General features: G+C 45.3%; 2 protein-coding genes across 2 annotated transcripts; both read left to right on the top strand.

Annotated features, from left to right (window-relative positions):
• Positions 1–35,542: 35,542 nt before the first annotated feature.
• KCNJ10 (potassium inwardly rectifying channel subfamily J member 10) lies at positions 35,543–36,682 on the top strand (the record flags this gene model as incomplete). Its single annotated transcript, XM_080930275.1, has 1 exon — positions 35,543–36,682. The coding sequence occupies one exon, from the start codon at positions 35,543–35,545 to the stop codon at positions 36,680–36,682; it is 1,140 nt and encodes a 379-aa protein (XP_080786401.1).
• Positions 36,683–44,325: 7,643 nt separating this feature from the next.
• On the top strand, positions 44,326–46,690 carry PIGM (phosphatidylinositol glycan anchor biosynthesis class M). The gene has a single exon (XM_080917901.1). It carries the CDS (start codon positions 44,399–44,401, stop codon positions 45,668–45,670), a length of 1,272 nt encoding a protein of 423 aa, XP_080774027.1. The 5' UTR covers positions 44,326–44,398; the 3' UTR covers positions 45,671–46,690.
• Positions 46,691–72,089: the final 25,399 nt, after the last annotated feature.

Below are 72,089 nucleotides of genomic sequence, written 5' to 3'. Positions count from 1 at the left end.
TGTAGGGGAATGCCAGGGCAGTGAGTGGGAGTGAGTGGGTGGGAGGGGGAACACCCTCATAAAAGCAGGGGCAGGGGGGATGAGATAGGGTTATTCCAGAGGGGAAACCGGGAAAGGAGAGAACATTTGAAATGTAAATACATAAAATATCTAAGAAAGAAAGAACAGGAAGAAGCAATGGCACATTAGAAGGCTAGAAGTTTCTGAAATGTGCTCATGAGACATGACAGGTGTATGGGGTGATATAAGCTTCAGAGGCAATGGTTTGAGTTCAAATCCTTCTCTGATAACAGATGCATGACTTGAACCAATAACTTCATATATTTGTATTCTTTCCTCCCTCCCCCCCATGCTCTCTCCCTCCTTCTCTCCCTCCCTCTCTCCCTCTCTCCCTCCCTCTCTCCCTCTCTCTCTCTCCACAGAGTTTTGTTAAACTGATTGGCCAGGAATTTGCTACATAGTTCAGGCCAGTCTTGGACCTGCAGTGGGTCCTCCTGCCTCTGCCTCCCTGGTTCTGAGGTTACAGACATGAGCCACTATATTTGGAAAATGTTAGTCTTTTTAAATCTAAGAGACGAGACTAGCCAAGTTGTATTGGTTGCTTGTCATTGCTGTGACGGAACACCCAAGCCACACTTAAAAGAGGAGAAATTCAGTCCAGGGTTCATTGTCTCCATTTTTCTTGGGTTGTGTGAGATATAGCATCATGGTTGATAGCAGGGGAAAGCAGACCTCCTGGAGAGTGGAGAGGCAGGGAGTAGGGAGAGAGAAGAGGGGAAGGGGGAGTTTAGAGGGAAAGGAAAAAAGATGAAAGGCAAGGAGAGAGGAAGAGAGAGAAGGGAGGCGTCTTTCTTTTCTAGAACAGCGGTTCTCAACCAGTGGATCATGACGCCTTGGGAAAACCTCTATCTCCAAAAATATTTACATTATGATTCATAACAGCAGTAAAATTACAGTTATGAAATAGCAACAAACATTTTTATGGTGGGAGGTCACCGCAACATGAGGAACTGTAATAAAGAGTCACAGCACTTGGGAAGATTGAGACCCACTGTTGAGAGCACACCACTGGCGACCTACATCCTCAGACAGCTTTCACCTCCTTACACACCACTGCTTATCCCCTCATGGCTTAAGCCATCAACAAAGTCACCTCTCAATAGCACCACATGCTGGAGCCCAGATCTCCAATACCTGAGCCTTTGGGGAAGGGTGTTTCATATCAAAAACACGATAAATAGTATCTACTTCTTGAGTGTTGTTTATTTAAAACTTATTGCTTTTCCCTGCTTTATTTCTTTTCCTTCCTCTTGCCACTACCACTGTCACTGTCACCGTCACTGTCACCATCACCAGCATCATCATTTCAGGAGAACTCTGTCCAGCAGGGGCTGCCCTCCTCTGTTCTGGCCATCACCCGGCAAGACCTGCAGAGGGCTCTCCTTGTCCACTGACCTCTCTCCAATCCTCTTGGCTGTTTCTTGTTATCCAAGTGGAAATATCAGGTTTTTGCCTGAGATTGGCATCAACAGTGCTGTTAAAGCCCCAGTCAACATCCTAGTCTCCTGGGCCTGGCCCTGTCACCTGAGCCTGGGGACTGCTAGCTTGCTTTTCTCTGCCCTGCCAAGTGACTGCTTACGTTGGTTCCACTGTGCCAGGCACTCAGAGAGAAGAAACCAAACTCCTGGGCAAGAACATGTTTGCACAGACCTGGCTCCTCTGTCTGGAGGGAGAGTCACAGAGCTGGGTGTTGTCAGTCAGCTCCCCGACTCCATCCTGGCTGCCCTGAACCTAACCTAGCTAAGAGAGGACAACACTCACCTAGTTTCCAGATCCTCCAGGTTCTGTGCTATACTTGTTAAGATTAGTCTCAATCCCTTGTTTGTCTGGCTTGAACCGAGGCAGGAGAAAAGAAAATTTCACAAGCCATCAGTGCACAGACAAACAGGTAAGATCCCGGATTTAATTTACCAAGAGAGAGAAAACAGAGCTCCAAGAGATCAACCCCAATATGTCAGTGGGGTTGTAATAAAACAAAGATTGGAAATGGAGGACACCGGGGCCACGCTGCTGCTCTATAAAGAGCCTAGGTGTGGAGCTGAGGAGATATCTTAGTAGGCAAAAGACTTGCTGAGCTGAGTTTGCATTCCCATCTACAGAAAAGCTTGGTGTGATGGTGTATGTCTATAACTTCCTCACTGGTCTCTGGTCTCCACATATGCATACATAGTGAAGGTTTGAACACACACACACACACACACACACACACACACACACACACACACACACTTTGATGCAAACTAGAAAAAAAAATAAACAGTTCCCTTTGAATATCTCATTTCTTATAGGTAGCCTACAGAAGAGGTAGGGTTTCCATTTTGTTGTTGCTGGTTTGAGGTGAGGGTAGGGACATTCCCTTTCTTCCCCCAACAGCTCTGAGTTTGGGTGCAAGATGAATGCACTGGAACCTTGTGCTCACCCCAGCAGCAGCTGCCTTTGTTGCCAGCTATGGGGTCAGCCAACCTGGGAAAGGTTCCCTGAACAAGATCATGAGACTTCTTGGGCAAAAGCGTGGAAATGGGAGAGGAAGTATGGAAGGGAAGGCAGGGGACAGTTGAGGATGTGAGCTTAGAGGAGTAGGAAGGTCAAATTAGGCCAAATAACAGCTGGTATAAATTCATGGGATCTGTGGGTGGTGGCTCAGACTTTTAACCCCAACACTTCAGAAACATTGGCAAGTAAATCTCCATGAGTTTGAGGCCATTTTGGTATGTGTGGTGAGTTCTAGTTCATCCAGAGTGACATAGTGAGACCTCATCTCTAAATAAAAGTAGGTAAATTCACAGTAGACGCAGCACTAGAAGAATTCCACATCAGTCTATTTTTCTGCCAGTCTACTGGGCTGGGTAGAGTTAAATCAGGACTTACGCACTAGCGTTTAGAGGTGGTCCAGAAGTAGCCCTTAGTTTACTGATGAGAAGATTATCCCAAGAGAAGTCAGGGTTAAGACAGGCCTCTGGAGGTTTCCTGTTCTTCCCTTTTCCATGGTGTATTTGGATGTTAATGGAATTGCCATCAAAGGGACCAATTAGAAAGATAAACCTACCAGGTAAAGAGCATTCTTCCCACCCCTTTCGTCCTCCCTTTACCTTTGCCCTCTGTAGTACTCTTGTAATGTAACCTAAGTCTTGTGAACACAGGCTTGTATATGTTATGTGTACTTAAAGGAGGTGACTCACCTGACCATTGGCACGCTCTCCTCTGTGGCCTGTCATCCTGCTGAGCGTTTCTACTTTCAGTGGAACGTGTTAACACTGCAGGACCTAAGCAGAAATGCATTGCTCGGAGTCCCAGGGACTCACGTTCATGTCTTGTTCTTTCTAGCCAGCTCTGATGATTCCCCAAGTGCCCCCTGTTCTGAGGAGCTGCCCCTCCTCTCAGTTGCTTCCCTTCACCCTCACTCACCTGCTTCTCCCAGCAAAAGCCCCCCCCCCCCCGTCCCATGCCCAGCCGTGGATTTTCCCTCTGCAAAGGGTCTTCACCTCATGTTCCTCTTTTGCTCCGAGGGGGAACTGATCCCGTTTTGAATGAGGTAGTAGAAGAAAAGAGGCCAGTGGTGAGAGGACTGAGCCTGAAAGGAGCAGTGAATCAAAAAAGGAAGACACAGTTACTGCCTGAAAGGAAAGGAGGTTTCAAGGAAACGGATTGTTCTGTCCTCTTGTGAGGTCAACACCACACATCGTACCTCAGCATTTATTCATATCGACATTTGGCCAAGAGCCAGAACCTCTTGGTTCTCTTTGGGAAAACGAGGTTCTCTTTAAATCATGCAAGGGCTCTTCTCTACAATTACCCTTTGACAAACTTTGGGGTCAAACAGGTGGATTCAAATGCCAGATTTAACACTTCTTGGGCATGTTACTGTGTATAGGTCAGCCACCTAAAGTCCCAGACTCTGTGATTTCCCATCTCATGATCTATCGTACAGAGTTAGCCGTGGCAGTGCACACCCGTAGTCCCAGCACTTAGGAGACCGTGGCAGGAGCATCTGTCTCAGACAGTGTGAACTGAAACAAAACAAGCAAAGTCATCGTGCCCAGTAAACACTCAGAAACATGAACATGCTAAGTACCCATCGCCAACATTGCCACTCCACTTGTAGTGTGTTTCAGGATCTTTTTTTGGTTAAAAAGATAAAAACAGGTTAAATATTAAAAACTAACACAATGTATAAGGAGAATATAGTTTCTAATAAAGCATGATTTTTTTAAAAGATAGATTTATTTATTTTATGTATGTGAGTACAGTGTCGCTGTCTTCAGACACACCAGAAGAGGGCATCGGATCCCATTACAGATGGTTGTGAGCCACCATGTGGTTGCTGGGAATTGAACTCAGGAGTCTGGAAGAGCAGTCAGTGCTCTTAACCATCTCTCCAGCCCAAAGCATGATTGTTTAAGAATGGAACCCTGGTTTAAGTCACTCTTAAATGAGAACATCGCAGTGCCTCAGAAGCTGTCACAGCCCCTCACCCTGTGATTCTACAATACCTAATTCTTCCCAATTGCCCAGTTCCTTCTGGCGCTACCTCAACCTCACAGTGAGCTTCACCAGGTGGCTTCTCTTCTCTATTTGGAAGGAGCCTGCCTACCCAGAGACCTTTTCTTCTTCATGGTGTCGGTTTTCTGTTTGTCTTTCGGTTCTTGCTTTCCACCACCCCTTTAAAGGAGAACTCTAATTGTGTAGCAAAGGAGCCTGGACCAGTAAGGGAGGCTTTTGCTGATTTTTTTTTTTTTTTTTTTTTTTTTTTTTTTTTTTTTTGAGACAGGATCTTGCTGTGTAGCCTTGAAACTGGTTATGTAGACCAGGCTTGAACTCCCAAAGAGTCTCCTGTCTCCGCCCCCTGAGTGCCGGGATTAGAGGTGTATACCACCATAGCCCACTCTGTTCATGGTTTTGATTCTAGGTTTTATACAGGACATCTTTAATGAAAACAGTTTGTCTCCCTGTGAGACTGAAGATAAGGGTCAAGCATGGGTCAGGTCCTGGGCTAGTGGTAATGTTTATGATTCTGGCAGTAGAAATGAAAATTTGTGTCCTAGAGATATATAACCAAGGGAGAGCTAATGGGACTTGGTGGCTGAATTGTCATGACACATAATGGGACATAGGCAAGCATGAAGACCAAGACATAATGTCAGTTTTTCAATCTGCTTGATAGGAGTTACACAGAAATCAGAAAGCTGTGAGCATTCTCAACCTTGGTGAGGGTAGAAAGAGGATGAGTCCAGTCTGGAGCCTGTCACGTGAGGGCATTAATCCCTTGCAGGGACTGGAATGTGAGAGCCCAGAGAGAATACAGGGGTAAAGAAGAGGTTTGCACAACACTCAGTGACTTTGGTCACTGTGTGGCCAAAAGGCAAGGAGCAAGATACAGCAAGAGAACACAACCTAGCTGCATATGCAGCAGAGGGTGGCTTTATCTGGCATTAATGGGAGGAGAGGCCCTTGGTCCTATGGAGGCTTGATATCCCAGTGTAGGGGAATGCCAGCCCAGGGTGGGGAGGGAGTGAATGAGTGGGTGGGGGAACATGCTCAAAGAAGCATCGTGGGGGTGGGGGGTGGGATGGGAGTTTGTTGAGGGGGAAACCTGGAAAAGGGATAACATTTGAAATGTAAATAAATAAAATATCCAATAAAAAAAAAAAAAAAAAGAGAAGAAGAAAGAGAACACAGACTTAACAACCAGGGTGTTAGAGGAGGAAGCAGCTGTAGATTTGGATGTGAAAGGTCAGAGGAAGACAGGGAAGAATGGTGTCTGTCCAGGTTATAATGAGCCTTCTGTTCTATGCCAAAGAAAGTGGATTAATTCTTTCTTAAAAGTTACATTTCTCTGTGTGTGTCTCTGTCTCTCTGTCTCTGTCTGTCTCTGTCTCTGTCTCTCTGTCTCTGTCTCTCTCTCTCTCTCTCTCTCTCTCTGTGTGTGTGTGTGTGTGTGTGTGTGTGTGTGTGTTTGTGGGTGTACCACACACACACGTAGAGGTTAGAGGACAACTTTTGGTAAAGTCTTGCCTTCTACCACATGAGTACTGGAGATGACCCAGGTCATCAGGTTTGGCAGCAGGTGCTTTTGCCCTCTGAGCCTTGCTGGCCTTAATTGTTTCTACATAAAGAAGTGTGTGAGCTGACACACACGTGTAGAACGACTGGAGGGAATAAGGTTCTAGATGTCGGCTACAGGAGCCCTGCTGACAGCTGCACCTGCTCATTATGCCCACATTAGGGATACTGAGAGAGAGAGGCAGGAGGGCATGCTCAGTGGGTTTAGGAAGGAGATGCTTTGGTTAGAGAGTGGAGTTGTGGTTAGGAAGAAATGGAGGCTGAGATGACTGCTGTGCTTCTAGTTGGACCATGGTGACATAGTCATGCGGTTTGGAAAAAAGAGGAGCACTCCTGTGGGTAAGATGTTCTACATCGGGCTAAGTTTGAAATTTACATCCAGGTGGATTAGAGTCACAGACATGTAGATGGTGATTGATGTCAAGTGCTTGGGTAACTGTTTTGGAAAAAATAATAAATTCATGATAAATGTAACGATTTCATAAATCACATAAATCACGACAGTTCTTTGGCTTCTCTTCTCTGTGTTTCTTCTTCATTTTATACTGTAGTCTGAACTCAGATGCATAATCTTTCCCATCTCTGAGTGTCAAGACTATGGGCCCTGATAAATTGTTCACGCTGGTCTTGAACTCATTCTGTAGGTCAGGAAGGCTTTGAGCTCGCAACGCTCCTGCTTCTCCTCCCCAAGCAGCTGGATTGCAGGCCTAAGCCTCCAGGTTTTCAGACCATCTTACTGGAGCCATTCCAGGAAGATCGTTCCTGTTCCATTGCTTTGGTTACAATTGTACTGTTCTTCTTTCTAAGCAAAGTCCTTAGAGGGGGTAATCGTTAACATTTTCTCACTCTCTAAAGTAGCACCTTGGAATCCGATCCTCCTTTGGGTCACTATTCTACAATTGAGCAAGAGTGGTGCACATCTTTAGTCCCAGAACTTGAGAGGCAGAGGCAGGTAGAGCTCTCTGAGCTTGAGGTCAGCATAGTTTACAGAGTGAGTTCCAGGACAGCCAGGGCTGCACAGAAAAGGGAAAAGAAAAGAAATTGCTCTCAGATGCCAAAACTGTTTTTTTCATTATCAAACCCAATACTTCCCTTTCTGCATCAACTGAAATTGTCCTAAGTTCCTCTCTTTGTCTGTCCTTCCTTCCTTGGTTCATTGACATTCTGCTTTCTTATTTATTTATTTTTTTTGCCCATCCATTCTGACTTTTTAGGGGTTCTTCTCCTCATAGTCCTTGAAGCACAGGTCTTCCTCGCTCTGGGTCAGTCTGTCTTTCCACCATGCATGGTCCTTGTGGAGAACTGTCCAGCATTAATGGCTTTAAAGCTGCTTTGGCAGCAACAGTTGATTGACTGTCTTCTCTTCCCTCTGACCCCCACCCACCCCTGGGCTCCTGACTCACCATCTTTGCCTCCTTAAACAGGTTGGCTGCTCTCTGAGGTTCAGTGATCTCATAATTCCAGTTTGCTGCAGGGCTCAGAACTAGTGTGATCTCTGAAGACTGCCTTCACTCACCATGCCAAGTTGGTCCTTTGGAGTTTTTTTTTTTTTTGGTACCCTGGTTCAGAGCATCTTCGTGCCCATGTTATTGTTATTGCTCTTTATCTGGTCTTCCTGTTTCCCCCCAGAGTCAAACCATCTTGCTCACTTCCAGATTAATCTCCTCCAGCGTCTGTATGGTGGTTTGTTTTTTTTTTTTTTTTTTTTCTTTGCTGTCCAAGAACTCTCAGTTCCTTTCCATTACCCTACAGAAACTCCAGGCAAAATCATGTACCAGCCAACCAGCCAACCAGGCAACCAACCAACCAACCAAATATTTAATCTGGGTCTTCCCTACTTCTTGAACAAGCCGTGCTTCTAAGAACTAGTCTTTAGCCAGCTCTCTCCTTGGCCAATGAGGGTTTCCTTGCCTTCTTCTCTGTTTTTCCCTCTCTCCCACCCTCTCTCCCTCCCTCTCTCTCTCCTTCCTTCCCTCCCATTCTTCTTTTCTGTAGTGGTGATGGATGGAACCCAGGACAAGCCTTCTACCACTCAGCTACAATACCCTCAGCCCCAAAGAGGGCTTTTCAAAAGGCACACGTATCCATCTTATGAATTTTAAGAGTTTCAAGCTAAACTAAAATATATCATCTTCCTGCTTTCAACCCAAATTTATATTAACACAGTAAGTAGGTAATACTGGCTACTGATTAGTCGTTCGATGTCTGTTATGAATAGCAATGGGGCCTCATTATTTTCTTCTTTAGTGCATGCCACACATTAGATAGTGGGTACAAATCACTCAAAACGTAGATTCAGGTAATGAGAGAAATCCTCGGTGAGGGTCCATAGTGGATGGGAAGATTTTGATGCTATTTCCTAAGCGGACACATACTTCTGTATCTCCTCAGGGCTTCACAATGGCCATTCCTCTGACGTCAGTGTTCTCACCATCTCCTTAGACCTGGATTCCTGCACCCCCAGGACCTATGTAGACATTATCTCTTTCCTGGAACATTTGTTGGGAACCCCCTACATAGAGCGACTCACCGCCCCCTCCTGTCTTCAACAGGTTTGGATGTCTCCCACACTTTGCACCATACTGTGGCTTATTTTTCCTTCTAAGTGAAGTTGCTACAGGTGGAGCTTAGTCCGCGTCTGTACCCCGCGCCGCACTAGCTACACAAGGAGCAACGAATAACTAGGAAATTGTACGGGATGCCAGAGCCCTTGTAGCCCCAGGAACCCAGGCCAAGTCTGCCACAGTCTCGGTCCTAGTCGCAGCCCGTCCTGAATTCATTTCCACCTCATTAACTGGGGCCCAGTCCCGCCCCCGCGGCCCTCGTCTTGGTTCCTCCATTCTGACACGGCCGCCTCGCTTTTCTTCTTTCTCTTTCCCTCTGTCATCTTGCCAGCTCGGCTTCTATCGCTACGCGTATCGTCTCTTCATCTTTCTTTCTCCGGGACTCTGTCTGGTCCCTTGTCTTTGGGTGTTTCTGCACCCTAGTCGGTCTGGGTTTGCGCTTCCTAGCCCCCTACGCCCCGCCCCTTACCCAAATCTCTCCAATCCCCAGGCTCCGGTCTGGCGCTCGGCTTTGCCATTGGTCGGCTCCAAGCTTCCCCCCCCCACGCCTCCGCCCTCCGGGCCCCCGCCGGGCCCCTCCATTCACACAAAGTTTGGCTCCGGCACTGCAGAGGGAGGGGGCGGCCCGGCCCGGCCCAACTCTGCCCCCGGCCGGCCCGACCCCGGCCCCGGCCCCCGGACAAACCCTTATCTGATTCCAGCTCGGGGTTTAAGAGTCTTGGCCCTGCCAGTGGCACAGCTCCGCTGGCCACTCCTGCCCGCCCCGTCGGTTCATCTGTCCCGCTGTCCGGCGATTCATCAGAGCAGCCACTCCACCTCTGTGCCAAGGTAAGACTCTGGCCCAGATGAAGGAGTGCTGGGTACTATCCACTTAGCGACATCGGGTCCCCCTCACCCTTTGCTCCCTAGGAAAGCTGGTTGGACCTCAGCAGTACAATCCGGGTCTCCCTTCTTCAGTCTTTGCAGTTCCAAGTGGACTTTCCTGGGAAGGGCCCCTCATCAAGAGTACTTTACTCAGGCTAGTCACCTCAGGCCCTCCATCTAAGAAAGGGGCTTCCATGATATTCCCTCCCCTTGACGCTTGGCAGTTGCATGGGGCTCATCCAATGACTAGAATAATCACCACATATAAGTCCGCACCCACCCACACAGGCATAGAGACAGTGCCCCTTGCTCCCAGTAGAGACAGGTTACTCCTGCTCCCAGCCCTTCCCCCTTACAGTGACATTCACACAGTGACACTCATTGACAATCTTCTGATCACCAGTTTACACATAGGACAATCTCAGACAATCTCTGAAGGAGAAGCGGTTTCTTTCGGAGTCAGGGTAGGTTACGGCCTTTGAATTCATCTTCCCACTCTCTCTCTCTTCCTCCAACAGGGACTAACCAAGGGCAGTCTTGTTAGGACAGACCTGATTCTTGGGAGGAGACCTGAGGCCCAGAATGGCTAGAAGGACAAAACTGGGAAAGAAAAAAAAAAAAAGTGGGGGTAGGACTTCTGGTATTTCAGTAACTGACATGCCCTGGACAGAGACTGACCAAGAGGCGAGGGTGTAAAGAAATAAAGACAGATTTGGATCCAAGGAAAGCAAAACTTATAGCCTGCTTAGGTTGCTTATCAACACAAATTCTGATGAGAGGTTTCTGGCCAGACTGTCTTTTCTGCGGTGTTTGAAATGTTTTTCTCCCTACAGGACAGACTGCTTTAGGTAGTCAGAGAGGGCGGGAGATGGTAAAAGATGATTTGGAAGCCTCTGTTTGGGGTTATGTGGAAGGCACAGAGTAGCCATTCAGAGACTGGCGCCATGAGCAGGCAGTTACCACGAGCTCCATTGAGTTTCCCTGTGAACACTTTTCCCTCATCTCCAAGGAGTTTTGATTATGTTCCTGGAGTGATGGGGACTCTATCCTCTGCCAAAGCGCAGGGTTTGTCAGGTCCCCGGGGGGTAGACTGAGTATGGGGACCAAGTCTAGAAGGAACCAGGTGTCCTGGCTCATAGCTGGTTCTTCAGGAAGGAGGAAAAGGGGAAGAGGGGGTAGGGAAGGCATTGTGCCAGGGAGAGGGTCCAGGGCAGGACTGCTGAGGCAGAGGCTTGACCCAGGCGGTGCCAATCCCTCCACCCACCCGCCCAGTCTTTGGTGGTGGTGGCAAGGGAGAGAAGAAAGAAGGGGGGTTAGGGGGTGATCTGGGCCAGTCCAGCCTCCCAAAGCCCTTGCCAACCTGGGTCCTGAAAGGACCTGCTGTTTTCTGAACCATCCCCCCAGCCCCCATCCAGAGCCCAGAGCAGCCAAGTTGTCTCAGTGGATATCAGATGGCAATGACTCCACTGACTGGGGGGGGGTGGTTTATGGGGGGGGCATAGTCCCATTCCTTGTGTAGCTGTAGAATCCTACTGCTTTCTCTTGTCCTGGGGTGGGGGGATAACATCTCTCCAACATGTGCTTATATGTCTTTGGAAGGGGATGCACGTGTCTATGTGGGAAATAATATGACATTTCCCAGATTCTCTCTATGGCCCCCTGTACTCTGCATGAACTCGTTTATATAGCAGCTTTGCTGGCTTGGGCTGGAAGGGAAGTGACTGGCAGAAGAACCCGGGTACCTTCCTCTCCCTCTTTCCCCTAGGGACCAGGGAGGCTGGGACCTTCAGATCCCGGTGGGTTCCTATGTAGTTCTTTTCCTTTGCGCTGGGACTAGAAGGACAAACGTTTCAAAGGCTTTGGTAGGTAGGTTGTATAGCAAGGTTCTTTTCCACGAAGGCTGTCTCTGGGCATCCTAGGCTGGGCTTGTGCCTACAAGATGTAAAGATTGGCTGAGGCCCAAAAGCACTGGTGAAGAGGGAAAGAGATGAGAGTCCTTAAATTTTCCTGCAAAAACTTATTTAGGGATGAGAGGAAAAAAAACAAACCAAACCAAACCAAAACCAAGGCAAAACAGAACAAAACAATAACAACAAACAAACAAACAAACCCCAACCAACCAACCAACCGACCGACCAAACCAAACAACAACAACAAACCTCATTTTCCCTCCCTTCCCTGGCCTACATTCTTCTCTTGCCTGACTGGTGCTACTGTCCAGGCTGGGGCCAAGTTGTCCAGGACAGTAGTGAGGCCCTGGGAAGGGCAGAGAGAAGGACTAACATGAGGCACCCTATTGAGATGAAGCTGCAGGAAAACTGGCCAGAAAGGGGACTTTTGGACTCCAAATATCTTAGCACAGAATGAAGGTCAGTTGTGGAAATCCACTCCGGGGAATGGGGAACTTTTGCATTCATCTCCCCACCTCCGTCTGAGGCCAAGGGATATTTTCTCTCCTGTCAGAGACGAGTGCCCATGGTGCACCATTCTTCATAGAGAGAGTACGTCCTGGGTGGCCCCTCTCTCTGCCTCCCCCCCCCCCCATCAGAACCTTGAAAGGGCAAAGAGAAAAGGATTGTGGGAGCAACCCTCCTGTGGGTGTCTGCCAGCCTGGGGCCTGGATTTGAGGTGGTGGGGAAGGGAGGGGCTGTCTCTGGAATGTGGGAGAGAGGTCAGAGCTGAGCTGTGTGGTCTGCAGAAGAATCTTGGAGAAGTGGGGGTTCCAGGGTTAGTACATGGCACTTTTTTTGCAGCTTATCCAGTAATAGCAACAACCCTCCCCCCCCAAAAAAAACCCAACAAAGCAAAAACAAACAAAAACCCAAACAACAATAACAACCAAACAACCAAAAAAAAACCAAACAAACAAAAACAAAAACAAAACCAAACCAAAAAAAAAAAAAAAAAACAAAAAAAAAAACCCAGGGAAATAGATTAAGCTCCAGTAGAAAAGTTACCCCATAAAAAGAAAGGCATTTGAAATGACGACTGGGAAATAAAAGGAGACACATTTCTGGTGGAAAAAAAAATAAAAAAAATATTATATATACATACACACACACATATATATATACACACACACACACATAATTATATATATAAAGCTCCAGGGGTCGGAGAGACAGCTCAGTGGTTAAGAGCACTTGCTAGTCTTATGGAAGACCTGGATTCAGTTCCCCACCCCATGACAGCTCACAACCATCTGTAACTTCAATTCTAAGGGATCTGAACCCTCTTCTGGCCACCTGCATACAGCATTGTCTGTATTCAGGTACACATGGGACGCTGCCCTCCATGATAAATAAAAGAATAAATAGCCTCACTGAGGCTTCTGCAAAGCTTTTTAATGCACAGTGTATGTGATAACTGTCAAGAGGCTTCTCACGGATGGTACTGGAGCCCTAACATCGTCACACTCAGAGATAATCCACACAGCGGTTCAGAGCACAGCCCTGGAGTCCTCCTTGCTGGGTTTAAGTCCTGGTTTTATGAGTGAATAACCACACCGTTTCCCTCACCCACTAACAATGGCTGTGAGGATTAAGAGTCAGTGTTTGTGGAGGTCTTAGGAGGATGTGGCGTGAACGAGGTGTAGACCCTACAGGTCTTCCCACTCTCATCTTTACTGGCTCCTGGGACCAGTCCCAGCCCTCTGTGGCGGTTTTCTGAGACTTAGCCCTCAATCTGGGCCGGCAGAAGAATTTCTGAGAAGTTAAACACGGGGGTCCCATCTCATGCCAACAGACCAGCTGCTGGCAGAAGCAGGGCCTGCCTTCACACATCCCGCTCTTCCTATAAAATTTGTGCCAGGTTTCCTGTCCCTCAGATCAAATAACCGATCTGTTGAACATCACTTCCTTCCCTATGTAATCTCCCATTCCTAATAACTTCTACTTCTTAGCCAAATATATCAAGTTCTATCCCTCCATCTGGGGTATCTATCGCCCTGTGTTTCATCTGTAGGGTGTATGTATGTGTTCGTGTGTGCACATGTGTGCATGTACATATGAATATAGAGGGCAGAGGTGGATGTTGGGCATCTTCCCCAGTCTTTGTCTACCTTGTATTTTAAGACAGGATCTCTCATTGAACCTGGAGTTCACTAATTTTGTCAGACTGACCGGCCAGCAAGCCCCAGAGATCTTTCTGTTCTCTCCAGTACTGGGATTATAGGCATGCTCACTGTGCCTGACATTTTATGTGGGTGCTAGGTATTCATTCATTTTGTGTAGTAAGTACTTAATGAGGCCTCTCAGCAGCAGCACTGTGTGTGTGTGTGTGTGTGTGTGTGTGTGTGTGTACGGTGGAAGAGGTCTTACGAAGCTTGCTGCACATCCAAGGATGATCTTGAATTTCCAAACCTCCTTCTACCTCTCAGGTGCTGTGATTGTAGTCATGGAAACGACACCATATCTCCCTCCAGGCCTGGTTTTACGTGGTGCTGAGGGTAGAACCCTGGGCTAGTATGTGCTAGACAAATACACTCTACAACTGAGCTTCATCCCCAGCCTGCCTGCCTGCCTCTCGGTCTCTTTATTTAGCACCTCTTCCTTCAGCTGGTTTCTATGCTCTTCTCTGTTTCTCTGATCAGGCTGTCGGTCTCATCAGTAGTTGCTAATGATGGCTGCCTTGGAGGTTTTCCTGACTCTGGCCTCTCCTTTTGATTCCTCCCCTTCGCTGCTCCATGTTTAGCTCTGTCACCATGGAGCAGTGGTTTTTATCTCACCTCTTCCGTGCCTGTTAGCATCAGTCACAGTATTCAAGCAAATTGCCGCCTTTTCCTCCTCCACTCCTGAACCCCATCTCTTCCCCAGTCTGATCCTGGGGACACAGGCAAGGGTACCTTGTCCCCGAATTCGCTCTCTTACCCACTTGTGGCCATCACAAGCCTTTCCAAGGTCCTCTTGCCTGAAAACTACCATGCTCTTGTTTCTCCTTTTGCTCAACCATCTTGTTTTATCTTTCCAACTTTGACTTTTCCCAGGATGCCTCATACATGGCAAATGCTAGAGAGGACATCCTGTCTTTCTTACTTGCTTATGAGTTCCTGTAGGACATGCTTATGTCCCTGCCATATTGAGAACCTTCTGAAGCAAAGACAAGACTTCCCTCCATTGGTCTTGGGGAACCCAAAGTGGAATGAATAAAGATGCTGTTGACTTTGCATTTAGGCGGGTCTCTGTGCTTGCTCATTTGGGAAGAGTACCTTGATTTTAGAGACTTAAGTGGGCATTCTCCACACACCACAGACCCCATTACCTCACTCTGAGGAGCTTCAAAATGACTCCTCACCAACCCACCATTTTGTCTGGGGGGACAGCGCCACCCTAAGATCAAAAGCAGCAGATGTTTGGACTCCATCCAGCTCCTTGTCCTCCAAGCATTGTCGGTCCCTCAGAGGGAGGTCTGACTCCAGCTTGGAGCTCAGCTTGTCAGCTGGTCAAAGTCCAGTCTGGGACTTTCCTGTTGTCTTGTTCACACTTCTGAGCAGGGATGTGCAAAGTGAGATGTGTGGACACCACTCTAAAGGGCCATCGAACTGGCCTCTTAGTGTCACATAGAGTATCCCCTCTCAGCTCTTCTTGGTCCTAACTCTGAGATCCAGGTACACACCCTCATGCCTAAACCCTGGCTGGTCTTATGATCAAAATAGATACATGGTCAGCATATACCAGGTGAAGGTGAGTGTCTGAGGATGTCATTTCTTCTTTTTTTTAAATCTCAGCATGCCTTTACATTTAAATTTTCCTGAGGGCTCCAAAAGGTATTATTTTCATAGATTGTATCTGTTGATCTGCAGCATGTTAGAAATGAATTCTAAGGGGGGACCTAAGATTATTCATAACTAATTTTAAAAATAATAATCCCATTGCCTGTTGATATGAGGTTTTCAAATGAAACCAGCTATGCTTTATAAAGCTAAGGGTTGGTAGGAGTGACACTGCCCCTGATTCACACATTTTTTTTTTAATATCTAGCTCAGTAAAAAAGAAATCACTTGGTTCCTTCTATTTGCTTCTGCATTTACTATGTAGCAATATCGCGTGCTACATACTCCCTACCCCTGGGAATCTCTGCTGATCACCCTTGAAATAATCAAAGTGGGAAGAATAAACAATGCAACGTCAGCATTCTGGCAGGGATGGGTAGGACCTCAGAAGGCCTCTGAAATCATCTCAGGAAGCTTTGTGGGTCCCTGGCCATTCGTCGAGAACTGACAGTTTGATCGATTGCATGGGACATTTATAAAGATCTGGACATCTTGGTGAAAGCCCCTTAGCAGGGTCTTCCCTGGGCTGATGGGATGGGGCAGTGGTTAGCTCATGGGTGCTCTGGCATGTGCTACCTTTTTTGAGGGTGAACCTTAGCTCCTTTATCTACTAGCTATGTGACCTTGCATAAATCCTTAACATCCCATGCATCTATTTTTTTTCCTCTATAAAACAGCCTTTAAAATACATCAGGCATGGTGGTGTGTGTAATTCAGGAAGCTGAGGCAGGAGGACTGCAAGTTCAGGACTTGTCTAGGCTACACAGTGAATTCAGGGTCAGTCTGACCAACTTGGTGAGACTCTTGTCTCAAAATAAAAAGGGGAACTAAAGTTTAGCGACAGAGGCCCGAGGCTCAATTCCTTTGACCAAGAATAAAAAAGTAAGCATCTATTGTCTAGTGTGCCCCCGACCCAACACTAGAAAGGTGCTTATGATAGTACTTAGTACTGTGAGCAGTTGTATTCCAGTGTCTTGTCTCTGAGTTCACTGCCTAGTGGACCAAGAAGTAGTAAGGCCCAGACGAGGTCTTCCCATGATGCATAGGACATCTTTTCGCTCAGAAAGCAAGTGACCCATGTTAGGTTCCAGGGAAAGTTGGGTTGTTTGGTCTTGAACCAGGAGTCTGATTTAGGTCTAGCCTTGTGTTCTTTCTATCACACCACGAGCTAGGGGTTAGTTTTTCAAAGTGAGACAGAAGGAAGTAGGTTTTACCTCCCCTTAGAAGTACCTGAGATATAATATAGGAGGGAGAACTTTCTGGTGTCACCTACAAAGAAAGAGAGCTGGGAAAAATTTTGGTTTGTCTTGTTTTTGTTTTATGAACCAGGGTAACCTTGGTTGTCCTAGAACTCAATCTGTAGCCAAGCTGGACTCTAACTCAGATCTGCCTGCCCTCTGACTCTGGGGTGCTGGGATTAAAGGTGGACTCCATCATTAGCCAGTGGGAAGATATTAAGTTCAATTTGTTTTTACATCTCTATAAAGTACCCTCCATTGTCTCTCTTGGAGTTTGTTGGTCCAGACCAGAGGAAATCTGATTAAATTATCCAGCAGCTTGGGTGGTGTCCTTCTCTTCTGCCTGCAGACTCTTGATAGGTTATCCTCTTCCTAAAAGCTCCTATCAACACAGGCCTTGAAGCCCTTGCCTTACACCCTGCCTAGGACCTAGCTGTTGTGTGTTGGGTGGATTTGAATTGGAAATAGGTGTGCACAGCTTTGGGACAAGTACCCTCATTTGCTGATCCTGTGGCTAATTCCCCTTAGCTGGGCTGGTGATGTTACTTTGTGGGTTCAGCCTGACCTCCCCGAAAAAGTACAACAGGCACTGGCTGTTGTTTGTTCTTAGTTACTGCACCTGCTTTCACTGTCCCCAAAGCAATAAATAGCAAAAGCAGCAATAGACGTTTTATACAAGGACACTAGACGGGGCAAATGGCTCAGCTGAAAGTGCTTGCTTTGCGTGAGGACCCAAATTCAGATCTCTCTCACCCATGTAAAACATGGCATGACGTGGTGACAGGTATATCCTACGATTTGTTGGCCAACCAGCCTAGTAGAAATAGTAAGCTCCGGGTTCAGTGAGACATCTTGTTCATCACAACATAAAGCTATGGCAAAAAACACCTGACATCAACCAAAGGCCTCCACATAGCAGCCATCTCTCCATGCAGGCCGAATAAAAGGGCAGCATGCAGGAAGCAGCAGGTCAGAGGCCCCGAAATCTGAGCATACTGAATTTCAGACGTTCGGATCCCTCCACTCCTGAGGCCTGACCATTCTGGCACACAGCCTCCACCAGCTGTGGCTCTGGCCTCTGGCTTGGGTCCTTACTCTCTCATGCTGGTGTTCACAATCCTACCCACACAATTCCCTTGACTAAGGGCAAGACAGAGGTAGGGTGGGTGGATTCAGACTGCCCACCCACACCCCTTCTCCCAACACCTGTCCCCAAGGCCTCCTCTGTACAGAATGGCCTCTTGGGTCAGCAGCAAGCAGGTTTGGAGGAAGCTCTAGTTAAAACTCTTTCCCCTGTCTCTTGGTCAGTGACCCCCGGGGAGCTGCTAAGGCTAAAAATCTCCCCAGTCTGAGCCCCACCCTGTATCCCACTGCCAGCAGCCCTCCAGCTCCCGCCCCTGGGCTGAGGGATAGTGAGAGGGCTGAGGGGCTGGCTCTGCATACTAATGTCCTGCCCATTGTCAAAGCCCCTTTGTGTCAGAGAGCTCCATTGAGGCGGCTCCGGGGAGGGCACAATGGGGCTCTGTCCCCAAGTTCCCCCAAACAGTCACCTGCTTTCAGAGCCTCCCCCCACCACCCCTCACCCGCCCCAGTGTCCAGAGAGCATGGGGGAGTGAACACGGGGGGGGGGGGGGAGTATGTAGGCAGTAGGACACGCCCCCTTTGGACAGGCTGGTGAGATGGGCATTTGACAGGGCTCACTGTGGAGGGCAAAGCCTGGACCACAGGGGTGGGGGCGGTCTGTGGAGGGAGTTGGAATGCAGGTCTGTGGGGCCCATGACAGAAAAGGGTGCTTACACCCTGTCCATGTCTCCTATATGCCCAGCCTGGACTGGTGACTGCCCAGACCCTTTCTTATCCCAGCTCCTGGACACGTGGCTCATATATGCGGAGACACACAGGCACACGTTCATCTATGCGGCCCCACACCGGCTCCAACCACACAGCCAAGCAAGCAGATGTGCCTCGGCACAACCTGCAGACCAGGGCTCAAGGACCACAGGTCTATACGTCAGCCTATGTACCTGCACACCTCCTCCCCTCCCCTGCCTCACCCCTTTCCCTTCCGCCCTCCTCCTGCAGCTGCTGGCAACTCAGTACCATCCCCCTCCCCACCCCTTGCTGCCCTCTGCTGCTCCAACACAGGTTTTAACAAGTTTGCACTTGTTGTGACCTCAAGAATGTGGCCCTGGGGCGGGGAATGTCCTGCTGCCCCAGACTGTACCTGCTTATACGTTAACCATGGACACGGCCTCGGCCAAACTTCTGAGTACAGCTTTCCTACCTCTACCCCAGCCCTGGAGTGGATCAGGACCCCATCCCCCAAGCTCTGAATCAAGCACACAGATATGCTGCCTACGTGCCCTGATCTGGCACTGGCCCTTATTTGTCTTTTGCACACCCCCAGGGCACTCAGACCATCCCAATCCCTCATGAGCCCGAGAGGTGGACAGGACAATAATCGTTTTCCCAGAGAGACTGAACAGAAGGTGAGATGTAGAAGCAGGAGGTAGCAGGTGACCAGACTGCGGCTGACTCCTGCCTCTAGTTTTGTTATTTATTTGTTTGTTTATTTATTTATTTATTTATTTACCGTACCGGTTGTTTCTGGTTCTACTCAGCTGGTCCCCTGCTCCTATGGAATTTCACCACAGCTGTCTTTCACTCACCCTTTTCGCAAAGAAGTTGTGGGCGTGGTAACAGTTGGGCGTAGACAACAGCAGGTATAGGGACCTTCACTAGGCCTCTGGGTACAGAAAGGGTTTCAGAAGGTCACTTTGAGCAGGGTGAACCTACCTCTTTCCACTTCCTACTGTGGAGTCAGCCCTACTGCTGCTGCTGGCTCTGGAGAGCTGGAGAGAGTCACCCCTCAGTTTCACAGCTGGGGTGAAAGCTGGGACACCTCTGTTTTCTGCAAGTCTCTGTGATGCTCAGCTCTGCACTGTCAGGTCCTTATCCCTGTCTGTAGAGCGTCTGTGCCTCCACTAGGATTCAGATCAGGGGCATCTCTCTAGTAGCTTGGAGTGGATGCCCTAAAGAGGGGGAGAAAGAAAGGCCTTTTGGCACTGAAGGGGCTTCGGTGCTGAGCTGACTTCTGAGGTTCGCTGGGTCCTGGGAGGGTGTGTGAGGCCCCACCGCAGTAGCTTCAGCAGAAGGCAAGCCTAAAGTAGTTACTGCACACTGATCCCCAGGAAGCTTCCCTTATGTAAGAAGTGTGAGAAAGAACTGCGGGCGGCTTCTATTCCCCGCTCTGCTCCTTATCCAGATGCTTCCCTCTCCGGCTACTGCATTCGGTCTAAATCACCTGGGAGTGATTTCAGTCTAGATGTAGCTGGGAGACCACTGTTCTGTGAATAATAGAAGTGCAAACCAACTGTCCTTTCAGGACCCCAGGGTCAGATCTGGTAGAAGAAAGAAGGTGGGATGAAGGCCAGGGGTCCTGCTCTGATAACAATGTACAGTAATTATGCCCCTGCTGGCAAAGCTGTGTGAGCTTGGGAAAGTTACACATCTTTCTCCGCAGCATCTCCTTTTTTCAGTATATCAAGGAGACCGAATGGGAATGGACCTCTTGGCACCAGCATCCTATGACTCGGGGCAAGATGAGCAGCACAGACCAGGTTCACCTCGAAGTGTCTCTTAGAAGCCCTCTTTGGAACTTCCCTAAGAAAGCCAGCTACCCGTCTAAGTCAGTTTTCATGCCATCAACACAGAGTTAAAGCTGTTCCCAGCTTCCTAGAGAGGATTGATCTGCACACCAGTTACACGGAGCAATCAGCGAACTCCTAGTGTGTGGGAACGGCTGAGATAGGTGAGGCTGTGGAAACACGGATGAGGGTACCGCCCGAACGGGGACTGGAGACCTTCTGAAAAGTTTTCCAGAGAAAGTGACATCCAAGCTGAGTCCTGATGGGAGAGAAGAACTTAGACGGCAAAGCGGGATTGGAAGAGGCCCCATTTTGGGAAGAACTGTTTGCTGGAGTATGTTCCTAAGGCAAGAGATGTTTGGCATGACTAGAAGATGTGTGAGGAGAGGATGAGAGGTAGAAGTCAGCGAAGGTCAGATTGTAAGAGATGTCATTCCCTTTGCCCGCTTTAGAGACAGGTCCCCCAGTGTCTCCTCAACTCTTTCCTCCCAACTTGTGTCACTCCCTTTCTCTCAAGACTCTCATGGCCTTGGTTTCATGGTCCTAGACGGACATCCTGGAGAACATCTTGAGGTAAGATAAAGCTTCAGCAGTCTTGGGTCAGGGCTAAGCATTTGCTTTCCCTTCTCATACCACGAAAGGATCGTCTACCTCCCGTGGAAAACTGGATTTCTGGCACCGAGCATGCAGACCGCAGCCTCAGTTTCTCCATATGCCCACGCTCACTCTGAAAGCCAGGGTGATTCTGAGGAGGCGAGGCTAAGAATGACCTGCAACGTGGTCCAGAGGACTAGAGCACAGCTCTCAGCTCAGAGTGAAGGCTGAGGGGGAATGAGTCAGAGTCGCCCTTTCCCCCACTCAAGTGCCCAGAGAGTCCATAGGGGGCTAAGACGGATGATCTGCCAAGATAAACGTGCTACACACTCTGTAAGGGCGGCCGAAGGGAGGCCAAAGTAACGTGGAGAGCTAGTCACGTGTGCGTGGGTATGTCCGCATGAAGGACAGATGATAATCTGTGGGAGTTAGTTCTCTCCCATGCAGGTCTCAGAGGCCACACGCACACACCTCTATCCACTGACCCGTCTCACTGCCCACGTACGGGCTCTTTTAAGTCCATAAGTACCAGGCACCGAGGAAGACACAAACATGAACAAAAAGTACAGGTTAAGAATCAGTTCAAGGGGGACTGGAGAGATGGCTCAGCGGTTAAGAGCACTGACTGCTCTTCCAGAGGTCCTGAGTTCAAACCCCAGCAACCACATGGAGTCTCACAACCATCTGTAATGAGATCTGGTGCCCTCTTCTGGTGTGTCTGAAGACAGTTACAGTGTACTCATATACAAATATAAAAAAATTAATTAATTCTGGGATTAAAGGCCTGTGCCACATACCCCGGTTTCTCTTTTCTGAAGTGGAGATTATGACTGGGGTCACAGGATTCTTAAGGAGTAAATTTTGTCGGCTTGAAGCCTCTCTAGTGTCTCAGGTGCCAGAATATTGTCTTCTGAGGGCCGGGGGGGGGGGGGGCATCCTAAGCCTGGAGAAGCCTGCTAGCCTCCTGGAGCCTCTAAGTTTGGAAGTTGGTGGGGTGGTGGGGAGGGGCTGAAGGCAGACATCCAGGAATTGGGTTCAGGATTTCTTGCTGCTGAGGGGTTCTGTTGGAAGCCTCATGTTGGGAATGAGGGGGGCTGGGATAGAGCAGTGAATTAGAAACCCCTCAAATTCAGAGGCTATAGTAAATCCTACCCTGCCAGTTGCAGTTACCCTAGAGAAAGCAGTAATAAGGTCTTGGTTCAGCTTGAGTGACGTTAAGCCCTCCAGGGCACAGAGAAGCAATATGAGTAAAAGTCCCGTGAGACTTGGAGAGAGCTCCTGGCTTGCTATTAAATAAATGTCAGCAAGCCACCTCACCTTTCTGAGTCTTAGTTCCTCTCATTCTGGGGAATTTTTTTTTTCTTCAGCTGTAAAGTGCAATAAAAATGATGTCTTTATTTGCATACGGGTCTAGCAGATTCCACATACTTTATTTATCTCTTGTAATCCTGAGCACACAATCAAAGTGTCTTGCCTCCTCAGATTAGGAAACCGAACCTTAGAGAGATCAAGAGATTGACTGAGGTTCCCATGACTCCTGGCTGACAAAGACCAGAATGACAAACAGTGGCAACAGAGAACAAACAGAATTTTTGGCTGTTACATGGAGGCACCGGAGGGGAAAATGTCGGTTCCATTTGTTAGCCTAACTCCATTTGAGAATGGGTTTCTGTATCACTATGTGAAGCTCAGCAGAAAAAAAATGTACGTTTATGAATCAATGATATCTAGTGAGAGTGTGTGTGTGTGTGTGTGTGTGTGTGTGAAGATGGCTCACACAGGCTGTATCGTTTGACATACATAGCTCAGAATCTATTCCTACATATCACATTTAAGTCCTTATATACAGAACAATTACATAAGTTTCAAAAGTACTAGCTGGGGCTGGAGAGATGGCTCAGTGGTTAAGAGCACTGGCTGCTCATCCAGAGGTCCTGAGTTCAAATCCCAGCAACCACATGGTGGCTCATAACCATCTGTAATGAGATCTGATGCCCTTTTCTAAGTGTGTCTGAAGACAGCGACAGGTTACTTATATATATTGATAAATATTTTTTTAAAGAAGTAGTAGCTTAAATATGTGCCCGAGGTAGTCTCTGACTTTGAAAAGCTGTGGTATAATGGAGCACAGTGGGCGTCTAAATATTTCTACCTGGGAGACTGGAACAGCCTCCGGGGCAGAGAGACCACGGGGACTAGGACAGGGCCTTGAGGGATGAAAAGGTTTTAGAGGAAGAGGGGTGTGGGAGAGAGTTGGGGCAGAGGTGTCATTCCCTGGAGAGAGCTGCAGAAGTACAGGCAAGGAGACAGCAGGGGAGGGTAGTTAGTGTTCTCATGACAGAAACAGGAGTGCAGGGAAAAGGAGAGGCTTCCAGAGAGAGGCGGGGCGGATGGCGGGGAAGGATTCTGACCACCATGGCAAGCAGCTGCATCATGAAAATTCAAATCATCCCCTCAATGATCTGAAGCCTGCACCGAATGAAGGATCAGACTGTGGTCCCCCGTGGGCTGTGGAGCTCCGTGGGGGTGGACAGCAGTCTGGGGTAGGAGGACCAGAGAGTCATTGCGCCATTTCATTTGTGTTGCGCCAACACAAGACTGAATGATGGGGACCCCAGAAAACAGGGAGACTCACAAAGAGAATTGATAAGACCTGGGGACCAAACTGAGGGGCAAGAGAGAGGCCAGAGATCCAGCTTGGGCACTGAATGGATGGATGGATGGATGGTTGACAATTCTCTGAACAAGAGGAAAACACACGAGCAAGTCTTGAGGAGAAGGCATGGGTCAGTATATTTAAATTGGAATTTCCAGATAGAGGAAACCTGTAAATACTTGGGCATACAAGGCAGAGGTGAAGGGGATGCATAGGAAGGGTTGGAACACTAGAGACAGGGAGGGTTAGGTTGAGAATCAGGGGGCGGGGCGATTCATAAGAAATGTCAGCCCGAATTCAAGGAAGACCTCATCAAAAGAGATAGATCAAAAGGAAACAGAGGACAGGTGAGCTGGCTCAGTGGGGAGTGGAGCCTGCAGCCAAGCCCGACATGTGAGTTTGATACCTGGGAACCTGCGCATGGTGGAGAGAGAGAGCTGACCCTTACAGGTTGTCCTCTGATGTCCACATGTGTGCTATCGTACCCACGGATTAAATGTAGTGAGCGTGTACAAAGAGGCAGAGGGAATCTAGGGAATGCGACGTCAGTGAGAAACAAGACTACATACTTAGCAGTCGTGAAGAGCTGGTACATTCATGATCTCCTACAGTTCTCCCCTTCCCTCCGTGTCCTCAGGTCCTCAGGCCCCTTTTGCAGATGAAAGGCATGGGAGCTCCGAAACTCAAGTGATTTGCCTAGCATCTTAAGCCCCAGGGGCTCTACACATCAGGGTTTCTAGCACACTGCAATTGGACCCAACCAACAAACAACAACAAAACCCCAAAGAGTGTGCCGGGAAGGGACCGCCCGCCATCAGTCTCCGTTGCTGACGAGAGGCTGCTGGAGTTGAGAAATGAGAAAGCGACCTTAGAGTTAACAAATGGAACACATCTGACCTTGGAGAGAATTTCCTGGTTGGCCTTTGCTCATGCCTGGAGTGGCTGTGTGGATCAAACGGAAGGGTTCTAAATTTGTGTAGGTGCTTTCCCGAAGGCAAATTTCTGCTCTCCTGAGGTGGTTGTTACTATTACTTGAATCTCTAGTGTTATTGAACCATTTTATTGACGATATGTGATCTGTTTGTTTTCAATTTGTGATTACATATAATTCAACCTATATGTAAAAGGAGTGGGTTGGTGTGTTGGTAGAGCTTAGGAGACTCTTTAGGGTAGCCTGCCAGACTAGGGAGCCCTGCCCCCTGGTGGCCAGGACTTAAACCTGCAGGAGAATGGTAGGTCAAGGCCAACCTTGACGTTTGTAGCTCTCTCCCATCTTTGAGATGGGGTTTTATCTGATACACAAATGAGTTTTATTACTTCGATCAATAGCATTAGACAGATGTTGGATTAGAATCTCTTTATGAAGTTCAAGATTAGGCTGTGACTGAGTTGAGATTAAGGCAGAGGCGTTCCACAAAGAGAACAGATATTTTGCTTAGCATCCAGTTTCTTCCTAACTCACCCTAGACTTCAGCTTCCCCCAGTGTTCCTGGGAACGGTTCCAGTGTCTCTTATCTTACTGATAGAAAATGTAAGCTGGTCTGTGGCTTAGTTGGTAGAATGCTTGCCTGGCATGCATGAATTCCCCCAACCACTGAACAACTGTAATCCTGGCATTTGGGGGATAGAAGCAAGAGTCATCCTTAGCTGCATTATGAGTTCAAGGACAGATTGAACTACATAAGATCCTGCCTCCCTCTTCCCAGGGGTGTGTGGGGGAATGGGGTTTTTCCTACCAAATGTTTCTGACTCTTCTATTAAGGCAAAAGAGGATGGGTTAACATCTCTAAGCAAATGTCTCCGGACCATTGGAGCTGAGGGTAATGAGGAGGCAGTGGTACAGATCTGTCCTGAGTTGAACTCTACAGAGTGCCAAGTCCACACAAAAGCCTAGTTTACTGAAGAGCTCAGGATGTGCAGTTCTGTAGATTCAGACAACAGCTAAAAGCAGATACCGTGGCTGGACCACAAATCAGGGAGGAAGTATGCTGAAGGTGATGCAGGGGGTTGAGAGGTACACAAGGAGGCAGCGTGCCACAGGTCATCCATTTCCAGCCGGCGACAATGGGTTCTCTGAGATGCCACCTTCTGGAGTTCCCTGCAGGGAATGTGCTTCCCTTCCTGAAAGGGGTCAGGAGACATTGTCTGAGGAACAAGCTGAAGGAAGAAGAGCCAGTGGTCCTGGTCAGCCCACACTGACAGACAGTGGTGGTGTCTAAACACAGGAGAACATCTGACATGGCCCCATCTCTTTGTCCCTCCCACTCTTGACTGGAAAGCACAGAGGGGGGTCAGGAGGGCCAGCAAGAGGTCACAGGCTCCCAGGAAATGCTTTGAAGGCTTTAATCCTCCCTTCTGATCAAACTATGAGAACTTTCCAAACGTTGACACAAGGGAAGAAAAGCCTATTCTTCCATGGGCCAGGACATTGGTGTCAGGCTGAGGCTAGAGGATGGGAGGGCCAGGGAGAAGGAGGCTCTAGGGTGGGGGACAGAGGCAGTGGTGACTTAGCTGGAAAGGCAGGCCCCCGGACACAGACGCGGCCCCCTTTTCCCTCACCTCAAGATTTGTGTGTGTCTGGCTCCATTTCTGGTTGTCTGTTTTCACTGGGGAAAGGATAGGAGAGATTGATGAATAGGAACAACAAGCTTTGAAAGAACTCACATCCAAGTCTATTCTTCTTACCTCGAGGGCTTACATAACCCTGAGAACTTTTCTCATTACCCTTTCCTCTTCCACCCTCTCCTTTTTCTTCTCTTCCTCCCTTTCACTAAGAATATTTGGAAGCCCAGAAACACTTCTTTTTTAGACCCAGCCACTTTCCCCCAGGAGGCCTCTAAGATCACTATTTAAGTGGGATTTGGTATTCAAAGAGGAGATGATGCGGTGGAAAGAAGGGTCTGAGTTGCTGTTTCCTTTCTCCAGTGGGAGGACTAGAACCAGACCTCATTAGCTGGATGGTGAAGTATTTTTGTTTGTTTGGTTTTGAGATAGGTTCTTTCTGTATAGCCCAGGCTAGCTGCAAATTCACCATCCTCCTGCCTCAGCTTCTGGAAATCTGGCGTCACAGGTGTGGACCATCATCCCATCAGATGGGGAGTTTTACCACAGAAAGTAGTCTTTCCCTTCTTCTAGTGAACCATATCCAAACTGACTCAGCAGTGTGTTCTGATGGCAGGGGACAGGAAGATGTCCATGAAGAGCCACAGGTGCTATGCTTTGGACATTTGTGAGGGCTGTGTTGGTTCTAAGTCATGTAGATGCTTCATTTTATCCTACTGTTCTTTGTACATTATATTCCTAAGATCTTTATTGTCTAGACTCACAGAGACTATGCTGGGGTGAATCTTGAGGCTATTGGTATCTCTGTATATTAGAGTTGGGGCACTGAGGATTAGTACAACCTCCTTCTTCCGCAACGAACAACACGGAGGCTTAGGGGGATACGAGCCCATCCAAGTTCACAGAGAGTCTGGCAGAGTTAAGACCAGCATTCCGTCTTCTGCCTCCCCGTGCTGTGGATTTCCCCAGCAGACAAAGCTGGGTCCATTCCCGGGCTGGACCTCACTCCTCCTGTGGCTGAAGATCTCACTTCATCTCCAGAAGGTGCTGCATGAACATGTGTGTGTTTAGGTCGTTTACTTAAAATACTTGTTACCTGAAGGTGACCCACCCATAGAGTGTGTTGGTGACCCACCCATAGAGTGTGTTGGTGACCCACCCATAGAGTGTGTTGGTGACCCACCCATAGAGTGTGTTGGTGAGCTTGTATTCATTACAAAGCTTGTTTCTGCGACCCCCACAGCTGACAAGAAGCAACTCCAGGAAAGACAGGTTGGTTTTGGCTTTTGTTTAAGAGTTTCATTGTAGGAAAGCATAGTGCTTGGAGTGTGAGGTCACATGACATCTGCTGTCAGGAAACAGAGAGAGAGCCAGATGGAGATCTGTAGTCACTTCCGTCTTTCCTGAGCTCTCAGATGGGCGGCTTCTTATTCTGTCTGACATTGCCAGTGCTGTAACTCCTTTTCTCTATTCTCCCTTCACCGGCCACGCTCTCTGAAGGATGGGCAGACCCTGAATCACCTTTCTCTTCTCTTTCTCTGAGAGAGACATTTGAGTTTATAGCAAATAAAGACCCAATCCTGGCTGCCCTCTACGTTTCCTGGTCAAAATGGAAACCATGACAGTTTTATATGGTGATTTGAAAATCATATTAATGGAACCATTAGTTATTATTATTTTTATTGATGTTATACTTATTATTATTAATAACCACAATGTAATTTTAAATACAGCACTTGGTCCCACACCTGCCACACAGTAGGTGCTCAAGTATTAGTTGGCTCCAACCCTCATCCCTTGGGATGCGTGCCATCCTTCCCTTCTTTCACTTCACACACACTGAGCTGTGCATTCCTGCTTCCGGCCTGTCTTATCATTGATTCCCATGGCAGGCTCTGAGGTCTTCAAGGGAAGGAATCTATATCTTCATCATCTCTATAACTCCAGTGCCTTGTTTAGAATCTGGTACCCGGGAGATACTGAAAGTACATTTATTTTACAAGTGCATGAAAACCAAACTCACACTGTGTATCTTGAGCAACATTACAGATGGCAATACTTTGGTTTTTTCCCCCCTCATATTTATTAGTAAGTTTAATGAACTATCTGGGGTATCCATGTGTATAAAGGGAACAAAAATCACAGGAAATATCAAGAGAAGACATAAACAAGAAGGAAGGAGGTAAAGGTCTCCAAGGCCCTGGGCCATATTTCCAGTCATTGTTCATAGAACAAGAGGTTCTACAGTTCCTCAGCCCACAGTGTTGGCAGCATCTTTCCATTCCCTTAGATTGACCTCTATACCTACAAAGGATTGAGCCATCTTCTATCCCTTAATTCTCTCACAAAAAGCTTCCTGGGCCCTTCCTGTGCGTCATGTGTTAGCTACATCCGTTGGCTTTATGTTGCTCTGACAAAAACAAAAGCAAACAAAGGGAAAACCTTACAGGAGGGAATGTCTGGGTTGTAGTTTGGGATGTTTCAGTCCAGGCGGTAACCCTTGCTCTTAGGCCAGTGGTGCGGCAGAAGCACCATGGTAGAATCGTGTGGAGAAAGACAACTGCCCATTTCAGGGTAATGGGCAAATCCAGAGGAAGGTTTGGGAGACACGATACATTCCTCAGGTCATGCCCCAACGATCTACTTCTAACTAGGCCTCACCTCTTAACTGCCAGTTAATCAGTCCACTGATGAATCCAATCACTTATATGTCAAGTCTCTACCTCTGAACACTGCTGGGCTGGGGACCAGGGCCTTCAATACACGTGTTTTCTTGGGAGGATATTGGGTATCTAGATCACAAGATACTAGAAACAAGTTATGAGAGACCTAGGTGCTTCCTTCAGGAAACTTGCTTTTACTCAATCGATACATGTACAAAGGCAACTCGGGAATAGGCTGTAGTATTCAGGGAGGGTTTTATGGAACAGGGGTCATGAACTCAGGAAACCTGGAAGACAGAAAGCCTGTATGAGCTCAGCAGGACTTCCGGCAAGGCTGCTTGCTTGAGTGTGCCCCAAGAGAGGGGTAGTGGGAAATAAAGCCTGGAAGTTGGGTTGGGAGTGGATCACATAACTCATCAGGCGCTAGACTGAGTCTGGCCTCTCTTTGATGACCAGTGAAATACTTTCTTTGAACTGGAGAAGGAACTGGGACAGATACAGTGTGATGAAAAGTTGGTGCATCTGGAGTCAGAGGACCCTGATCCAGTTCCATGATTGACTGAGTCATGTCTTGCCAAACCTGTTTCCTCGATCATAAAATAAGGACCATGATTTTTTTTTCAATGCTTGGGATCAAACCCAGATCCTTGGCCATGCTAGGCAGGTATGTTAGCTTCCAGCCCTGCTATCTCCTTTACCCCAGGAACATGATTTTACCCTCCTCTAGGAATGCCATGAGCAGGAAAGGTCGGGAGCTTTGGAAAATACCCAATCAGAGATCACTGCTTCATCTTCAGCAGTGTAGTTAATAGTAACACTGTAGCGATGTAGGATGAGTTACAGAAAAAAAATGGAGATGTGGGACGAATCGTGGGCGCCTCAGTGGTTCCTTAAAGGCCCCAAAGTACAGGAATGAAATAATGAAGAGAAAGCACAGGAACGCATCCACAACACTGGACTGAGGAGGAAGGATAGTTTGAAATGGTTCTAGAACTTGAGTGTGAGTAGCTGGTAGGGCAATGGCACCTTTAATGATTTAGGGAACCAAAGAGAGGGGCAGGCTGGGAAATGTCTGTGGTTGGAAATGGATGAGTTTAGTGCTCACTTGGCGAAGCTCCTTCCACTTGGGTTGCTTGGGAATGCTCTGCCTTTGGGGTTGAAAGGACTTTTCTCCCACGTGATAGGTTTCAGGAAATGATACCATTTATCCCCTCCCCTTCCACCTGCTGTCTCTGGTGTGGAGTTGAACCATCCTTTCTAGCCACCTAACAGAGCATAGTACCCTTCAGGGCTAATTAATCAACTCAATTAAAATCTTGAGACAGGATCTCACGTAGCCCAGGCTGGCCTTAAATTTGCTACGTAGCCTAAAACAACCTTGAACCTCTGATTCTCCTGCCTCGATCCCCCTGAGCACTGTAATTACAACTATGCTACCATTCTTGGTTAATGCAGTGTTGGGGAGTCAAGCCCAGGACCTCATGCATGCTACGTAAGCCCTCTGCTAATGTAACTTCTCTTCCAGCTCCCATCTGCAGCAACCTAAAAGACCCACTCTTTTACCATGCTCCTGAAAATAAATCAGCTGACCCATACAAGGACTGGCATTGAAGTCTTGCCTGAGTGAACCTAGATCCCTTTCTTCTCTGCCATGGTTCCTCCTGCAGAGCTTCAGGAAGGTACATCAAAGTGGCAGCCTCACTCAGACCTCTCCAGACGATGCCTTCAGTTATCTCTTCCTCTGTCTTAATAACCGTTCTTGCTTCTGGTGAAACAGACGCAAGCATATTCCACGGCCTGCAGTTAAGAGTTCACAGATGGCAAACAACAGCCAATAAACATTGCAAAGCACTATGGGGTTAGAAAGTGGAGACTGGGCAAGGGCAGGCTTAGGATACACATGTCAGAGGGAGTAGGAGTATAGGGAAAAACTACTTCTTTGAGGGCCAGGAAGGCATCCAAAGGCATCTCTAGCACTTGGTCCAGGGTTCGTAAGGTAGGCAGGAGGTCATCAGGCAGTCAGAAATGTGAGCTGTGAGTGATACAAAAGCATTTCCAAAGGTAGAAAGAATCAGACAGTCGGGTTTTCTGCGGAGCTGAAGTCTAAGGATGCGTGGAAGACTGAGGGTAAGGCCAAGAAGTAAGTAGATGCCAGGGTTTATGGCACACGATTTTAGTCCCAGCACATTAGAGGTAGAGGTAGACAGATCCCTTTAAGTATAACCTGGTCTACAGAGATAGTTCCAGAATAGCCAGGGCTACACAGAGAAACCCTTTCTTGGAAAACAAAACAAAAGAAGAAAGGAGGAGGAAGAGGAGGAGGAAGAAGAGGAAGCAGCAGCAGCAGCAGGCAAAGACTAAATCACAGAGGACCTTGAATGCTATCCCAAAGGCTTGCAGTTTATCCTCAAAACAGTGGGGGAACCTTGGCCAATTTTAGTCACAAGAACCACGTCTTGTCTCATGAGCAATCAAGTACTTGAGAAAGGCTTTGATAAATCCATTCATTCTAAAGCACAAGTCACTGGCATACAATAAAAGTGCTTGAGGGTAAGGAAACCCAGCTTCTGGGGAAGCTGACAGTGTGAAACAGAAGACAGGCATAGAACTTGCTGGAGAAATGAACATCACTGTCCTTTTGGAAAAGAATTAGCTCACTTCTTAGAGGGCAAAGGTGGTTGATAGCCGGGTTCAGCCTCACTATTCAAACTGTCCTTTAGAATGCCAACCCCGGAGTGTGGCCGGCACTGTTTTGGAGAAATTGCACTCTCTAGAGGGAAAAGGATGTGTGGCTTTTGGTAGGGCAGCAACAAACCACTTTCAGAACTTTGGCTGCCTTTCTTTCCCCAGAGGCCTGGCCAGCTTGGGGGTGGAGTGTACTGATTGTTTATCTGTTTCTGAGTCTGGCCACCCCTGAGAACAAAGTGGCCTGGCTGTAGGAGGTGGCATAACAGCTGGGAACTTCGGGTAACAGCTGGAGGTGGCAGATACAAGGGCTGGCAACGGCAGACACAACAGTCGGAGGCGGTATACACAGCAGCCAGAGACAACAAAAAAATCTAGCTAGCAGCCAAAACCTAGTCTACAGCCTTAACCTGCACGCTCAAAGCTCCAGGCTCTGTCTTCTCTGTCTCTGAAGCTCCGAAGTTCAGGGAACCAGTTTTTTGACCAGGAGCCAGAAGACCAGGGTTTGGCTTCCCATTCTACCACTAATTTGCTTTGAGTGATTTTTCTCTGAGCCTTAGGTTCTAATGATGTCTTTCCTCCTGTCCACCTCATAGTGTGGGGGTCAGATTACAGATTTTATAAAGTAGTAAATAATCGTGGGCTACTGTTTTAGGAGTGATAAGCTAGGTTTCTGAGAGCCTCCATTCTTCTAGAAAGGTAGAACCTCCTCTTAATGCACAGCTAGGAGTTAGATGAGAGATCCCTGAATGTTACCACCACAGAAAGTTCAGGGATAGAGGTGAGGAGGAGAGGCAGGCACACTGATGTGGCCCATAGGTGTGGCTGGAAGCTTAGTCTTTCTGTATCCATAGAGAGCTTTCATCTCCTCTGAAAGCCGGAGATGAACCTTCTGAAAATACTGCGTAACTTCCCCTTGAACATCCACGGACAGTATGTTCTTTCTAGGGACTCTTCACCTCGGTACAATCCTGATCACACAGTGTTCTTTTTTAATATAACTCTGGAATCTTTCTCCCTATAGTTTGAACTCCCTGCTGCTGTTCGCTCCTGGAGCTCAGAACCTTCATTCATGTGACAGCCCCTCAAGCCAAGTATTTTGCACACGTGTTCTTTCTTTTCGACCACCTCTTGGCAACATCCGTCTGTCTCCCTTGACCACTTCCCATGTGATCTGGTCCTGACTTTTCCCCATAGCTCGACTGCCTCTTGAGATGGAATACTAGAGATGTGGAAGGAATGGAGCAGAGTGGAATCAATTACCTCTTTATTTTAGAGACTTCATTCAACCAGAGTAGCTTAAGATTGTATTTCTATTTTTGGCAGCCGGAACACATGAATAACTCATACTAGATTTTTTTCCCTAAAATGTTTAAGACTCTCCATTTTCCCCATGGTAATGTGCCTAAATTATATCTTCATAGTCTTAAACTGTCTCAGATAATTTTTGGACCCAAAGCACATACTCCAACATTTATTCTTTTTGTTAAATTTGGCTCATTCGTCTGGTTCTTTTTAGATCCCAGTCTCACCCAGTCCTTGCAGACTGTCCTAGGTTTGTGTCGTCCACATGATTAATAGCCACAATGTTCTCTAGTTTTGAATGAAATTAGTGTTAAGAGCATTGAGTAGGGCAAAACAAAGAATAAATCTGCTACATTAGTAGAAAGTGAATTCTGGCCTATTGGGGTCTACTCACCAGCCTCACTGAAATTTTAAAATCATTTAATTATATTACCCTTCTGGTCATTCTTCTCTATCTTATTCTCAAAGATAGATTTTTTTGTCCAAAAACTTGCTGAAGCTTTAGTTACACATTATCAATATTTTATTGGTTTGTCAATTTAATAACTTCATCATAGAAGGAAATTAAGTTATTTTGAGATGACTCAATCTTAGTAAACCCTGAGAGGGTTTTACTGACAACTTCTTTTCTTCTTGTTCTGTCTAGTTACACATAATCTTTGTATTTTATTCAAGAATTTTCCCTAGGATCACTATTGCTTGTTTGTCTATATCTTATGAAGTATATTCCATCTTTATTTTTGAAAATTGAAATTATTTCCTCTCATCTCTAACTGTGCAGTTTTTTTGTTTCATAACAGTTCTCAAAAATTTTATATATATATATATATATATATATATATATATATATATATATATATATATGTTTTGCATCTTTAAGAGTTTGAGGATGGGGCTGGAGAGATGGCTCAGTGGTTAAGAACCCTGACTGCTCTTCCAGAGGTTCTGAGTTCAAATCCCAGCAACCACATGGTGGCTCACAACCATCTGTAATGGGATCCATTGCCCTCTTTGGTGTGTCTGAAGACAGCTAAAATAAATCTTTAAAAAAGCGTTTGAGGGTCAAACATTCTTTTGTGCAGACTCTACAGTGGTACATGTGTGCTCACGCTTGCGCGTGCACACGCACACACACACACACACACACACACACGTGAGTTGTGGTAGGTGCTTGTTATTAGCACTTTTGAATATTGAGTAGGGCTTTATTTAAGTTCCAAAACTGAAATTATTCAGAGCTATAGAGCTTCCTTTTTTTTTTTTTTTTTTTTTTTTTTTTGCTTCAAAGGAACCAAGGGGCAGTGAAGAGCAGCAGGGTCTGGCTGAGTAGCAGTCTTCTATGGATGAACACTTCAAATGGTCTCCGGCCTGGTAAAATGGGCAGGCTGGCTGGCTGCCTCTGAGTGTTCCCAGGTGAACATCATTCATTGGTGATCTCCAATTTGGTCCCCTGCGTGGATAGAACCTTGTGCACCGGCTCATATAACCCAGACTCCTCCAGAGGCAATGGGGGGGGGGGAACAATGATGAAATGTACGGTTCAGTCCCACGAGGTGGGGGATGCGATGGGTTGCTCTGGTATCCAAAGAGCCCCAAGTCCCAGGAAGCATCTTAATCCCTCTCAGGAGTTCCAGATGTCAGACACAGAGTCTGAGTGACTAAGTTTTTCTCTACTGGAAAAGTACAAAGTTACTTTTAGGGCAGAGATGCCAGACACCTTCTATTACTGAACAGTCTCCTATTTCAATCCCTTGCCCCACTTCTACTATCAGGACAAGCAGCCATCTTGAATTTGAGCCCATAAAGACATAGTTACTAAGGATTCTGGAGTCCACCCTCACTTCACCTGCTCAAGGCCGTTTTGCTGCCTACAACCTGGCATCACCGCCGACCCTTGGGGAGATGCCTCGGAGCTGACAGGAAGCAGCAGAGTTCCTTTCTGTTCCTGTCTGTGCTCCCGCTAACATCAGCCTAGACCCTGACCCACATCTCCTAGGTAGTGACAACAGATGAGGGTGGGAATGGTGGCAAGTGAAGGGAGGAGCCTGGGTGCCTGCAGAGTGGAAGGACGGATCCCTTCTGCCAGTTTTTCACCAGTGGGCATTGACATGGGGTTAGGAGAGAGAGTCGTGAAATTAAAGACATACACACATCTTAAGCAGGACTGTCCTAGAAGGATTTCAGTGGGATAGGTTTTCTTGCCTTGATATTCATCGGAAGGGAGGAGTTTTATTTTAAATTAGGTATCTCCACAGAAGTGGGGTGTGTGTGTGTGAGAGAGAGAGAGAGAGCACATGTGTGTGTGCACGAACATGAATGCACACACACATGTTCAATGGAGATCAGTAGAACTCTCATCCCTCCCATTCCTCCTTTCAGCAAGCTGTGCACTTCTTACTGTCTCTGCTCCATCTCTTCCCGAAATCACAAACTTTATCACACTGCATTGCAAGTGTGGCAATTCTGTGTCTAATTCGCATGTGTCTTCCTCAATAAGCTTCGAGTTCTTAGCAGGAATTATGTCCTTTTCATGTTTGACTTATCAGGACCTCACGCTGTCGCTGGCATTTAACAAGGGCTCTACAGATATTTGCTAAGATCAATGGCATTAAAAGGAAGGTTAGAGGCTGGCTAGATGTCGCTCACTCAGCAGGTAAAGGCATTTGCCACCAAGCTTGACCACCTGAGTTCAAGTCCCAGGGCCCCCCAAAATCCTGCCAACTGTCATCAGCAGGGACACTTAAGCACCTCACTAACTCCAATATAAATATAAGACATCTTAAAAAGGATGTTACTTTCTCTTCTCATTGGGTGGTGTCTAGGAATTGGCTGGATCTGGGCAATAACTTCTTCATGTCGTCTTGCTTCCTGCAGATGACATCAGTTGCTAAGGTCTATTACAGTCAGACGACTCAGACAGAGAGCCGGCCCCTAGTGGCCCCAGGAATACGCCGGAGGAGGGTCCTGACAAAAGATGGCCGGAGCAACGTGAGAATGGAGCACATAGCCGACAAGCGTTTCCTCTACCTCAAGGATCTATGGACAACCTTCATTGACATGCAATGGCGCTACAAGCTTCTGCTCTTCTCTGCAACCTTTGCTGGCACTTGGTTCCTCTTTGGTGTGGTGTGGTATCTGGTCGCGGTGGCCCATGGGGACCTGTTGGAGCTGGGACCTCCGGCCAACCACACGCCTTGTGTCGTGCAGGTGCACACACTTACTGGAGCCTTCCTCTTCTCCCTGGAATCCCAGACCACCATCGGCTACGGCTTCCGCTACATCAGTGAGGAATGTCCTCTGGCCATCGTGCTTCTCATTGCCCAGCTTGTGCTCACCACCATCCTGGAAATCTTCATCACGGGCACCTTCCTCGCAAAGATCGCCCGGCCGAAGAAGAGGGCTGAGACCATCCGTTTCAGCCAGCATGCAGTGGTGGCTTCCCACAACGGGAAGCCTTGCCTGATGATCCGGGTTGCCAATATGCGCAAGAGTCTCCTCATTGGGTGCCAGGTGACGGGCAAACTGCTTCAAACCCACCAGACAAAGGAGGGTGAGAATATTCGGCTCAACCAGGTCAATGTGACTTTCCAGGTCGACACGGCCTCTGATAGCCCGTTTCTTATTCTGCCTCTGACTTTCTACCACGTGGTAGATGAGACTAGCCCCTTAAAAGACCTCCCCCTTCGCAGCGGGGAGGGGGACTTTGAGCTCGTGCTGATCCTCAGTGGGACAGTGGAGTCCACCAGTGCCACCTGTCAAGTTCGCACTTCCTACTTACCGGAGGAGATCCTCTGGGGCTACGAGTTCACACCCGCTATCTCCCTGTCAGCCAGTGGGAAATACATAGCTGACTTCAGCCTTTTTGACCAGGTTGTGAAAGTGGCATCCCCCGGTGGTCTCCGAGATAGCGCTGTACGCTATGGAGACCCAGAAAAGCTCAAGTTGGAGGAGTCATTAAGAGAGCAAGCTGAAAAGGAAGGCAGTGCCCTTAGTGTGCGTATCAGCAATGTCTGATATCCTGTTCTCTTCTCCCCAGCACGCTGGCCTTTTCCTCTTCCAGTGCCCTGGGAAAAGGATCTGGGTTCACTGGAGAGCCCTGTAAGCACCCATCCTCTATTTCCCCTTAACCCGGTGGCCTGTGAGCAGTCTAGGTCTGCTGGAGGCCTACTCTTCCCTCTCACTGTCCTCTTGTCCCTTCTGCTACTACCACACCAATGTACATGACTCTTAAGCCAGGTTGGGGGAAGGAGAGGGAAGATTAGGCTGACGTGGCTGGAAAGGCCTCAGCCATGCTTGGAGATTCGCATTCGGAGGACCTTGTGTTTGGATGGATAGGCTCTCCCCCAAAGCCCACCACTAGAAAGTCTGATGACTTGAGACGGGAGCTCCCTCCTTCTCTGTTGCATCTAGTAAGTTCTCTCAGAGAGTCACTCTACGGTCTCTGTCCTCAGAAGTACAGCGATCTGAAATCAGTTTTCCCTGGGCTTGCTACCAAATCCTGAAGAAAGAAGCCAGAGTCTGTCAAGGTGTTTCAGTTTCAGGTGGTAACTCCTGACAGAGCCTGGACTCTTGGTCACCACCTAATTTCCCTTCTCCAGTTCTCAAGTGGAGCTTCTCAGGGTGGCCAGTTCTCTCTCAGCTTCTGTTCCTACAGTCCTGTGTTGACCTGAGAAACAAAAGCAGACACCACCTTTCCTGTACCCATCCTGGATTCTGAGAAATTCAGTTTTGGAAGTATTGTCTAATACTCTGGGCCCTGTTCTTCAGGCAGCCCTGTCCTGGACAGATTTGGTTTCTGTTTCCCGGGAGTGGGAAGACTTTAGCCAATGCTCTTTCTCTCTCTTTTATTTTTTCGAGATAGGGCCTAACTATGTAGCTATGGCTGACCTTGAACTTACTATGTAGACTAGGCTGGCCTTGAACTCACAGACATCCACCTGCTTCTGCCTGCTATATACTGGAATTAAAGGCAGGAGCAACTATGCCAAGCCCCCATGCTCTCTTGAATAAGTCCAGTGCCTAGACCCCATGAAAATACCTAAAAACACTCCAGATGACACTGTACCAGCTTCGCTGCTTCCTTTCCTCTCAACCCCAGACCCTTCTTCCCTTAACCCAACTTTTGAAGTAAGAGAGGGAAACATAGTCATCTACCTTTCTTAACGCTGATCTATTAAGCTAGTCACAGGGCACTGGTTCCCCAGGAAAGCTGAACCAACATCTCAGATTTCCAGATTGCTGTACAGAGCCTCTGGGAACTTGTGATGTTTTGTTACGGGTTGGCCTGAAGCAGAACTCTGGCTCGCAGCCACTATTTTGTTCCATCTCCTGGTGCCCTTCTGAAAAGTGCCAGCCATTTTGTGAGACAATGCTGAGAGGAACTTATATTCTCATCTCAGCCGTTCTAACACTTGGCATAAAATGATGAAAACCAGCCTCATTTCTCCTCTTTTCTGCCTGTGGGCCAGTTCCCGGCAAATTACGAAGACAGCTTAAGCTCACACCCAGGCCATTCCTAGTTCTCTGGTGAGGACTGTGTCAGCAGCCACAGAAGGGCATTTAAGCACCAGTTCCTGTTCTAGTGAGCTCTGGCTCCACGTGGGTACCCAGGAAACGTCGTAAGATAGTTTAGCAGGAATGCTCTAACTGTTGACATAAGGTGGACCTGACAAATGAGGACAAGCTACACACATATAGAATGTATGCACGGGTCTCTGTGCAAAGCCTCGCAGAGAAGCCCAGACGATCTCAATTGTGCATGGCCCCTTTATGTTGGTCTTTCCTTGAACTCAATTAACTCTAGCCTGGAAACAAAGAGCCTCCAGTCTCTCCTTACTGTAAAGCTCACCATTATCCTCCAATTCTTATCAAAACAAGAACCAGAAGAACCCGAATGTCTGAAACTAAGAGCAGAAGGCAAGAACCAGCTTCCGCGCTTTTGATATCTTCAGTGCTGCGCTTACCTGACTGTTGAACATGTAAGGACCAAGTGTACTGCTGTGTGTGTGTTCTTATCCGGTGGCAATTTTCCTCTGTAAAGTTTCTTCTTCACATTGCTGCTTCCCTCCTGAGGGAATTACTCTCTTCCCAGACCCTTGCCCAAGGCCCAACTCTCCTCAGATTCTTGGAAAACAATCTGAGAGAGATCATTTCCTGCCTTAACCCCTTTTGAACTTCCTCTACAATCCTAGGCTTTGCTCTAAGTTGCACTTTAGAATCATTCTGTCCTGTTAATTCAGAATGGCACCTTTCTCCAATGAGCTCTATGTTCTGCATGAAGAACTCCCACTCACAACCCTAAGTGGTTCTTTAGATCACAGCCCAAGTCTCTGATCTGGAATCCTTTTTCAGGATGTAGGACAAGGTTTACTAGCAGCCATGACTGATGGGAAATGGGTTCCCTGTCTGCACCAGCTGGAGACTTGGAATGTCAGGAGAGTAGCGGGTATGCAGATTCTAAGTGGGGTGGGAGGTTTCAGGTGAGCAAAACAACCAATGGGGAAGGATATCCAGACTGGGAAAAATGAGAACAATGAGGCAAAGGGACCTAGTGAAAGGAAACCCAGAGTCTCACTTATGACTGACACACAAAAGGTGGGTGGAAACTTGGGAAATTGGGATATGATTTATATGTTTATCTAAGGATAAAAACAGAGATAATATATATAAGATATGTATATAGATGTACATGTACCCAAGCATACGGAATGTACAGAAATGAAGTATTCAGACTTTAACAAAGGGACAAATATTTTGTGTTGGTTTTAGAGAGTAGGATAACTGGATCTTCTGTGTTATGGTCAGCAGAATAGTGAGAGCAGCTGAGGGATTTAAGTTTGCTTGATGGAAAAGGGAGGGCCAGACCCTTCCCTTTTCATAAATAAAGGAGTGCCCGTCAAAGTTTGATAAATTATTCTATAGGAAACGAGAAAAGGTAGGAGGAAATGGGGCACATGCCTCATTCATGGAGATCTAGGAAAATCTACCACTCACACTGTTCTACCTATCCCTGAAAACAACCGCCATCGAAACAACTTCTAAAACAAACAAGGGAGCACATAAGGGAGCGAGCGAGTGAGTGAGAGAGCTAAAGGATCCTTCCATTTCCCCTCTTCTTCCACCAGGCTGGGAGCTCTAGGTCTAAGCCTTCCATCATTAAAAACTGAGAAGCTGAAATTTTAGTATTTGGGAGGCAAATGCAAATGCCCGGACTGATGAGCTGTTGAGCTCAAGATACTCTCAAGGTAGAGGCCCAAGTCTATACAAAAATCCTAAAGAGGGTACTTCATATGTCACCTCTTTGCCCTGGCATGGAGGCAGGTGGATTGCTATGGCCACGAGGCTCTTCGATAAACATGCAGAATGTGGCTTTCCTCTTCCTCAGAGGAAGATGCAGTTCTATGAGAGAGGCTTCTGAAATCCCTAAACTGGGTTTCACTTAATTCTGGCTGCTCCCTTCTGTCCCCCACCCCCCACTTCCAGAAACCCACACCAGCTAGTGTGACTATGCAGGGGTTTCCCTGAGGTCAGCAGAAAAAGAAAAGCAGTTATAATGTTGCTATTAGCCAGGGACATTGCACGTTCTCCGAGGCTTGCTACCACAAACCTTGCTAGCTAACCTAGTTTCTTTGCGAAATAACACATTACCTATGCTGTACAGTTAACTGGGCTTTCCAGGCCCAGTATCGGCCAGTGCTATTGAAGCTGAAGTACCTAGGGATGATTTTTCTACACACTACATTAAAGACTAAACCAGGTCAAATGCATTTAGAAAAGATATGTGTGAGGTATTTTTGGTTTATTTTTGTCTGTTCAGAACAAACTACTAAATAAACCAGATGCATCTCTTGTTCTCACTGTGTCTTCTTTTAGAAATGGAAGCCTACCTTGCTATCAAGGTTTGAACTCATAGGCTGAGATTGGGGAGAGGAGGTTCAACTAGACTCTGTGGGAAGAACTTGTCGTCCTGTGGCCAGCCTTTCCTGCTGACTTTCCCTTGCAATCAAACATTTCAGTAACAGTGTCACCCAATCCTTCACCAACCATTTTCTTGTTCTTTCTCTTGTTAAGGCAAGATCCCTTAACAAATACATTTCAAATTCAGTTTTAAAAATTTGAAAAGTTTTAAATTATTTATTTATTTATTTTGAGACAGGGTTTCTCTGTGTAGTTCTGGCTGTCCTGGAACTCACAGAGATCTGCTTGCCTCTGCCTTCCAAGTGCTGAGATTAAAGGTGTGTGCCACCATTAAACATTTATATGTGTGTGTGTGTGTGTGTGTGTGTGTGTGTGTGTGTTCTCATGCAAGGGTTTGTTGGCATCAGAAAACAACTTTCAGGAGCCAGTTCTCTCCTTCCACCATGTGGGGTCAGGGGAATCACACTCAGTTGGTCAGGTTTTGCAGCAAGCACCTTTACCCACTGAGCCACCTCTATGCCTTGCAAATTCAGTTCTTAAACAGCAAGATTTAATAAATACTAAGACTCAGGAATCTGAAAATTGGATTGGCTAATTCTAGGAGTCAAATTGCTCTGGATTAGACACTGTCTCTTTTGGACAGTGATTTTATTTTTTAGTTCATTTTTCTCTTTCACACTATGGGAAACACTCTGGTTTCTTTACACATCCTCAAGGCTCCGGAAGTCCATTTTAATCAGCAGGCATTTCTATTCCAGGCCTCAGAGTAATAGACTTCTCATGTATTCTTACCAGCATTAGCCTGAGAAAGTCACGGTCAGCATCCAACCCCAAATACTATGGCAAGAAACAACAGGTAAGAGTCACTGAGTCTTGGTCCTTAAGATGAAAGGACAGAAAAAGTGGGTACCTCATCATTAATAAATCCACATTTAGGAAACACTACATGTGAGTCATACTTTATATTAGATGTACAAGATGTATAAAACAACCTAACCCCAGATCTGTAGTTCTTTCTCTCACACAGAAATAAGTGGCATATAACCCATATAACCAAGGGTAAAACATTTAGAATATATGTTAGTACAAAACAGAATTAATGTATTCTAAAAAATAAAGTCTGTGGGAAATATTTCACAGGTTTGGACTCTAAAGCAAGAAATGATATCTGTTCAAGAGTTCTGCCATTTTCTGCAGCTCACTCATTCAACTCCAGGGACAGGCTGTCTCTTTTGATTAATTGTCTCCTTTCCTTCCTTAATTGGTGTCTTTCTTACTTATTAGGCCAGCTATAGAGGGAGAATTAGCTGAGGCTTTTCTGCCAGAATACCTAAAACAAACAACCCAGAAGAACCCTTACTTTATATTCAGACATCTCATATTCTCTACCAAGACTAAGCTTCACTTACTTATAACTCACAAAGAAAAATACCAGACCAGGGATAAAAAGGGTAACAATGAGAGAGAATATCAGAAAGACAAAGCAGAGATTGAGAAGAAGAAACAGAAACTAGGCATTTTATTGCAAGTTCATTACACAATCATTATGTTATCCTAAGCTGGACAGGCCTACTTTCAATTCCATTGCTACTAGTTGGCTAAGTGACTTGTTTACTCTTCCTAATCCCGATTTTGCTCGTTAATAAAGGTAGGAGTATCTACTTTACATCAAAAAGTAGTTAGTATGACTGACAATTGGGAATAAGTCCTTAACAAACAACTATTACGAATCAAACTAATTTAGGTCATAGATACCACAATAACACATTACCATTCAAATAACTCTTGACAGGCTCTATTTATAAGGTCAGGCCAGACAGTCTGTGCCAGTTACCATGTGTTTGAGATTGTGATACAAGAAAGTACAAAGAAATAAAGGTATACTTTCTGCTCTCAAGAACCTTACAGGCTGGAAAGATGGCTCCCCGGTTAAGAGCACTGACTGCTCTTCCAGAGGTCCTGAATTCAATTCCCATCAACCACATGGTGGCTCACAACTATCTGTAATGGGATCTGGTGCCCTCTTCTGGTGTGTCGGAAGACAGCAACACTGTACTCATACATTCATACATAAAATAAATAATAAATCTTTGGGCTGGAGAGATGGTTCAGTGGTTAAGAGGTCATGAGTTCAATTCCCAGCAAACACATGGTGGCTCACAACCATCTAATGGAATCCAATGTCCTCTTCTGGTGTGTTTTAAGACAGTGTACAGTGAGTATACTTACATAAAACAACAAACAAAAATCTTTTTTTAAAAAAAGAAATCTCTTAAAAACAAGAGAACACTACAATTTAGTTACAAGGTTATTTGAATGGTAATGTCCTACCATGATAAAAATGGGCAATGCATAGTAAAAAATGAATACAGATAGTTGTTAGGAAAAAGATGAAGAGTGGGGGGAGGGGTATGCTCTAAGGAGGTGTGGGGAGGCATGGGGGCAAGCGAGATGTCTCTGGGGGACCTATGTTGGGAATCTCTTCCCCCCTGAGGGACCAGCCACATGACGGTATAGTACAGAATAGAGTTTATTCAGGGTACGGGGAGGGGAGTTAAGAGGGTAGTAGAGGCAGAGAGAGAGGAGTAGAAAAGGAGAGGCCAGCCATGAGCACGTGGAGGCGGGGGGGGGGGAATGGGGAGAGGAGAGGCAAGGTGGGGAAACCAAGAGAGAGAGGGGGGGGAGGGGGCAAGCAGCCCCTTTTATAACACTAGGTAACTGGGGCGGAGCATACCAGGCTGTTGCCAGGTAACTGTGGGGTGGGGTTTACAGAATCCCAACAGTAGTTATTAGTCTACACCATGTAATTACATCAAAGCATAGAAATACCAGAATATGATTATAAGGCTAATATGATTCATTCAAAGGATAAATGTGAAATGTAGGATGAGAGATGTGTAGGCTGAATGGAGCCACTTCTATAGTAATCTAGAAGATATTCTCTAGGCTCAGGCTCACTTCGTAAGATCAGGCAGACTGTGTCAGTTACCATGGGTCTGAGACTGTAATACATCTCAAGAAAGAACAAAGAAATAAAGATATACTTTCTACTCTCACAAACAATTTAGTTGAAGCTGCAAACATTGTAAAAAAGTATGACGTACTTAAAAGTCGATTATAAGTGCAGTAAGAAACCAGAAAAGAACGAAAGAGCTGGTGTCTCTGGGAAGAAATTAATAATGGTAGGGTTGAGGCCAATTTTGACCTACTTAAAGGGTGCTTGAAAAGAACGGAGTTGACAGTACTTCAGGGACAATCTAGACGTATTTCCGTAGGAGGTACCTTCATATCAGTAAAAACACGAGAACTATTTTATTTTAGGCTTATTCTTTCCATCTATATTTTTCACTCTCAGTCCTCCAAGCCAGTCCTGTAGGAGGTAGCAGCAGGTTGCAGCTCACTGTGTCCAGAGTCCTCCTAGGTTGACCAGAGTTGGGAACAGGGAATCACTGGTTACTAAAAACTAAGCTCACCCAGCTCCGTGACGTCTCGGCCACTCCGGGTTTTCCGAACAGCGGAAATGTCTCCAACAGAGAACCGGAAATCCCGCCTCCGCCAGAGGAAGCTGCAGACGCTAGACAGCCAATCCCGAGGAAGGCAACAGTTCCGCAGAGACAACTGAGAGGCTGCGCGAGGCCGTAGGCCGGAAGTACAGTGGGGGCGGGACCTCGTGCCGGAAGTGATCATTCCTGGGTTATTACTGTCGGCGCTCTAGCGGGGAAATGCTCCAGGTGGCCGAGTGGAGTGAGCCTGAGGACGGTTAGAGAGAGGGGCGCAGTGTGGACCCGGGGCCGGGCGGGTCGCACTCAGACCATGAGCTACACCAAGCACTGGGGGGAATGGTTCCTGAACCTACGGGTGCCGCCCGCCGGGGTGTTCGGCGTGGCCTTCCTGGCCCGAGTCGCCCTGGTTTTCTACGGTGTCTTTCAAGACCGGGCTCTGCTCCTCAGGTACACCGACATAGACTACCTCGTGTTCACGGACGCCGCGCGTTTCGTCACGGAAGGGCGCTCCCCTTATCTGAGGGCGACGTATCGCTACACCCCGCTCCTGAGTTGGCTCCTCACTCCCAACATCTACCTCAGCGAACTCTTCGGCAAGTTTCTCTTCATCAGCTGCGATCTCCTCACCGCCTTCCTCTTATACCGCCTGCTGCTGCTCAAGGGGCTGGGGCGCCGCCAGGCCTGTGGCTACTGCGTCTTCTGGCTGCTTAACCCCTTACCCATGGCGGTGTCCAGCCGAGGCAACGCAGACTCGATCGTCGCCTCCCTGGTGCTTACGACCCTGTACTTAATAGAGAAACGACTCATCGCGTGTGCCGCGGTGTTCTATGGCTTCGCGGTGCACATGAAGATGTATCCGGTGACCTACATCCTCCCCATAGCGCTCCACTTGCGGCCGGAGCGCGTCAGTGACGAGGGTCTCCGGCTGGCCCGGTACTCTTTCCGGGCCCGTTTGTACGACTTCCTGAAGAGGCTGTGTAGCTGGGCTGTGCTGCTTTTCGTAGCAGTTGCAGGACTCACTTTTTTTGCCCTGACCTTCGGTTTTTACTATAAATACGGCTGGGAGTTTCTGGAGCACACGTACCTTTATCACCTGACTAGGAGGGATATCCGCCATAACTTTTCGCCATACTTCTATATGCTGTATTTGACTGCAGAGAGCAAGTGGAGTTTTACTCTGGGGATTGCTGCGTTCCTGCCACAGTTCATCTTGCTTTCAGCCGCGTCTTTTGCCTATTACAGAGACCTCGTCTTCTGTTGTTTTCTTCATACGTCCATTTTTGTGACTTTTAACAAAGTCTGCACCTCTCAGTACTTTCTCTGGTACCTCTGCCTTCTGCCTCTGGTGATGCCACTAGTGAGGATGCCTTGGAAAAGAGCCATACTCCTCTTAATGTTGTGGTTTATAGGACAGGCCTTATGGCTGGCTCCTGCATATGTTCTAGAGTTTCAAGGAAAGAACACTTTCCTGTTTATTTGGTTAGCTGGTTTGTTCTTCCTTCTGATCAACTGTTCCATACTGATTCAGATTATTTCCCATTACAAGGAGGACCGCCTAATGGAGAGACTCAAATACGACTAATGTGTTCTGGATCTTCAGTAACATTCTGATTATTCCATATGGACTAGAAAAGCTCTGGAAGTTTTTTTTTCCTCTCTGAACATTCTAAGCACTCTAGTGAAAGTTGCCTTGTTCCAATAGATATTAAAGCCAGTGTTGGCCTTATATGTAAAGGGGCCCAATAACCAAGGTTCATCCTGTAGAAGTCTTAGGACCCTTTGATGAGAAGTAAATCTTTCTTGTTTGACAGTTGAAATATTTTTGAACAGTAGAGGAATAGACATAAAGTCTCTAGCAGTGTTTGTTCCTGTCACACTCTTGTACCTTCAGCCCGTGACTTTCCCCCCCCTTCAGTTCTGATGGCTGTGGATATTTACAAAGTTCCTAAAGTACATTTTTATATATAAAGTATTAACAGTTCCATGCTCATTTGGGAGAGTTTTACATTTTTGTATTAAATGTGAGGGCTTAGAAGATACCCAATGAATTTAAATTGTGATCATGTATTTATTTTGAAATTTAGTTTTTCAGCATTACTACCAGTTTTATACAAAAAGATTAAATTTAAAGTCATCCATCTTTAGACCTGAGTTAAAAAAGAAATTGAGCATTATTAACATGTATATGCTTATTCTTTTTCTAATGGCTAGAAAGATTTTTCGTTTAGAATTTAAGCTGAGTATTGTCTGTTGGAAAAGTAGTAGCTTTTAGATAATGAAGCCGAAGTTTTGAGTATGGCTTCATTTGCTCTATTCTGGCTTTATCATCCAAGTTGTTATAGTAGAGAACATTGTTGGTAAAGCATAAATCCTACACTTTGAACATTCCGCGATGGAAAGGAAGAGTTTTGAGGGAGACTCCTAAGAGGTGTTGTCACTGTTCGGACTCACTGTCTAGATCAAGAGGTTGCAAGGGATTTGAGGAATTACAGAAATGAGGCTGTGGTAGGCAGATCTTTTTATGTATCACTGGAAGTAAATACAGTGATAGGGAAATACTTTCTCATCTGTATGAATAAACATTCTAAAATGTATTTAGAAAACATAGAGCTCATCTCTGTTGAGAGCTTTCTAACATTCAAAGATGTAGTGGAAATAGATGAGTATGAATTTGTGATCATGATTTTTCTAAAAATTTGTGGATTTTTTTTTTTCAGAGTCAACAACAACAAACTCCTGAAGATAAGTACTACTACAGAAAAGTAGTATTTTTTTCCCTGTAAGACAAACTTAGAAAGTCTTTGAGGATAAAAATATTTATAGGCTGCTCATAATTAAAAATTCTATTAGTGGCAGCATTTCTTTGCTGGATTTCTTTTGGGACTGGCCTTAGAAAGAAGAATAGGTGGTAATTCTCTTGCTTACTGCGTGTGAGAAAAGTGGTCAATTGTAGGAAACAGTGACCTTACCTAAAAGGTCAAAATCCATACTTCTTATTAGCTCCTAACAGCACACTGCTTAAGACAATTTAAGTAGTTGCTTTCCAATTATGGCATATAAACCTTTTAAAAGAATTATGGGAATTGAATCTAGGGCCTCAAGCATTCTAGGCAAGTAGTCTACCACTGAGCAGTGTATCCAGCCCCAAGTGAATTTTTTGAAATGAAAATTTGAGGAAGGAAAGTATATTCATGTGTTTGTATAGGCCTGGCTTTTGTTATTCTTTTAGACAGTCGTAGTCCAGGCTGGCCTTAAACTTTGTTTGCCCAAGATACACTTGAACTCCTGATCTTCATTCTTCTACCTCTTGTGAGCTGAGATTAAGTCCTGTGCCGTTGTGCCTAGCTCAGAAATTCTTTATCAAAGAAATGCAAGTATTTCTTAAGGGATGCAGAAGATATTTTGCAGTTAATCTGCTGCAAACCTTTATTTTTTTTATTTGCTTTATATGTATAGGTGTTTTGCATATATATCTGTGCACTATGTGCATTTCTAGTGCTCAGGGTGGCCAGAAGAGGATACTGGATTTCCTAAAATAGATGGTTATGAGCCATGTGGGTGGGAGCTAGGAATCCAACCTAAGAGTTCTGGAAGAGCAGCTAGCACTCGTAATCACTGAGCCAACTCTCAAGCCCCATGCTGCAAAACATTTAGTAAGTCAAGTGGAGAAATAACTTGACTTTTTGGGTTTTACTTCTGTTTTGCAGCTTTTTAAAGTTTTATTTAGAGAAGAGGCACACATACCTTGCCCTGTGTGTGGACAGCGGAGGACAACTTGTGGTAGTCGATTTTCCTCTTTCCGCTATGATGGCCCTGGGATCAAACTTAGGTTGCCAGTCTTGGCAGCAGTGTCTGGTCACTTTGGCTTCTTTCCATTTATAATATCTTTTGTTTCCTTATAAGTCTTTAAATAATACCTTAGAATTGTGTAGCTCTTTGGCTTATTTTCTGTGTAACTCTCCTGTTCCTATACTATCGGCATTATCTTTATGTCACTGTGGCAAATGCCTATCATAAGCCAACTATAGAGAGCAAAGGTTTATTTGGGGCCATGGATTAGAAATTTCACTTTGAGATTGGTTGGCCTTGTGCCTGTGATGTAGCATATTATAGTATGAGGACATGATAAAATAAATGGTTCACCTCATTGTGTGTGCAGAAGACACAAAGTATGAGACATGGCTCTGTTGGATACTTTTGGGGGCACACCCTAAAACCCTCACACTGGGCTGACCTAAATTTTGCAAGGAAGCAAGCTTTTAACAAATGGGCCTCTGTGGGGAGAGTTCAGATCCACACTATAGCATCAGCTGTGTAAGACAGACTGACTTACAGGCAAGAATTAATTATAAGATTAAGAAGAATGTTTCTCCAGATAGGTTGTGAGTTTTTTCTGTAACTGCTTTTCTGATGTCTCCAAAATGTCCTTAAAGGTGTCAGATTTGTCCCCTGGATTAGGATCATTATTGTCTGTTTTGTTTTTTAGTTGTAGGAGATAAGGTCTTAAATAGCCCAGGCTGGTCTCAAACTTGTTATGTAACAACAGGCTGGCCTTGAACTCATCCCCTTGAGTCTACCTCCTAATTACTAGGATTAACAGGTGTGCTGGACCATGCCTAGTTTGGGTAGGTTCTTTGGAAAAGCTGTGATAATTATCCACTACTGGGCAACTTGGCAAAAGAGTTCTTAAAACTGTAGATCTCAGTTACTGACATCTCACCATCTGGATTTTATAAGTCGTATAATGATGTTTCATAAGTTGTATAAAAGTTGTTCTTTAATTTATGGCTGAGCATATTGTTATGTTTTTTTTAACACCAATTGTTATTATATATTACTACCTACATTCTCTTACCATCTGTGATAAGTTATGAGTAGAAAAGAGAAATATAAAAAATTCTACCCGTGGTGGTCTTTAAGTGCAATCTCCTGTTGTTTCCTTCATGCTTTATTATCTGTGTGCGTGCACATGCAGGTTTGTCAGTCTTGGATATCATCCCCAAGCACCCTCCCCCCCCCCCCCCTTTTTTTTGAGCTGGCCAGATTGGCTAGGTTGACTGGTCAACAACAGGTCTGCTTGTCTTTGCACTGGGATTCTAAGTATATGTGTCTCCATACCAGGCTTTTGTTTTTTTTCTTTAAACATTAGCCACATAACCATTACTTTTCCCAGTTTAAACAGAATTGACAACTAAGAAACCTTCCCTTTCACCAGAGCTGAACACATAACTTTTGTGGACAATTCTGTCTCCCTCCTGAGAAGGCAAAGTTATCCTTGTGCTTTATGGCAAACTTCAAGATGAGAGCAATATCCATATCCATCCTTCATTTCCATCCTTTCCTTACTCAGTGACAGTAGTTGCTTACTGATTTTGTATCATGATGATGGTTTTTCATTGTTAATCAATTTAATTACTCTTCCACAACTTAATTTTTATGGCAACACTTCAGATTTGGTGTTTGGACTTAAGTTTTATAGCTGAGCAAAGTGTTTTAAAGATTAAATGGCTTACTGATAAAAGACAGAACTAGAATTTTAAGTGAATTTTTCTGACTAAAACAACATGTCCTTTTCACTGTGTTTAGATTTTTTTTCCCAGAGTGCCCGGCTCCAGCAGATGCTTTCTGCAAAATAAATGGAACTCAACACTTAACTCTGGCAGATGTCCTGCCAATCAATTTCCTGATGTGCATTTTTGTAAGGGGCAGTTCTTCAGTTCTGCCAAGTGTCTCTGTGTGTGCTTGATGCCCTCAGAGGCCAGAAGAAGATTCTGGCTCCTCTGGGAATGGGATTATAGACATAAGGTACTGGGAACTGAACCCAGGCCTCTGGAAGACCAGCAAAGGCTCTTAATTTCTAGCCCATTTCTGTTGTTCTTAAACATTTCTCTTAGTGACTTCTAGATATTTAATAATCTTTTTTTACACTCAAATCCTCCTGTATAGGTGGTCTTTGCTACTTTGTGGGTTCTTTTCCCACCCTTTATCCCCCTGGTTTCACTCCCATCACTAGGTAGGAGAGAAAGGATTAGGAAGAGAGTGTGTGAAATTCCTGAATCTAAAGTCTTTTTTCTTCTTTGAGTACTACTACTAACAAACCACAACCCACCCGACCTCTGTGGCCCTAGCATTTATACACTCTCCGAAAAGATCCTGTAATTCTAAATGTCACACAGTCTCAGAAACTATCTGCAGCTGGCCAACCATGCCTCTGCATGAGGCAAATCAGCTGCTAGAGTCAGCAGCAGCCCCATATCCTTACACTGTGGGTTATTACAAAAGCATGTTCTTAGACTATTTCTGTATCTTTAAAAGAATCCAAAATTCTCACTACATCCTCTTGCACCTAGTTGTATTATATCTTTGCTACTGTCCTTTCCTTCCATTCACCCAGCTTAAGAAGTCAAATCATTGAATTAGATCTGCTCTTAGCTAATTATAAATCAAGCTAAGGTAGTATGTGGTCATAATTCCCAAAGTTTATTCAATTTCTTTTGTGGCTGAATAAAGTTCCACATTTTTTTTTTTTTTATTCACTGGTTCCACTTTTTAGATCATTGTAAATCGTGGGGCAATAACAAAAACAAGGATCTCTGTGGAAGAACTTAGAAGACCTAGTTAGACTTTGGACCTAGGATTATATAGCAGATTGTCCAGTAGCTGTATTTCTGTTTGAGACACCACCATCCTGATGCCCACAGCAACTACCCCAGTTGACTGTCAACAATTTACAACCTCACTTGCATTAATTTTCTTGACTTTAGCCATTCTGACCAGGGGGAAGACAAATCACATTATACAGTGCAATGCTAATTTGTATAACGAACATCCATGTGGTTAGCAAAGTGTTCTAGGCTTATTAGGGCCACGAGAGAGCTTAGGTTTAGATCTTGAGCAAGATTTCTAACTCTAGGTACATTGTTTTACATCTGTAAAATGGGGATGAAAATATAATCAGAAAACCGCTTGGTAAGAAATTAAGCCAGGCATAGTGGCACATGCCTTTAGTTCCAGCACTTGGGAGGCAGAGGCCACAGATCTCTGAGTCTAAGGCTACCCTGGTCTACATAGCTCCAGGACAGAGAGCTATAGAGTGAGATTCTATCTTGAAAAGTGGGTTAAATTAATATGCCCAACATTTTTGGGTTGGCACAGAACAAACTACAAAATATTGAAAGCAAATAGGTAAAAACACTCAAATCTGGTCATTAAATGGCTGATGAACTTAACAGCAGTTCTCAAAAGGAGAAGCAAACTGACAGTAAACACTGAAAGGGAAATTCAGGGTGAAAGAACTCTGGATCTTCACCCTGGTCAGAATGCCTTAAGTCAAAAAAATTAATGCAGGTGAGGATTCAGACTGCTGAGACAGCCAATTGGAGCAGCTACTGTGGGCATCAGGATGCTGGTGTCTCAGAAATACAGCTACCAGAGGAACTGTTCCACTTCCAGGTCCAAAATCAAATCAGGACCTTTACGTCCTACAGAGATAAGTTTTCATTTCTATTTATTGCTGCACAATTTACAATGACATAAGAAGCAGAACCAATGGATAAGTAAAGAAGGTGAAGCATACACACCAGAATTTTATTCATCCATGAAAGTTAGTGGCATTTCCAAAGCAAAGCAAAGGATTGATTGGAATTATATGTATATATTATGTGTATGTGTGTGTTCAGACAGATGGTGGAATGAGAGAGGGGGTGTATTCTAGAGTTCCAAAGGAGATCTGAACTTAGAGACACAGTCTCTCCGTGTAGCCCTGGCCATCCTGGAACTCTGTAGACAAGGCTGGCCTCGAATTCAGAGATCCACCTGCCTCTGTCTCCCAAGTGCTGGGATTGTGCACCACCACTGCCTGGCACTAATCAGTGGAGGTTTGGCTTGTGCCCCCAGTCTACATAGCACTTCTTTCTTCGTTGTGTTGTACTGGGGGAGGGTGCCATGCAAAGATTGGTGCTCTGCAGATGGGAGCACATGTCTTCTGCCCGGGTCAGAAGTATCCCAATAGCACGGGTACAATGTATTCAGCAGAGCTCCAGCAGAACCATTCATTTAGTCAAAACGCATTCATATTCATTATCGGGAATAAAACCCAGACTAAATGGCAATGTTTCTAGCTGTGCAGACATTCTGCTAATTGCAATGTCTGCTATCTAAAGTGAAATGACACTTGCAGTGACTATTTAAAATAATTTGGAGCATGAGTATTTGAAGTTCAGTTCATTTCACAAAGGAAAATTTTAACCTTCTTTGCTCTCCATTCTTGTGGCAGTTATTTATAGGTCCTTGCCATGTGTCAACTGTGGTAATAGATGAGTCAAATAAATGTTCTGCTTTTGAAGAATTACCAGTAACACTAGAAACATACTCTGCTAATAAAGCCTTATGCGAGACCCCATTAAGTTCCATAAAAGTAGTGCAGGATTTCAAAGATAAGGGTCGGTAAGGGTTTGGGTGGAGGTTGTTCCAATGTTTATTTTACAGACTAGAAAACATTCTGGGGCTGGAGAGATGGCTCAGTGGTTAAGAGCACCGATTGCTCTTCCAGAGGTCCTGAGTTCAAATCCCAGCAACCACGTGGTGGTTCACAACCATTTGTAATGGGATCTGATGCCCTCTTCTGGTGTGTCTGAAGACAGCTATAGTGTATTTATATATAATAAATAAGTAAACCTTAAAAAAATTCTTCTCAGAAACAAGTGACTTTGAAGGATTAAAGAGCTGGTTAACACATGGCCAGAGTCAGAATCCAGCACACTGACCCCAGTTCTTTGTTTTCTAATTATTTTGCAAGTGTCTCTCAATGCTGTGTGAAAATGGGTGATTTCCTAGGGAAATTTCACTTGTGTAGAATGGACTAAACTTTTGAACTGTAAGCCAGCCCCAGTTAATATTTTCCTTTATAAGTGTTGCCATGGTCACAGTGTCTCTTCACAGCAATGAAATCCTAACTGAGACAAAGGTCATGTTTATTTTTTAAAGCTATGTTTAATCACCGATTTTTTAAGTTTTAATTTTATTTATCCCAACCAAAGTTTCCCCTCTCTCCTCCAAGTGTCTTCCTCCCAATGCCCCTCTCCTGCCCCATTCACTCTTCCTCTGACCCCAGAGACCCAGGATAGAACCAGATATGAATGAAAAAAGTCAATGAAGTGACTCTTAATGATATTCCGCTATACTCATAGATTGGTGTCTAGCCCAGATGTCACCAAAAAAAAAAAGATTTTTCAAAACCTACTTTCATAAGGGTTCTTAAACATTTTAACTTCCCTTCTAGCCCACCACCCACCAGAGGTAGTGGAAAAGAAAGGTTCATAGGAAATGGGGGTTCTGGACCTGTTCAGAAATAATTCTTTGGGGATGATTCCAATTCTCTAGCAAAACACTAACACGAATCAGCAGCTGCCGTCCAGTTCACTCAGCAATCAGCATTCACAAATTAGCAAGGGCAGTTTGACCCAAAAGGAACCGAGAGGCTCTGCCAATCGGCCCAAATCCCAAGAAATGTTAAGAAGCCGCTGGAATACCGTAAGTTCTTTGGTAAGTTACTTTCTACAAAGTCTACTACCTTCTACAAGATCATGACAAAGACTAGTGGCTCACTACAGGTGAAGCAATGCCAGAGCCCCTCCCACTGCCTGTGGGTCTACAGGTGAAGCAATGCCAGAGCCCCTCCCACTGCCTGTGGGTCTACAGGTGAAGCAATGCCAGAGCCCCTCCCACTGCCTGTGGGCCTACAGGTGAAGCAATGCCAGAGCCCCTCCCACTGCCTGTGGGTCTACAGGTGAAGCAATGCCAGAGCCCCTCCCACTGCCTGTGGGTCTACAGGTGAAGCAATGCCAGAGCCCCTCCCACTGCCTGTGGGCCTACAGGTGAAGCAATGCCAGAGCCCCTCCCACTGCCTGTGGGTCTACAGGTGAAGCAATGCCAGAGCCCCTCCCACTTCCTGTGGGTCTACAGGTGAAGCAATGCCAGAGCCCCTCCCACTGCCTGTGGGTCTACAGGTGAAGCAATGCCAGAGCCCCTCCCACTGCCTGTGGGCCTACAGGTGAAGCAATGCCAGAGCCCCTCCCACTGCCTGTGGGTCTACAGGTGAAGCAATGCCAGAGCCCCTCCCACTGCCTGTGGGCTCACATTTATATTTATTCTAAACATCACATGTCCTCTCACATCCTCTCACATGTCTGCTTCGGCAAATCATCTCGCCTGTGTCTGCTTCAGCAAAACATCCTTTCACCTACTTGCCCCAGCAAAACATCATATGACACAACTGAGTTTCCAAAGAAACCAGACGTTTCCACCTAAGCTTCACCCAGCAGCTGATGGAAACAGATGCAGAGACCCACAGCCAGACACGAGGCAGAACTTGGGAACACACAGAATCAACAAACTTGAGCCTATAGAGGCAGACAGAGACTGAGCTGCCAGCCAAAGAGCCTGCGTGGGACTGACATAGGTGGGACTGACATAGGCACTTCACATGTATGGAATTTCAAGTGTCATTCATTCTTTTGACCTCTTGATCCTCAGGACCCACACACTACAAAGAGAGCTGACTTGGGCAAGCTGCCTTCTGAGCTCCACATATGCCCTGTAGCATATATGGTGCCCCCAAATAAATGAATCAATAAATTACTAAAAATATGTATGCTTTGTCCAAGGTCCAAGATGATACGATTAGTAGGACTAAAACCCAGATCTTCCTGGACTTCCACCATGTCTTCCTCTGGAGACCAGAAAACGATCCGCTGGGTTCTAGGAGTCTGGAAGTGCAGGAAAACATTAGTCCAGTGATCATTCATTTGTATAGTGGATAGTGCTAGGTATTAACTTTGGTTATATACTCAGACAGGCTCTGGGAATAAAGACGATGAAAATAACAGTTCTCCCTTCAAGGACTGCTACAGGCAACTGATGGAAAGGTGATTGTAAGTCACAATTCAACGGCTGAAATAAAATGTACACATAATTAATACACCCTTGGTCTGGATAATGCTTGTGTAGAGGCTGGGATAGATAGGCACTAAGATGTTATCTGCTTTGCTTTGGTATTGGATAAATGGCAGTGGTTTAAAATTTTTCTGCTTAAAATTAGACTCCTAGCATTGGGGGGTACAGTGCCTGAACTGGCCACCTCTTGTATCCACGGAAGACTTCTAGTGGAGGGATTGAGACACCAATGCAGTCGTAAAACCTTTGACCTACAATCTGTCCTGCCTGCAAGATGTGTTGGGGGTAAAGGTGGCACAGAAATTTGAAAATGGCCAGCCAATGACTGGTCCAGCTTGAGACCCATGTCATGAGAGGGAGCCCACCCCTGACACTGCCCAGAGGGCCAGAAGCCAGGGGCTGGATAGCCCATAGATCCTCAATAGACCCAAACACCAATGGGAAAAAGTCAGTGAAAGAATTCCTGATGATATTCTGCTGTGTACTCATATACTGCTGTCTAGCCCAGTTGTCCTCAGAGAGGCTTCACCCAGCAAGTGCTGGAAACAGATGCAGAGACCCACAGCCACACATCAGGTGGAGCTTGGGGAAATCTGTGGAGTGGGGGAGGATTGTAGGAACCAGAAGGATCAAGGACACCACTAGAAAACCCACAGAATCAATGAACCTAGTCTCACAGAGACTGAGCCACCAACCAGGGAAGGTGTATGGGATGGACCTAGACCCCTTGTACTTGTGTTACAGTTCTGCAGCTTGGTCTTCTCATGGGACTCCTAACAGCAGGAGTGGGAGCTGTCTCTGACTCAGTTACCTGCTTGTACTGGCTGGTTTTGTGTCATCTTGATACAAGCTGGAATTATCACAGAGAAAGGAGCCTCAGTTGAGGAAATGCCTCCACGAGACATGGAAGGCATTTTATCAAGTAGTGATCAAGGGGGGAGGGCCCAGCCCATTGTGGGTGGTGCCATCCCTGGGCTGGTAGACCTGGGTTCTATAAGAAAGCAGGCTGAGCAAGTCAGGGGAAGCAAGCCAGTAAGTAACATCCCTCCATGGCCTCTGCATCAACTCCTGCTTCCTGACCTGCTTGAGTTCCAGTCCTAACTTCCTTTGGTGATGAACAGCAATGTGGCAGTGTAAGATGAATAAACCCGTTCCTCTCCAACTTGCTTCTTGGTCATGATGTTTGTGCAAGAATAGAAACCCCAAGACACTGCTTTTAGCCCCCTCCCCCCCAACTGGGTTCCCTTGTCTAGCCTTAATAGAGGAGGAGATGCCAATTTTACTGCAAGTTGATATGCCATGACTGGTTGATATCCACCCCAGCCAGCACTTTTCTGAAGAGAAACATATGGGGAGTAGATGGGGCAGGAAGGGGGGTGTTGGGAGGTAGGTACTGGGAGGAGAGGATGGAGAGGAAGCTGTGGTAGTACATTTATGTACAATTATGTGTACATTTATGTCAGTGATTAAGCACACCTTTACAAAATAAGCATGATCTTTGTCTTAGGTAAGGCTTCACTGTTGGGCAGAGACAGCATGGCCCCCGAAACTCTTAGAAAGGAAATTATTTAACTTGGGCTGAGTTGCAGATCAGAGGTTTAGACCATTATCATCATCATTGCAAGAAACTTGGGGACATGAAAGCAGACATGTGCTGGAGAAGGAGCTGAGAGTTCTACACCCAGACAGCAGGCAGCAGAAAGAGAACCAGTTTGAGTTTCTGAGACTTCAAAGCCTGCCCTCACAGTGACACACTTCCTCCAACAAGGCCACACCTACTTGGACAAGACCACACCCATTCCAACGAGGCCACACCTACTCTCCCTGTGGGCCAAGCATTCAAACACGTGAGTCTATGGGGGCCATTAAACCACCACAAACTTAAGGGAAAAAAAACACAAAAAACAGTTTCTGAGACAGCTTCATGTAGCCCAGGTTGGCCTTGAACTCACTATATTGCCAAGAATCATCTTGACTCCTGATCCACATCTTAAGGTCTGGGATTGTAGGTATGTGCTTCATGACAGGTTTACATATGATGATGATCGAACCGGGGCCATGCTACTAACTAAGCCATTGCTCCTCACAGGACCTTTATGACTGGCTCTTCCCTGTTCTGCTTCATCTACCTCATCCCAAGCACCTTACCAAAATTTACTATCTCTTCACCCTTTTAAAACATCTTCTGCTCCTGTGGTTAAATGCCCTTCTTGTCTCTCTCGCCAGTTCGTGTTTCGTTGAAGGGTGACCTTTGCAAAGCGTCCTCTGGTACAGCACTTTTATTTTACAGCGCAGGCCATCTTGTCCTGTAGTTTCAATGTGTGACTCTGTAAGGACTGGCACGATGTCTTACTGCTGATTTTTCAGATGCACGAGAGGAACCAACGTCACTGAGCTACTGGGGTGTTCCACCTACTCTCCCGGATCTGTCCAATTGAGTTATACAAGAGTACATCAAGGGGAGCTGAGGACAGTTGAGTCCTTCACATGGTGTCCACGGTGGCAGCTGTGAAAAGGGAAAGAAAGCAGTTTCTTAAGGCCTGTCATTTCTAAATGCCATCAGTGTCTGCCTAGTTTTCTAAGTTAGGAGTTTATAATCGCCTCCTATTCCTTCTCTTCCTACCTGCTCCAGGCTAATCAGTCACTAAATCCTGTCAGCTCTACCCTTTAATGTCCCCAGAGCCTGTTGGCATCTCGCCATCGCCCGTTGCCGGTTCTCCAGTGCAGACCCTCATTATCTCGCATCTGGAATCGATAGATCTGACTGCTCTTGCTTTCCGCCTCTCTTGCCCTTCACCCCACCCCTCATCTATCCTCCCCACCGCCACAGTCTGCTTTCTAAGGCGCATCTGTTCCTGTCACCGTTCTGATGAAAGCACCCTGGGAGGCTCCGTGACCTGCAAGAAGTCCAACCCTCAGCGAGTTCTGTCTCCACCACTTTCCCTCCCTCAGCCTCACTCTGACTCACCGGGTGATGCAGTTTTGGGAAATGACCCCACTGTGAAGCCCTCATTTGGGCTGCCTCTCTGCCAGGTGGGCTTCCCTGTCTCCTGGCTTCCAGACCAGGTGCCACCCACTCGTCAAGGCCTAACTCACAAGCCCCTTTGAGTTAGAAAAACTCCACTTATAAAAACTGCAGAGGTTAACTAGAAAGGAAAGACATAGTTGGAAGACTGGTAGGCACCTGATACTTTTGATATTTCATTGGGCTTTTATTTCTCTCAGAGTACATTAGCTCCTGAGCACAATGTGTGTGTGTGTGTGTGTGTGTGTGCATGCACAAGTGTGTGTGTGTGTGTGTGTGTGTGTGTGCATGCAAAAGTGTGTGTGTGTGTGTGTGAGGATGTATGAGTATGTACATGTGTGTGTGTATGAGTGTGTATGGTATGTATGTGGTATGTGTGTGGTGTGTTTGTGTGTGTGACTGTATGTGGTGTGTGTGTGTAACAAGTGCAGTGGGGCAGGGCAGGAAGCAAATGTTTGCTGAGCACTGTTTGTGAGCCCGTGTATGCCTCATACTTTCCTTTAACTGCCAAAATAATTTTTAAAAATTATCTGCTATTTGTTGACAAAAATAAACTAACTAAATAAATAAGTTTAGAGGAAATAATCCTGCCTTCCACAAGGTTAAAGGCTGGTAAAAATAACAAAACAAACAAACAAAAACAACTGGTTAAAAAAAAAAAACCCTCACAAACTGTCCATTTTCTGACCCGTGTGCAATGTTATGATTCTTCTTCTTTCTTGTCTACCCAATCCTTTGTCTTTCCATCTTTCTTCTTCCTACCCTCTTTTTAAATGTATCTTGGAGAAGGCAATCCAGAGAGCTCTAATGTTTTCAAAACTCTTTTCTAATTAGAAGGAAGAGATGGTCATTAAGACGCTGCAGGCTTCAGACTGCCAAGGTCTCTAGACCCTGGGAAGGAAGCCAAAAATGTCACCCTCCGAAAGCAGCAATGAAAAGTCCATGAGATTAACCACTATGATAATCTTCCCAGGAAATAACCACCTAAGAAAATCTTGCTAAGTCTGTTGCTAGTAGGATTTGGCTGTTTTGTAATCTCAGCTGGGGCCCCCGAAAATGTCTCACTACCAAGGAAAGCATTTGAGATGCATCCTGTGCGAGGTAAACAGTAATCTCCCGACATTACAAGTGTTTGCCCTGGGTTATTAATGGAGAGGCAGTTAGGGGCTTCTGTCTATAAGTGGTGCAGAGGCTTTAGTTTCTGTTGTTCTTTCTTAGAAGGGTACTAAACCCCAGGAGGGAGAAAGTAGTTCTGTTCCAGTGTTGGAACCTCAGTCTTCTGTGGTGGTGGGCTGTGGTACGGACTGTAGACATGGAGACTAGGGGAGGTCTTAGGAAGACCGTGGGACCCTCCCTCTTTGGCTCTTATTGGTGTGACGTCTCTCCTTTACCTACATTCTTGGCATGACTTAGCAGAGACAGGATGGTCACTAAAGCTGAGCCAAAGAAAACTTTTGCCTTTGTATAGTTAGTTTGCCTTGAGTGTTTTGTTTAATGACTAAAAATGAACTGATACAGCTGGGGATGTGGTCATTAATTAGAATCCCAGTATTCTGGTTGTATACATAATTTTACATGCACATGCCTTCTTTCTCCGCACCCCTCTTAGGAAAATGTTTGTAGCTCTAATCAAAGGAATCCCTGACCTCTAGGAGGTTAAGTCATTGGTGATTAGAGTTACGAGAAACAATAAAAAAAGGAGACATGGGAAAGACACAGACATGAGCTCCTCCTTAGAGAGAGAAGATGACTTTTTAGAGCTCAGATTTATTGGCTTTGCATGCACAGGGTCCTGTTGTATATACAGAGAAAGTTCCCAATTCTCTCACAAAGACTGCAAGTGTGTGGGAAAATGAATTGTTCATATAATGAGGGGGAGCAGGAATTCAGTCTTAAGGCTGAAAAACACAAAAGGGAGCTGAGGGACTTGGAGAAGATGTTTGAGTGTTCTCAAGAACATGGGTGCAAACACATGTGCACACATGTACATTTTAAACTGTCTCACATTTGCTAAGTAAATGCTGAGTGTAGACTTCACAGATGGTCTGGTGTAGCCAATAGTCATTGCTAAGAGCTCATGAGGCTTAACACTAGGTAACAGATAATTTAAGTAATTAAGATGGACTTCCTTCTAAAGTCTTGTAGATTATAAATTACAGAACCCAACTTTAGCTAAAGGATGGATTTAAACACTACAGGCCAGTTAATAAACTTGAAAGACGTGAACAAGCAAGCATGGGAAGGAAGAAATTGAGCATTTTGTAGACTTTTACATCAGGTGTCAAGCTCCAGAGACTCCCAGTATCTAGATTTCTATCTTAGGCTTTAAATTTTCCAGAACGGAGTTAACTGTTGGGACTGATCTCAGAAAAGATGAGCTCAGTAGACAAGTAATCGCTCCAGCTATTGACCACACTCGGGACCATTACTGGTTAGAGCAGGTATCCTATCTTGAAAATGATGGGAGAATAGGACACAGGCACCCAAGTCTTCAGATTATGGGTTTCACGTTGCAGGCTCTCAATGTACTCTCTTCTTTTTTTTAATTAAAAATATTTTTATACAATATATTATGATCATAGTTTCCCTTCCCTCATCTCCTCCTAGATCAAATTAGATAGTGGTTGATTATTCCCACAACTGTGCCACAGCTAGACCAGCATATCATACAGGCAATTGAATGGTTTATAGATGGGTTGGTATTCATTCTCTTCTGGTAACGTCAATGCACTTTCTTAATTTCTACAGTTAAAAAACCCTAATTGTTAGCCACTTCTACTTTCTCTCTTGAGAACTGAATCCAATGAATTTGCCCAATTATTGATTGGGTTATTTGTTCTATTGATGTCTAATTTTTTTCATCCTTCATATAAAAAATGTGAATAGCTAACAAATACATAAAAGAATGTTTACCATCTTCAACTATCAGGAAATTCAAATCAAAACAGCATTGAAATTCCATCTCATTATTGTCAGACTGTCTATCATAAAGAAAATAAGGGTTGACCAGATGGCTCAGTGGGCGAAAGTCCTTGATGAAGGGGTCAAAGCATTAACTTCCCAAGCCTTATCCTCAGAACCCATGAAAAGATCGAAGGAGAAAACCAACTCTACAAACCTCTTCATGTTCCAGCAAACACGCACCCTACTTACTTCTCATCATTATCAGCATAACAACTAACAAAGAAGACAGAAGTGCAAGAGAATACATGGCGGGAAAGAGAAGCCTTGTATACTATAGATGGGAATGTCAATCAGTCTAGTTACTATGAAACCATGGATGTTCATTCCTCAAAACACTAAAAACAGAACCACATAGTTTGGTTCTGCCTTTGGCACATGCCAGAAGGAATCACCAAGATGCCTGCGCAGTCATGGTTTCTACTATAGTCAAATTACAAAATCAGCCCGATGATAAACAGATGGTGGATGAAGGAAATATGGGATCTAGGCTCAGTGGAGTTTTATTTAGCCACAAAGAAGAAAGGAGCCACGATGTTGGAAGAAAAATGGGCAGAACAGGAGCGTGTGTTAAGTAAACCTGAGTCAAACCCAGAAACACTTTGTTTTCTCACATGAGGAATCTTCATTAAAAACTAACCAAACAACAAACTGTTATGGCCTAGGTAAAATATTAAGGCCTAGGTAACTGTTACCTGGTTAGCCTCCATTATAAAGAAATGTTCTCATATGTCTCTCCTGTTACTAGGAAACTTTTTAACGCCAAGTTAACTACATATTCTTGTTATGTTCAGTGACTGTGGAAAACAGTCCCAACAGAAGTCAGTAGAACTGCTTTGTATGTTTACCCACAGTAAGGTTAGACCTGAACTAACCAACCAGAAGCACTTTCTGTGCCTGTGTATAAGCTTTTATGGTATTTGCTTTTATAAGCTGTCCCTGAGATGGAGCCCAACATAAGAGATATAAAAAAAAACTATTTAAAATAAGACTTTTATTTTGAGTAAAGTTCAGTAAGGTTTGAGTTCCCAAGACCTACCTGGGAACTGACATTCTACTTGGCAGAAAGACATGTAGGACTGGAGAGATAGATCAGTGGGTAAGAGCACTGGTTGCTCTTGCCAAGGTCCTGAGTTCAAGTCCCAGCAACTGTAGAAAGCCGCAATAGCATTCACCATCACAAGATGGCGCTGACTTCTGTTTCGGCAGCCTGGCCCCTCCCTGTAAACTGTGTGCGCATGTGCAAGAGTGTGTTCGCTCCAAGTCTTTGCCCACCCCGGGGCGTGCCAGTGAGATCATGAGTAAGCGACCAATTAGACGTGGACACGCAGCTTTGGGGACTATATAGGGGACAGCTCGAGGGGCCTCGTGGTCTTCCTCTTCAAGATGCAATAAACGCTTTGCTGCAGAAGGATCCTGGTGTTCCGTGTGCGTTCTTGCTGGCGAGACGGTAGCACGGGACAAGCAACCACTTGGAAGCTCACAACCACCTGTAACATGATCTGATGCCCTCTTCTGGTGGGCCTGAAGACAGCGACAGTGTACTCACATACATTAAAAATAATAATAATAATAATAATAGAAAAGAGTTTTGTTTTTCATAAGGTCCCACCCCTAGATAAAGAGCTATAGGCAGTTAATGTCTGCTGAAAGAGAGGGAGAGTTGGTCTTTCCTTTGGATAAGCTTTCTTAAGGTTATCGTATACCAAGTGTTCATCTCTGAAACATGCGTGTGAACACTAAACAGACTTAGAAGGTTGTTTAATACTCTGGAGGCTGGGGAGACAGCTCAGTGGATCAAATGTTTACTGCACAACCACAAAGAAAAGGAGTTTAGACCCCCAGCACCCACAAAAAAGCCTGGAGAGTGTGGCCAGCCACCTGTAACCCCAACACTGTGGGGCAGAGACTAGAGATTCCCGAAACAAGCTGGCCAGCTAGACCAGATGAAATTGCAGAGCCCCAGGTTCAGTGAGAAACTTTAATAAAATGGGAAGTGATTGAGGGGGGCTCCTATCATCAGCTTCAGGCCTTCACATGCATGCACATGCATGTATGCTCACACACCACCCACACACATACAGATTCAAACATTCATATACACATGCAAGCACACACCACACACGCACTGCTCTGAAGCAGAGTGTAATGCTGTATGCTTACAATCCCCGTATTTAGGAGGTGGAAGAAAAAATGGCTTCCTGGGTTATATAATAAGATCTTGTCTCAATAAACCAGAACATTTCAGACCAGCCAAACAGAGTAAACCAACAAATGGTGTGGTTCAGTAGTGGAGCCCTTGTTTAGTGTATTAGCATGTGCAGGCCCTTAGGGTGCATCCCTAACACTGGAAAAACATGAAAGAAAGAGGGAAAGAGAGAAGGATGAAGGGAAGGAAGGGGAAGAAAGGGAGGAATAAATGAAGGAATGAATAAATGAAAGAAGGGCTGTATTCAAAATCACTGTAGATGTTTACTAAAGCATTGATCCTGCTAAGGCCAACAGTAAATTCTTGCAATACTCAGGTAAGAGACCATGACAGTGGCTGTCCTGGCTAGTTTAGTGTCTGCCTGACTCAAGTTAAAGTTATTTGGGAAGAGGGGGATCTCAGCCGAGAAAACGCCCGCATAAAATCCATCTGTAGTGCATTTTCTTAGTGATTGATGTTGGAGGGACCAGCCCATTGTGAGTGGGGAGGCAGTTGTCTTGGGATGTGTAAGAAAGCAGGCTGAGCAAGCCAGACCATAAGCAGCATTCCTCCATGGCTTCTGCTCCAGTTCCTACCCCGGCTTCCTTCAGTGATGGACTTAGTAGTTGTAAAATGAAATAAACCCTTCCCTGCTCAGTTGCATTTGCTCGTGGTATTCTATTCCAGCAACAGAGACCCCAGGAGAGCAATTTAAACTCAAGTACAAGAGATGGCTGGGTTCAGCACACATTTGTGTAGTTTGAAGTGAGACCTGTCAGGACTTGCTAATGGATTTGGTGCCCAGGAGAAGCAGAAGAAAAAAGGTTTGATCAATGAGACGGATAGTGATGTCTTTCACTGAGCTGGAGGAAGGAAGGGATAGATCTAGGCAGGAAGACAGAGTCTAGAACTGACCCTGCCAAGTGTAAGATGTTGATATCTTAGTTAAAGTCAGGGGCAGTCAGATAGACATCTGACAACCACCTGGGTAGATGTACTTACAAACAAGGGCCTGACCGAACTTGTGAGTGAGGGTGTTTATGAATGAGCTCAGGACAATCTAACATTAAGAAGTCTTGGGGATTGGGACTAGGGAGATGGCTCAGTTAGGAAAGTGCTTGGTGCTGAGTTCGGATCTGTGGCCTCCTTGTGTAAAAGCTCTATAACTCCAGAGCCTGTGGGTCTGGAGACAGATTGAGATTTAACCATTGCTTTCTAGACAATCCAGCAAGATTGCTTCAGCGAGAAATTGTGAATAGAAATATAAAGCACAGGGTCAGCAAAATGGCTCAGTGGGGTAAGGGTCCTTGTTGCTAAGTCTTACAACCTGTGTTTGATTCCTGGGACTCACATGGTGAAAGGACTCTGGAAAGTTGTTGTTTTACTTCCATAAGTATGCCATGACACACATGTGTCTACACACACTCACACCCTCTCACACACACAGTTTTCTGGGCCAGCAATGAGCAATGGAGAGTAGCCAGTTAGATTTTTATTATTTTATTTTATTTAGACTGTATTATTTTAGAAGAGCAGGCCCTTACCTTGGCCATCTTAATGTGCAGAACCTTGTTTGATGCTTTGTTTATTTCAGACAACTACATTATTATTTATGAACGAACTCTTAGATGAATGTATAAATGTCACAGCTTTTGGAGGGCAGGCTTGACCTTCCTTGAATCAAGGGAGGCAAAGCCTTTCTGGCTTTTCTTTCCATACATTTGAGGAGTTGGCAGGAATCCACCGTTCACTGTGACTGGAAAGAATGCTAAGTCTGACAGTAAGTCTCTTTGGGCCTACGTATTTGTGGGAGTCACTAACTATACCAAGTGGCCATGGATAAACCACGCACTTTACTTACACACGACTCTAAAGTGAGCCACGTGCGGAATCCACTCTGTGGATTATTTGCAATAAAATTTAAAATTTTCACAGTGTTAAATTGGAGCCTGTCTAAGCTCTCTTTGGGTATTTTATGTATTTCTGAGGAGGTTTTCTATATTCAGCATATGAGTTTACTTTAGAAGTGTTCTAAGCAAAAAGCAAGTAGGAAGATGGACCTGCTGCTTATACACAGTGTGTATATTTAGTAGAAATAAGAAAGAGAGAGACAGAAAGACAGAGACAGAGACAGAGAGACAGAGAGACAGAGAGATAAAGGCACACACACACGAGTTTGCAGAGAGAGACAAAGAGACAGAGATACACACATACACACACACACACACACACACACACACACACACACACAGAGAGAGAGAGAGAGAGAGAGAGAGAGAGAGAGCGAACAAAGATATATAAAATGGTATCTAGCTCTTTCTAACACAGCTAAGTAACCATAGAAGTCAATTAGTTCATGTGATGACTCCAGCTTGCTTGCTTATTTTATTTTTAAATAAAAATAGTTCTTCTTGTTATCAAAACAATATGTTCATTATAAAAACCAGAAACCAAGATCTTAAAGGAACATTTAGAACACAGAAACACAACCCCACAGTCCATTGAAAACCACTGCTAATACCTTCAGTGCATCCATCCAGATCACTGTTTATAATTTAAATTCAGCTCTAAACAAAGCCCAAGCCATATAGACTCCATAGCTTTCAATAACCAATAGCATTTCAAAGTCTGTCTGGGTTTGCTTTGTGGTTTCGTTTTGTTTTGGTGGTGAACTAGAGGCATTCTTGTATGCTTTGCTTCTTTAGACTAAACTTTTAGTCAGTGTTCTGACACGTATTGTCAAATTGTTCTACAGGGTTTATTAAGGCAGACCTCTACAAACAACAAATGCCTTTGTCGACGCTGAAACTAAAAAAATAATTTTAAGGAATCTTTGTCAAGTCAGTAGGGAAAATTCAATTTGATTTCTTTGCTTACTAGTGAGGTTTGAACATTACACGCACTGGCCTTTGGCGTTTCTTATGTTATGATTAGCTTTGCTACAGCCTATGTTCAGGATTCTCTGAAGATACCTGTTATTGATTTCCAAGGCCAGCCTCATTGCATAAGGAATATTGATCTTCTGTGTTTAAATATTTTTCCTTACACAAATTCTTTTATAGTTTGACTCGAAATGCTGGGGGTAGGATTATATATTTAGGCTGGAGAGATAGATCAGTGGTTAAGAACACTCATTTCCCTTCCAGAGGTCCTGAGTTCAATTCCCAGCAACCACATGGTGGCTCACAACCATCTGTAATGGGATCTGTTGCCCTCTTCTGGTGTGTCTGAAGAGAGTGATGGTGTAACCATACATAAAATAAACAAATCTTTAAAACAAAGTATGTGTTTGAAGTCTGTTTTCCCTTTTATGTTTTTTTTTTCTGTATATATGGTTACTTTAAGGAAACATTTTCCATCTATTGCATAAATGTTTTATCTACATACTTTTGCCCTCTCCTCCTCCTTCTCTTCCTCCACTTTGTCCTCCTTTTTCTTCTGAGGTAATACGTCACATAGCCAGAATAGTCTCAAACTTCCACTGTAGCTGACACTGGCCTTGAACTCTTGCCTCAGGCACGCACCACTACACCTGAATTAGTTTCACTTTTTTAAACTTATGAACTTTATTCGGTATGACATAAGATGTGCTTAATTATATTTATTTTAAATGGCCCACTATTAAAGAGTTAACCAATTTCCCTTTATTTCCCCCCTCTCTTAAGATATTTACACATTAGCTACATAATAAAACATCAATTAAGAGTTGCACATGGACATGGTAGAACACGTCTTTAATCCCAGAGGCAGAGGTGGGCAGATTTCTGTAAGTTTGATGTCAGCCTGGTCTACATAGTAAGTTCTGAGCCAGCCAGGACTACATGTAAGACCTTGTCTCAAAAAAAAAAAAATGTGCATTAGAGGCCCATGATCATATCTACCCTATGGAAATATAGATGTACATGTATGTCCATACATATATTTGTAAAGATGTATGCATTTTGTGTTTATGTGTGTGCATTTGTTCTTGTGTGTGTATGAATGCCTGTGCACGTTGTTTTAGGGTTTTGATTGCTGTGGCAAAACACTATGACCAAAAAGCAAGCGAGGGAGGAAAGGGTTGATTTGGCTGACATTCCATAACACTGCTCATCCTTGAAGGAAGTCAGGACAGGGACTCAAGCAGGGCAGGAGCCTGGAGTCCACGAAGTGCACCCATGAAGGGGTGCTTCCCATGGCTTGCTCAGCCTTTTTTTCTTATAGAACCCAGGAACACCAGTCCAAGGATGGCACCACCCTCCATGGGCTGGGCCTCCCCCATTGATACTATAGAAAATGCCTTACAGCTGGATCTCATGGAGACATTTCCTCAGCTGAGGCTCCTCCCCTTCAAGATCTCTATTGTGTCACGTTGACTCACCACACCAGCCAGTCCATGTGTGGGGGTTTGAGGTCAGTGACCAGTGTTTCCCTTAATCATTCTTTACTTTGTTCTTTACTTTGTTTTTTTGGGACAGGGTCTCTTACTGAATGGGAGACTTGCAGACTTCCTAGTCAACAAGCCCCAGAGAGCCTCCTGTCTCTGCCTCCAGAGGACTTTGGTTATAACAAGTACATTGCAGACTGAGCTGCCCCTCAGGCTCCTAACCTATAGATGAGTTTGGTGTAGGTAGTTTTTGAATTTCTCGAAGTTTTATTCAAAATCTAGCTTTACAAATGTCTCTCTCTCTTTTTATTTTAGAGATTTATTTTATTTATATGAGTACACCGTCACTCTCTTCAGACACACCAGAAGAGGGCATCAGATCCCATTGCAGATGGTTGTGAGCTACCATGTGGTTGCTGGGAGTTGAACTCAGGACCTCTGGAAGAGCAATGAGTGCTTTTAACCACTGAGCCATCTCTCCAGCTACAAATGGTTCTTGAAAAAAATCACTCTGGCAACACAGTGATTGTTGGTAGACTCGCAATGGCTCCAGACAAAGGCGTAGAGTTTACAGTTACTTTAACCAGTCCCCGTGCCCGTGTGTCCTTCACATTTGGTGTCTGCTCGTTTCCCAGTAGCACTTAAGATTACAACCACTGGTGTCCATCTTGGCAACTGAATAGATTATTCGAATTAAGAAAAACTGAAGTTAGTTCTTCTGAGTTTTCAAGCAAATTACTAAAAAATTACAATACTTGTCTTTTGAGTTTGTTTCCTTTCTCATTCTTTCTCCTTGCCTTATTATACTTGGCTAAAAGCTTTCTAACAAAGGTCAGGCATGCTACCTTGTTTCTTTATATTCTCTGTGTCTTTAGCAGGGATGCCTTGGCATTTGACTTTTAGGTGTGAAGTAAACATTTTTCACTGTCAAAATATAAGCATGTTGTGTTTCTCAGGTGCCCTTTGTTTTATTAATATAAGTTGTGCATGTTGAATTTTATCCAATCAAGTGACTTCTATGTGTATTGATATCCTGTGACTTTTCTCTAAATTTAATGCTTTATAATAAGATTTTCTAATGTTGAACCACATGTGTTCTTTTATTGTAAATCCTAATGACACTTAACACTACCTAATGTACCCTAATGTACTTATTAACCTAATTTGCTTTTAAAAAATAATTAGAAAGTGTGCATCTCATTTCAAAGTATGATTTGCCTATTGTGATCCCGTCTCATCCTTTAGTCAACTTCTTAAATGTACATAGTCAAGTTCTCACTGTTGCTATGGTGATCTTTTTATTGAGTTAACGGATATGTTCATTAATTCCTTTGAAAGTTAATTTTCATGTACACACATATGTACAACAGTGACTAATTTTCTATGTCATTTGACTGAATCAAAATTTCAGAGATTGCTGGCAAAGTACCATCTCCAGGTCTGTTGGGGTTCCAGAAGAGACTGGCCTTTGGATCAGTCAACTGTGTAAAGTTCCTCCTTCCAAGATGGGGCTGTCACCATCAGATTAAAGGTCCACAGAGAACATAAAGGTAAAGAAAGGGTAGATTTGTCAAGGGCTCCTGAGTCAGCACACCTTTCTGCCTTCAGGCATGGTCTTGGCTCTTCTCCACTCTAAGATTGGGACTGATACCCTTGTGGGGCCTGGTTCTCCTAGTTTAACCAGAACTACAAACTTCATGGGACTCTAGCCCAAAGAAGGTAGCTGCTAGGACTTTTCTGAGGCTCCAGTGGTTTGAGCTAATCCTTCATGAGAAATCATTTTTACGTACATCTTTTTCCTATATCCATCCTCTTGGCCCTTGACTCCGGAGAACTCCCAATGGATACTATTTTCTACTGGAATTGAAAAAGAATAATTTATTTATTTGTTTGTTTGTTTATTGTGTGCATATGAGGGTGTGTAAGCATGTCACGGCACATGTGTGGATGTCAGAGGATAATGTTTGGTTCTTTCCTTCTACCATGTGGATTCAGGGGTTCAAATTCAGGTTGTCAGGCTGGGCCATAAGGCCTATATCCATTGAGCTGTCCCATCAGTTTTTTTGAAACACAATTTTAATGTGATGCAAATTATATATATGGAATAATCTATGGGATGTGATTATGTAATTTATTACTTTATTTGCCAAGACAGGGTCTCACTACTCAGCCCTCATTTGTCTGGAACTTGTCATGTAGACCAGGCTGGTCTTGAACTCACAAAACTCCACCTGCTTTTGCCTTCTGAGTATTATGATTAAAGAAGGTGTGTGCCACTATGCTTGGCCATTAGTATAATTTTAATAATTATAATAATAATAATAATAATAATAATAATAATAATAATAATAATAATAATAATAATAATAATAAATACCCATAAGTCACTACCCAGCAAAGACATATCACCTGTACTTAGAACTTGCTTTAACCATACCCCCTTTCGATTCCCCAAAAGAAAGCACTATACTGATTATTGAGATAATATGTTCTTGATTTCTGGTTACAGTTTTTACATCTTACCTGGGTATCCTTTAACAATATGCCCTTTAACAATATGGACCGTGTCTTAATCTTACATACACGTGTTTGTAGGATATTCCCTTTGCTCAGTATCATGTTTGCCACTCACCCCGTGCCTCATGTCATGACCACACTCGTTTTCAGAGCTGTATCATTTCCCATCATACAGATTTATTATCTGCTCTGCGATTGAGTGACATTGTTGCATGCGAGGTTGCAGAAGAGAAATCTGCTCTTTCTCGCGAACAGCTTATTTTGTTTTGTTTTCTATCTGGATGATCATAGAATTTTTTTTTAAGAGTCTTTGTCATCGTTTACTAGAATACATTCAGACCGCCCTTTTAAATTTGCCGGGCGTTCTCACGGTGGCTGCGCATCTCTGGCTTGCTCAGTTGTCTCTGCGCCGTCTCCCACAATGGAGGGGCTTCGTCCATCTAGATGGGGCTGGATGGCCGGTTCTCCTGTAGATGATAGGTCTCAGTGGAGATATTCCCACCTGAACATGGGAAATAAATCTACAGTTTCCTCACTATGACCACTCTTGCAGTGACATTGCATGTGAGAGGTGGGTGGCCTCTCCTAACCCTTATGACTGACATGGCAGCGGAAACACTCCTGTGTCCCTATCCACCTACCTTCCACCCTCACCCCAACCTTCTCACCCTCTACCCCACTCTCCCACCCCCACCCACTCGTTCTCCACCCCACCCCCACCCCAGTCACTATGTGCAACTGCTCCGACATAGGACGTGGCGGCGTTGCCTGGAAGCAAATCTCTGCTCTTTTCTCAGGGCTCACTCCAACAAGCCTTGAGCAGCCTGGGGTCTCTGGGCCCTCCCCAAGTGAGCTCTCTAGCCCCACTCCCCTTCTGAAGATGGTGGTGGAGGTGTTTGACTTTGTGATTTGACAGTCATGTGATTCTCACTTCTCTCTGGACTCTGTCACAGAACGACGTGTTTGTTCTCTTCTACCCTGTAGGTCGGCTCATCAGAGAATCCTCAAGGGAAAGCCGTAGATGTATTGGCTTGGGTTGCCCCCTTGGGTTGGAAACACCACCTATTTAGCTTGTATTGATCTCCAAATTGAAAAAGCGAGCCTCTTGTGTAGCTCGTGGAGGGAGAATGACGGGCAGTTTCTGATTTCCAGTCTGTACCTTGAGAAAATCTCCAGCTTGTTTAGCAGGTTGGCAGGGAAACGGAACACTACCCAAGATTTATAGTCGCCCGAGGGACAAGCTCTTGTTTGAGATGTTGACTAAGACAGTCCTTCCTCACAGTCTGTACGACAGGCAGGAAGGCCAATCATTTGCCAAACATCTTGTAGAAAGGAAAAAAAAAAATGCATCAGATGGGAGACTGGACAACGTCCTTAATACTCTTCCTTTCCAGAAATCTTGGGACTAGTGTTTTCTTAAGCTGCGTGGGGCCTGTTTGTGTGTGTGTATGTGAGTGTGTGCCCCCCCCCTCTCTGTGTGTGTGTGTGTGTGTGTCTCTGTGTGTGTGTGTGTCTGTGTGTTTTTCCAGTTCTGGAGTCCTAAGTTGTACCTGCTTCAATATCACCAAAGGATTGAGTCGGAGTTTGAATGGTGGGGTTGTTTCATCACTGCATACACAGTTTTTTTTTTTTTTATTACTTTCAAGGGTCTGACAAATTAGGGTTGACATTCTTTTTGGAGGATCTCTGGTTCAATTCTCTTCTATGGAGAATTGTAATAGTCATTCAGCATGCAGTTAAAATTTTCTCCCTTCCTCTTGGGAAACAAAAGTGATTAGGAAATTGTGACTTTGCTATTGTTCCCAAGTAAATTGCATTAAAATTTACAGGTACCTTCCCAAGAGAAGACAAATTATACATGTTACAAGAAGGGAAGAAAAGACATGGTGATTATGTAATTCCTCTGAGAAGGGCTCATTGTTTTGCTTGCTACATAATGTATCCATCAGAGCAGACCTGTCCTGTGGCTCTGTGATGCCAGTAAATTCCGT

This window comes from Micromys minutus, assembly GCF_963924665.1.
Source record: "Micromys minutus genome assembly, chromosome: 1".
In the NCBI taxonomy this organism is placed as follows: domain Eukaryota; kingdom Metazoa; phylum Chordata; class Mammalia; order Rodentia; family Muridae; genus Micromys; species Micromys minutus.
This window is presented reverse-complemented; position numbering and strand designations above follow the sequence as displayed.

Bases quoted from the DNA above. Each gene is read 5' to 3' on its own strand.
- PIGM (XM_080917901.1), top strand. From the start codon at position 44,399: ATGAGCTACACCAAGCACTGGGGGGAATGGTTCCTGAACCTACGGGTG.